General features: G+C 37.1%; 2 protein-coding genes across 2 annotated transcripts; both read left to right on the forward strand.

The window, feature by feature from the left end:
- Positions 1-14,838: 14,838 nt before the first annotated feature.
- LOC149841604 (endo-1,4-beta-xylanase 1-like) lies at positions 14,839-21,740 on the forward strand. The gene is made up of 6 exons (XM_090002174.1): positions 14,839-15,164; positions 15,245-15,410; positions 15,759-16,108; positions 16,320-16,497; positions 19,866-20,402; positions 20,508-21,740. Exons 1-6 carry the CDS (start codon positions 14,839-14,841, stop codon positions 21,609-21,611), a joined length of 2,661 nt encoding a protein of 886 aa, XP_089858300.1. The 3' UTR covers positions 21,612-21,740.
- Positions 21,741-46,193: 24,453 nt separating this feature from the next.
- LOC149841605 (homeotic protein knotted-1-like) lies at positions 46,194-52,098 on the forward strand. Its single transcript, XM_090002175.1, has 5 exons — positions 46,194-46,451; positions 46,531-46,653; positions 46,768-46,903; positions 51,500-51,753; positions 51,895-52,098. Exons 1-5 carry the CDS (start codon positions 46,194-46,196, stop codon positions 52,096-52,098), a joined length of 975 nt encoding a protein of 324 aa, XP_089858301.1.
- The last annotated feature ends 19,991 nt before the right edge of the window (positions 52,099-72,089 follow it).

The following is a 72,089-nucleotide window of genomic DNA, read 5'->3' on the forward strand; positions in this document are numbered from 1 at the left end:
ACATCATTGTTTGTGTCTCTTCTGTGTGTTCATGTGTTAATATTTGGTATCAGAGCCAGTTGATGTCTTCCTGCGCCCGGATCTGGTAGCGGTCGCTGCTGCTGATCCTTCATTGCTATCGTGTTGCGGAACGTCAGAAGGTTGTGTTTCATCTCCCTGTGTTATTGTTACGGAACGTCAGAAAGCTGTGTCTCATCAGGCTGTGTTATCGCTGTAAGTGTGTTGTGCTGGTTCACTTTTTGATCTGATATTCAGTTGATCAAGACAGGACTTAGGCACTGCAGTTTGGCAAGCCTTGTGTTGCTGAATTCGTTTTTTGCTATGTTCAAGTAGTGTTGTGTTTTTTCCGTTATTGGTTGTTGTTTGGCATAGCTGGTTCCCATCAATAATGGCAGAATAATCACGACTATCGAATGCTGCGTCTGAACCAGCTTCGCTGAATCTTAATGGCGAGCCCAGATCCAGCTACTCAGAGTCAGGCCACCTTCTTTGCATCACCACGTCGTTGTTCTCAGGAAATAACTATATTAGCTGGGCAAAATCCATTAAACTTTTTTTGAGTGGCAAATCGAAGGTAGGCTACATCACAGGTAAAATAAGTAAACCTGATGTGTCTAATTCAACCTATGAAAAATGGGAATAAATTGCAAAAAGTTTTTTATTTATGGATACAGCAAAAGACGTGTGGGACACTGTAAATGAAATATATGGCGAGAGGTATAATCTTGCTCGAGTGTATGAGCTGCAAATGGAGATTGTGAAGCTCACCAGAGAAAACAAATTCTTCAATGCGTATATCGCTACGCTGAGAGGAATGTGGGACGAACTTCTTCAATATAGGCCACCATCCGGGGATGTTGGGATTAATCAAAAACGGTTTGAAAAAGACAAAGTCTTTAAAGTTTTTGGCTGGCCTCGGTTCCGACTACGAACAATTTCGTAGTCAAATTCTAATGACCACTCCCCTCCATCGTTCAATATGGTATGTTCTATGATTTAGAGAGAGGAGGATAGAAGAAAAGTTATGAACCCATCGTCTTAGAAAAACAAAGAGGAGCAACCAGAACAAATGGCCCTTCAAGTGAGTGATAAGAAGGTAACCGATAACCATATTGGGTTCCTTTCTAATCATGATCGTCAGAAATTCAGATCTAGATTTAAGTGTACTTATTGAAAAAAAAACGGTCACACAAAAGAAAGATGTTGGGATCTTGTTGGCAAACCGACTCACGAGAAAGACCAAGGGAAAAATACTGGATCAAATCGTGAGGCTGCAAATTTTGTCACCAGAGAAGAATTAGCTCATTTTTTCCAGCAAATGGATTAAACAAATCTGGTGTCATCCACTCCCATTAACCCCAGATGTTTTGACGATAAAGGTAAGAATACTAGTGCTTATGTCACTTATACCTCTGAAATTGAGTGGGTTGTTGATTCTGGAGCCTCCGATCATATGCTAAGCAAGGATATACCCATTGACCAATATACACGTGTGAAACCTGTGTATACGACCGATGGGTCTATCATAATGGCGAAAGGGTCACAAAAAATTGAAACTTCTTAATAAGTCTGATGATTCTGAAGTTTTGGTCATTCCTAATTTGGTTGTTAATCTTATGTCTGTTAATAAGATCACTAAGTCTCATAACTGTTTGGCCATTTTTTTCCCTAAGGATGTCGTGTTTCAGGACCAGACGACGAAGAAGGAGATTGGTAGAGGCGTCGAACGAAGTTGATTATATTATCTTAACTTATTTAGAAAAGCCTTGTTTAGTTGTGTGCAAGCCTCAAATAACTTTAATGTATGACATTCTCATCTTGGTCATGCTCCTCATAGTGTTCTAAAACTTTTGATTCCTAACTTACCTTCTGAAAATACCTCTTGTGATGCTTGCGAGTGTGCCAAGGCTACTTGGTTACCTTTTCCTAAGTTAGCTACTAGAAGCAATGTTTTGTTTGACTTAGTTCATTCTGATATATGGGGACCCTCTCCTATTGAGTCTGTGTTTGATTTTAGATATTATGTTACCTTTATTGAAGATAAATCTCATGTCACTTGGGTTTACTTTTTTAAACAAAAAAGTGAAGTGGCTAAAATCTTCAAAATATTTTACAATATGGTGGTTACACAATATAATGCCAGAATTAAGCATCTTAGATCTGATAATGGGGGTGAATATGTTAATGAAGAAGTAAAATCTTTCCTGGATGAGAAGGGCATAATCCTTCAAAACACTTGTGCTGGAACCCCTCAACAAAATGAGGTTGCCAAGCGAAAAAATCGTTACTTACTTAATGTTGCTCGATTCATCATGTTTCATATGAATGTTCCTCCAGTTTTTTGGTCTGATGCTATATTTGTTGCTTGCTACATTATTAATCGCATTCCTAGCTCCAGTTTAAGTAATCAAATACCCATGGAATTACTTCCAAAAAGGGAGATTTTCATAAAACATTTGAAAGTGTTTGGGTGTAAGAGTTATGTTCATATTCAAGGAAAATTCAGAAACAAACTTGAAAGAAGAGCAGTTAAGTGCATATTTGTTGGATATTTAGTCTCAAAGAGGGGTTTTATATGCTTTGATGCGATAAATAAGAAATTATATATATATATCTCGAGATGTCAAGTTTTTTTAAAATGAGTCATTCGTTAGTGTTCCTTCTTATGATAGTCGACACCACAACGAAAGAAATAGGCAAGAGCCTAGCATCGTCTTTCCCATATCTCACAATTCTGAATTGGTATGTGACGATATTCAAGAAGGTACAAATACCAGTCCCAATGATGTTGTTGAGCCCGGTGAGGATAGTCAATCTAATGTACAAATTCAAGAGAGTGTAAGACGGTCTGAACGTGTATCTAAATCGCCAGTCAGATTGAGAGACTATTATTGTTACTACTCAGATCAAATGCCCAGAAAGCATTCTATAGAAAATCTGTTTGATTTGACAAGATTGTCTAAGAACTATCTCATTTTTTTGGCTAACACTTATAGTCATCAAGAACCCATGTCTTTCAAAGAAGCTATGCAAGATTACAAATAGAAATTTGCTATGAAGGAAGAACTGGAAGCATTACTAAAGAATAACACTTGGACCATGGTAAATTTACCAAAAGAGAAAACGATAGTGGGGTGCAAATGGGTCTACAAGATCAAATATAACAGTGATGGAACAATAGAAAAGTATAAAGCTCGGTTAGTGGCAAAAGGGTATACCCAAAAAGAAGGAGTTGATTTTACTAAGGCTTTTGCACCTGTTGCAAAAATAAACTCCATCCGGATTCTTCTCTCAGTTGTTGCCAACAAAAATTGGGGAGTATTTCAACTTGATGTAAAAAATGCCTTTCTTCATGGTGATTTGGACGAAGAAGTGTATATGGATCCTCCTTTGGGATATGACCATGAACAAGACAAGGTATGCAGACTTAAAAAATCCATATATGGGTTGAAGCAATCTCCACGCGCCTGGTTCTCAAAGCTAAGTTATGTTCTTACTGATATTGGATTTCAATGTAGCACTATTGATTACACTATGTTTATCTCTTGTATGCCTCAAGGTACTGTTATCCTCTTAGTCTATGTAGATGACATTATTATGACAGGTAACAATGAACAGATGATGCAGAAGGTGAAAACCATTCTCCACACTAAGTTTGAAATCAAAGATCTCGGGAAACTTTGATACTTCTTGGGAATTGAAGTGGCACATTCTGACAAGGGTATCTTTCTATGTCAAAGGAAATATATTCTGGATCTTCTAAAAGACACATGTATGATGGGAAGCAAAGCGGTGGATACTCCTCTTGAAGCCAATACCAAACTGAGAATAGATGATGGAAAAACAATAAGTGAGGTTGAAAGCTTTCAAAGGTTAGTTGAAAAATTGATTTACTTGACTATCACTCGACCTGACATATCCTATACAGTCAGTGTAATAAGTCAGTTTATGCATAAGCCAAGATCTACACATGTTGAAGCAGCTCACCATATTTTGAGATACTTGAAAGGAAGTCCAGGCAGGGGTATTATCATGAAAAGGAATCATGATCTCAGTGTACTAGGATATTGTGATGTAGATTGGACAGGAGATCCAAATGATCGAAGGTCTACTATTGGTTTTTGTACGTTTGTTGGTGGAAACCTAGTTACCTGAAAAAGTAAGAAACAAAATGTTGTGGCTAGATCCAGTGTTGAAGCTCAATATCGTGCCATGGCTACGTGCTCGTGTGAGCTTGTTTGGATTAAATCTCTTCTTCATGATATGCAAATTGATGTAAATGAACAGATGGAGCTAAAGTGCAAGAATATGGCAGCTATTTATATTGGAGCAAATCCTGTTTTTCATGAGAGAACAAAGAACATTGAAGTCGATTGTCACTTTGTGAGAGAAAAAATTCAAAACAAAGTCATTCGCACGTCACATGTTGGGAGCAAGGAACAATTGGCTGACATCCTTACGAAACCTTTGCATCGGGATAAACACATTGATATGTATAACAAGTTGGGGCAAACTAGCATTTGCGCACCAACTTGAGGGGGAGTTTGTTATCCGTATTTTTCAGTTACGATCTTTTAGGAAGGAAAGACAATACATTGAAGGATTCCTTCCTTTGTTTGTTATGCTTATCTTGGATAGTTACTATCCTAATATGGAAAGAATAGTAGCCCATCGTTATTTATGCACCCCCTCTCTTCTTCTGTGAAAAATTAATAAAAGAGAGAGAGAGAGAGCAATGTTTCATCGTGGATGTAGGCAACAACCGAACTACGTTACATCGTTGTTTGCGTCTCTTATGTGTGTTCATGTGTTAATAGGAACAATTAGTGAACTAGAACATCTTGTGAACATACCAACGGGGGTTCCACATGTCTGGCAGGCGCATTTTGTGCATGTCGCCTTGTATTGGGACATTGCAAGTTCAAAACCCAATGGTACAGTCGTATAACTGGTGGGGGTCTGCTTAACCCCAGCTTGCCTATAAAAAAAAAGATTATGCCAATAGTAAACTAGAACATCTTAAAAGAGTAACTATCAATGAGCCATATATGATGATCTATTTAAAAGATTGATAATGCTAAGCACACTGATTTGTGCAATTGCAAGAGTTAATGATATGTTCTGCTTGATCTTTTCAGGAGAGGGAAAGGCCTGTTATGTTTGGCCTAAGCTTTATTAAAGTGGGATCATTTTTTTTAGTCTCCCTGTTAATTCTTAAGAATCTGTCGTCGTGAAAGCATAAAAATGATAGCTTGATTTGATTAATCTCTAAATAAGATTTGTTCCTGGGCAAAATAGGTTGGCAGCTAATGGGAAAATAATTTGATGAAGTAGTGATTGATTTGAAATATAAGCTCTGAGAAACAACCTTATTGCCATGTTAAAGTCATGAAAGATACTTGTTCAAAACCTCCGTTTTCTTGTTAATTCCAGAAGGATTCCTTTTACAAACATCAGCGTGATAGAGTTTGCTTCATTTTTTGGTTCTGTTTTTTCATTACCTCATCATATCATTACTTGTAGCTAGCAATTCCATTTGGTAATCACCTTTCCATTGTTCTACTAACAATCTTGGATTACTAAACTATAGGTAAATGGAGTTGCTTTCTCTCTTACACAAACCAATCCGACTCTTTCAACTGCATTGGAGGGAATTCAAACTAAAAGTGGACCATAGTTACCAAAGAAGTTGTTGCAAGAAACAATATGCATGCAAAGTATAAAGCGAGAAGCGAAAATTTAAAAAATAAATTAATGAGAGAAAACATGAGAAGTGAGCAAGAAGTGACAATGGAAGTAAGTAGGAAATAACATAAAAAGGTAGGTCAAACTTATGCCTTAATGCATTTGTTAAGATTTATGGTCTACAATCATCTGTGCAAGCTTTACAGTGAACAACATAATTTTGTGTAGAAAGTCTGGGTATTTTAATGAGAAAAGTATATTGCCAATATCATGGAAGTTCAATATCATTTTGTGAAAAATCAAGCTTCTTATATTGTAGAAGCTTGCATCTCACAAAGTTTCAGACGTGTAAAAGAAGCACGTGGCTGCACACTTTCCAAATGAATTTCGCAGGAGGCGAGCTTTTAAGTTTCTCATAAGCTCTTGGTAAGTATGATTGGGCATGAACTCGGTCCTCACATCAAGACCATGTCCATTCCTAATTCACATCCCACCTTTGCTGAACCAGGTCTGACCATTCCACACAGACGTGCAAGGAATTGACTGTTTGGCTAGGAGTACATGATTGGTAAAAATCTGAACAGTCTGTTTTCGAATAGAAATTGGTCCAACCTAACATCCAATGCTGGGTTTGATTTAGGGAGAACATCTTTCTTTATCCTTAAATTTGTTTATACTAAATCAGTGAAAAGATCAAAATAAATAAAGCATAACGCAGAAATGTACCTGAATCCATCGTTGCACTAGTAAATCTTGATGGAGTCAGATCTTCTAAACCTCTATAGGTGACCTTTCCTTCTTCTCTAAACCTAATGAGAGAGAGGCAATTTTCTTTCTTCATGAGGAGGCAAAAGAGAACATCCACTATATATGGTTTTGGGGACCAAAACCTAATTGTAACCACCTATAGTCTTCTTTCCAATTCAGTCCATCATAAAATTAGAAATTGATATATGAGGGCACATGAAGTATTTACAGATTATTATAACCATACTTTATAAGATGTCATATAGCCTAACCGTATAAGATCACTTTATATGAGCCTTCACCTTAGACAATTTATAATGGGTGATTAATTACATATATAGGCTCATATAAAATATCTAACAATCTTCCACTTGGGCCACATATGTGGCTATACAATCACACATTATACAATATCTTTATGAGCTCAAAAATCATTGTCTTACCAGATGACATCTTCAATAATCTGGTCCATTGATCATGCCAACATAGAACCAAAGCGATCTTCATTATATTCATCATAATTATACTCATCAATGATCACGTATATTGACATGACCAACAACATAGACCAAGTATGGATGTGAAGCATGAAAATTACAAATAATGTGATCCAAACATGTCTATTTTAACTGGTCATGCCTTATTCGTTAGTGAGATCACAATAAATAAGTACATAATGAAATTGGAGCCTGAGACTTATACTGAAGTAATAATGAAACTTTATTTTATCTCAGAACATCTGAATACAAACTCCTACTAAACCAGCATATCATTAAATGATATAACACTCATTCGAGCGGTATGCTCATGAAAGACCTTTAGTGGTAAACCTTTGGTAAACAGATCCGCAATCATGAAGTTTGTGCCAATATGTTCAATAGATATCTGATCATTCTACACTCTTTCTTTAACAACAAGGAACTTAATGTCTATATATTTTAACTTTGAAGAGCCCCTATTGTTATTAAAATATAGTACTGTCGAATTATTATCACAAAACAACTTTAATAGTATTTCAATATTATCTAAAATTTGCAGTCAAGTGACAAAATTGCGTAACCACATTCCATAATTGGATGCCTCATAACAGGCTACGAACTCTACCGGCATAGTGGAAGATACAATAAGTGTCTGCTTAGTACTCCTCAAAAATAGCTCTTCTGACCAACAGATAAATATAATCTGATGTGGATTTGCGATTATATTATCATCAAGCAAAGTCAAAATTAGAATACCCAATGATCTTTAATTGATTTGACTTCCTATATGTGAGCATGTAATCCTTTGTTCTTTGTATCACATAACCCATTTTGCTGCTTTCTAATGATCCATTCCTAGGTTACTCAAATATCTGCCTAACATGCCAACAATATATATTATATTCAGACGTGTACACACTTGAGCATACATAAGACTCCATACAGCTGATGCATAGGGAATCTTTTCCATATCCTTAACTTCAAACTGGTGTTTGGGGCACTAAGCAAGACTAAACTTGTCTCTCTTAGTAATAGGGTTGTCACCTGGTTTACAATCATTCATGTCAAATCTGTCAAAAATTCTTTTGATATAGTTTTTTTATGATAATCCAAGAATACCTTAAGAACGATCTCGATGTATCTGAATTACTAATACAAAAGGGGTGTTACCAAGATCTTTCATTTCAAATTTTTTTTGTCAAAAATTTCTTAGTTTCATGCAATAAGCCTATATCATTAATGACAAGTAGTATGCCATCGATATATAAAACCAGGAAAATATATTTACCCCACTAAATTTATGGTATATGCATTCATCAACTACATTTATCTCAAAATAAAATGAGAGGACAACTTGATGAAATTTAGGATACCATTGACAGGAAGCCTACTTAAGTCTATAGATGGATTTTTTTAATTTGCAAACCATTTTCTTTGTATCGCCTGAGATAAAATATTTTGGTTGCACTATATATATTGTCTCATCAATGTCATCATTAAATATTGCAGTTTTTACATTCATCTAATGTAACTCCAAATAAAAAATAAGCCACAAGTGTCATCATTATTCTAAAAGAGTCTTTCATAGAAACTGGAAAGAAAGTCTTTGTATAGTCAATGCCTTCCATTTGAGTAAACTCTTTTGCAACAAGATGTGCCTTATATCTTTTCACAACACCCTTTAAATCTCTTTTGGTTTTAAATATCTATTTGCAACCAATGAGTTTCACACCTTTAGGTAATGAGACAAGATTCTATACATCATTATTTTTCATGAATTTAAACTCTCCATGCATAGCATCTATCCACTTTTGAGAGTTAGAACTTTGTATAACTTGATGAAAGTTGATTGGATCATCTTCCTTTAAGCCAGTATCACCCTCATATTCTTTGAGAAAAATAATATAATCATCTGTAATTTCTCTTCTCTCTCTAGTGGATTTTCTTAATGACACTTGTTCTTGAGTTACTTGAGGTATTTCTTAAGGTTATTGAGTTTGTATTTCAAGAGTAAAAACTTGATTTTTGATAAAGAGATCTTGAACATTGCATTGTTCTAGATTTGTTTGAGCAATGTCAGAAATTGACATCTAATCATTGTCAACAACAACTGTAGGAAGAGAAATAAATTCTTCTTCAAAAATAATGTATTTTACCTTATTACCTCCCCCAAACTTAGCATCCTCAAAGAAACAAGTATTTTTTATCTCAAAAAAGGACTTATTCATAGGGTCATAAAATTTATAACCCCTAAATCTTTCAGAATATCCAACAAAATATCAGCTAACCGTTCTTGAGTCCAGTTTCTTTTCATATGGGCTAGCCTCAGCTGGACATCCCCAAATATGAAAATGTTTCATACTAGGCTTCTTATATGTTCATATTTCATATGGGGTTTTGGTTACTGCTTTAGTTAGTACTTTTTTTCGTACATAAGTTGTAGTCTTTAGAGCCTCTCCCTAGAGAGATTCTAGTAAAGTAGAATAACAATTCATACTCCTTACCATATCCTTTTAGGTCCTGTTTCGTCTCTCAACCACATCATTCATGCTAGAAGTGCCTGGCATGGTGTACTGTGAGATGATATTGTATTCTATTAAGAATTTAGTAAATGTCCCTAGACGTTGTTTACATGATCTATCATATCTAGCATAATATTCACCACCACGGTCAGATCTGACGGCTTTAATCCTTTTTCCATGTTGAGTTTCAACTTCGACCTTAAATGATTTGAACACATCCAGTGACTGAGATTTTTCATGAATCAAATATAGGTACCCATAACATGAATAGTCATTTATGAATGTAATAAAATATTGTTAACCATTCCAATAAGCTGTAGGGAATGATTCACAAATATTCGTATGAATAAGTTCTACGACGTCTGTTCTTCTGTCAGCACCTATTTTCCTTATGTTTGTTTGTTTCTCTTTTATACACTCAATACAAACCTGAAAGTCAGTGAAATCAAGGAAATCAAGAATTTCACTTATCACAAGCCTTTCAATTTTTTGTTTAGAAATGTGACCTAAGCACTTGTGCCATAATAAAGCAAAATTCTCATTGGCTAATTTTTGTTTTATACCACGTGAACTTGAATGCAAGGTTTCATGATATGAGATAACAATATTAAGTAAATATAGGTTATCGACCACAGATAAAGAACCAGTTCCAATAAGATTTAAATTAAGAAACAACTTAAACTGACTATTTCCAAATAAAAAAATTTGTCTAATACAAAAATAAAAACCAAATTTCGTCTAAATGACAGGATAATGTGTGTTTCTTTCAAATCTAAATAACAATCAGTCTTTAATAATAACCTAAAAGTCCCTATTGCCTGAACTTGAACTGATTTGTCATCGCCCACATAGATGAATCTTTCAGCATCAATTGGCGTTTGACAACTTAGGTAACCCTAGGGATGACAATGGACCGGGCGGAGGCAGGGGACAAGGTCTCTACCCTCACCCTGTCTCAAAATTCAAACCTCTACTCCCGCCTTCATCCCCGCACGGGGATGAATTTTAACCTCCACCCACGCCTCCATCCCCGTTTCATGTCCTCCATCCCCGGTCCAAACGAGGATGAGGCGGGGCCCCGTTTCTCCTCGATCTATTGCCATCCTTTAGAAGGATTGGGGATGGGGCGGGGTAGGGATCGTGATGGGGATGGGGTGGGGCTGGGGAAAGCGTAAGTCCATCCCCGCACGGGGATAGATTTTAACTTTCATCCCTGTTTCATGTCCTTCATCCTTGGTTCAAACGGGGCGAGGCGGAGCGGAGCCTCGCTTTTCCCCGGTGCACTGTCATCCCTAGGTAACCCTATATAGACACACTTATGTTAGTGGTAGCACTAAAATCTATTCACCAAGTATGTTTGGGTATAGAAGTTAAATTAACCTTAGAACAAACTAAAGTAAGGAAGGTACCTTTCTTTTCTTGCCAAACATGATATTTGGTGCAATCCTTCTTCATGTGACCTTCACTCTTACAAAATAAACAACTGGAATTTGTATCCTGACGTTTCTTCTGTGATGAAGGGTCCACTATAGCTTTCTTATCCTTTTTATTTTTCTTATATTTGTCTTTAGAGGTAACTGCCAAGTGAGCACTATTTGTCTTTTCTTTTTTCTTTCTTTCATCTTTTTCTACACAATGTGAAATAAGCTCATTTAGAGTCAATTTATCCTTTTGATAGTCATAACTGATCTTAAATTGACTGTATTGTGTAAGAAGAGATATTAAAACTAAATGCATGAGTAAGTACTCAGACAACTCTAACTTTAGTGATTTTAGTTTTGAAGCAAGATGAGACATTTCCATAATATACTTTCTTATGTTCTCTTTACCTTTATATCTTATTGAAACAAGATTCAAAAGGAGAGTGCTTGTCTCAGCCTTTTTGTTTTTAGCAAAATATTTTTTAATTTCCTCAAGAAACTTCTTGTCATTAACCTCTTCAGACATAGCGCCTCTGAAGGTTTTTGGAATTGCATATTTCATGATCATAGCACTCATATGATTGGATCGATCCCACTTCTCATGGATTTTTTTATCCTCAGTGGAACTCCTATCTGTGAGAGCTTCTCAAAGTGCAAGATCCAAATTCATACACCCAAGAATAATCATACTGTTCTCTTTTCAGTTTTTGAAGTTTATGCTATTTACAAATATTGTAGAAGCAAAAAAAAATACTGAATTAAAAATAAAACAAACCACAATAAGTTCACAATTAATATACATATTCACATACATTAGCATTAATTGACATATTTAAACTATGGTGAACCTCATCACAAGATACCCAACACAACATTGACATTTAGTCTTTGAACATAAATGTCAACTTGAAAGTAGTACTCTTATTACAGTAATCAAACATGAATAATTAATCTTATCAAACAACATGTCTTTCGTTGGACCAATTCATTGTTTATATGAAAAACTTGATAATCATCACATATTTATTACTGAAAGTATATTTGAGCTCGGCCAAATAATAATCTTCCTTTTTTCCAATCACTATTCGTATGAATCTCAAATATACGAATATCATAATATTCCAAACAAGTGAATCTTCAAAAGAGAGGTTACTTTGGTAACATGTTGTTTCAATAAACTCATTTTAGAATATCATACCCTTATTCCAAAGAAGAATACTAAAGTTCAAATACAATATATGATTACATGCACATGAATAAAAAAAATAAAACCATAATCCAAATTAGGTCAAAGATATCCGAAGTCAACTCACTACAAAGACTCAAATGACATATCTGATAGGCTTGGACACAATAAAAAAATTCTTAAATTTTCTTTATTTTATGAGTTCCAAGGCACATGCGAAGGGGTCTAGGACCAGCGGATCGGGTTAGACCAGACCCAACCTGCAGGTCAAGTCAGACCTGACCCAGCCTGGGTCGGTCCCTACACAGACTGATGGGGCGCACAACCGACCCTAGACCACTATCGTCAGACACTGGTCACCCGACGGTGGCTAGGGCGAATAGATGGTCCCAGACCACCATCGTCGGATGTCGGAGGGTGACCAACCGAGGACCAGCTGGCACCTCCTAGTGGTCGAAAACCAAATGAAAGGGCTGGATCGACCCTTCCTTTGGTCATGAGAATCCTAAGAGAATAGTCAGATCGGCCTTTCCTCCGATCGTCAGAATCCTAAGGGAAGGGCCAGATCGGCCCTTCCTTCGTCCGGCATTGCCTGCCGGTGTGGGGAGGGTTGTCTGACCCTTCACTGCCTGCACCCTGTCGCCGGATGGAGAAGGGAGCATTCCGTATCCGACAATAAATCAAGGAGGATCATCCGGTCCTCCCTATCTACTGCTTTCCTGTGCAGGCACCCGACGATGCCTGCACAAAGCCGAGCGATGTCCGACAAGCCATCTAATGGCCTGCAACCACCAAAAAAGGGTGAGCCACCCTTTACGATAGGTCGTCGATCCCATCAACCCTCTAACCACGCTGTTGACTGCAATAATAAATTTTTTTTATTAATATCCCTTAATATCAACGGTCAATGAGGAAAAACCGAATCCGATGAGATTTCGGTGACCCAACAAAAAATTATACAATGGTAAAATCAAATATTTCAACGATTTAACAAGAACAAAAGGCTTTGATACCAATTGTTGGGTTTGATTTAGGGAAAACATCTTTTTTGATTCTTAAATTTATTCATGCTAAATCATTGAAAAGATCAAAATAAATAAAGCATAATGCAGAAGCGTACCCGAATCCATCGTTGCACCGAAAAATCTTAATGGGGTCTAATCTTTCAAAACCTCTATAGGTGACATTTTCTTTTTCTATAAACTTAATGAAAAAAAGATAATTTTTTTTTATGAAAAGGCAAAAGAGAACAACACTATATATGATTTTGGAGACCATAACCTAATTGTAACCACCGTATAATCTTCTTTTCAATCCAGCCTATAATAAAATAAAAAACCAACATATAAAGCACGTTAAGTATCTACAATGTCATGTGGTCCAACCATATAAAATCACTTTATATGGACCTTCATCTTAATTCATTTATAATGAGTGATTAATTATGTAGGTAGGCTCACATAAAATATCTAACATCCAAAATATTTGCTCCAAACCTCAATTATCATGGCAAAAAATTTAGATTTTAACCTGTGGTTTACTTTTCATTTTTGGTCTCTCTCTCTCTCTTAAAGAGTCCAATTTTGCACAAGCCTCACTCTCTGTGCACCCTGATGACTAAAAAGGCTAATGCACGATAGGCTATCTTTTTGTTTATTAATCAGTTAGTATGATACCGCTTGCTCTTTTCGGTTGACAGAGATTGAGAAAGAAAAAATAACAATAATAATAATCATAAGGTGTGGTTTTCACTTGTACAAGGGTCCCTTAGACTCTAATTGCTTCCCACCAACATTGCTTTGGAAAGGAGGAATGCATCTAGTTACTTCCCAATGCAGTTGCCACAAGATAAAAATGGGTCCAGCAAATTGCGAGGACACCCTAACCAACCTTGAAATGTACTACAAGCTTGCCTAGCTTGGGGTGGTTCTCAATAACACTCCTCCCTCGGCCCCACACTACCAAAATTTACAAGACTACCCCTACCTACAGATTTCTGCCTGTAGCTAGACTAGCTGTATAGCACCCAGCTGAGTGGCATCACGGCTCGTTGAGACAGACTTAAAGTCTTTCTAAGCTTTGTGTTTACCTGATAGGACTAAGTTTAAGATAATATGAACTATGACAATACGAAATTTGAATCTCTCAACAAACAAAAGGCGATTATGAAATTGTCATGAACTAAACTTTTTTCTATAGATGATATGGAAAATGATGCAATAGAGGGGCTCAACAGGACCCTGGTTCCTACAGATGTAACTATAGAGGTCCTTAAATCAACCTTTTTCACTCTTGGTTTAACAGTTTAAGGGGATGGACTCGGCTGCTTCCAAACTCCAACTTGGTCAAGCCATAGATGATCCCCCGGAAAAATACTCCTCGGTCAAATCTAGTGAGAGCCAGGCACCTTGACTTCCCAAAGTGGGCTATCTAATTACATCAGCAGGATGGTACCTCTCTTCCCTCCCTCTTCGTTTCAAAGGTCAAAACCACCAACAACCTCTCAAACAGTGACTGATTCTCTCTCTTCTGCTCTATTCTTTATTCTTTCACACACACACACACATATATATATATATATATATATATATATATATATATATATATATATATATATATATATATATATATATATATATATATATATATGCGTTGAGACTCAAAGGAAAGTCTGTCTCAACTATCAACCAAGTCCCCCAGTGCCCGTTCTTCTGATTCAAGCCGGCATCTCACAGTCATTGCTGCTGCAGTGAACCCACCTACCCTTATATTTTCTCTCTGTTCCTGTCATCGTTTGAATGGCCAATAACATCATCCTCAACCATGACTTCTCAGGAGGCCTGCAGTTTTGGCACCCAAATTGCTGCCATGGGCATGTGGTATCACAGGCATCTGGTTACCTTGAAGGAGTTGTTTCTGAATCAGGAACTTCCTATGCGGTTGTGTCCAATCGGACCCACTCTTGGCAGGGTCTAGAACAGGACATCACCCCAAGAGTTTCCCCTCGTTCCAGCTATACCATCTCTGCCTCTGTTCGAGTACGTGGGTATCATGAATCCCGTGTCCAAGCTACTCTCAGATTGGAGCACTCGGGTTCCTCGCCAACTTTTGTATACATAGGAAGGTACCCACAAAATTTTCTGTGTTTTTTTATGGGATTTGTGTTTCCGTTGAGTTTGGTGGTGAGTGTTTGCCCTGTTGCAGCACCAAGGCGTCTAGAGAGAGGTGGGTTAAGGTGGAAGGGACGTTTTCCTTAACGAGCGTTCCGACGCGGGTGGTTGTATATTTGGAAGGGCCTGATCCCGGCGTTGATTTGCTTATAGACCATTTACATGTTTTTGCTTGTTCTGGCTCTTGCCAGGAATTTAAGGTAACTTCCTGAAATTATTTTTCTTGATCTTCACATTTTTCTGTTAATTGTGTTACATGATGATGTGGGTAATTTGAAAAATTTTAGCGCCCAATGGCAGAAATAAGTAATTACCTATCAAGAGAATGCGTGATCATTTGTTTATACTTGAATGCAATATTTTTGCAGTAATGCCTACAAACAAAAACTTGTCTGCATCTGATCTGCACGCATTCTAGAAGTTTCATTTGATAATGGATATAATTGAAGAAGTAAAATGTTGTTAGAAGTTGTAGCTTACATGCTTCTGTCATTGATTGAACTGATTGGCTATTAAAACTGTTGCTGTGCTTCTTTTCTATACTAAAGGAAGAAGTTGAGGGTCTTAGAGATGATGGGGATGAAAACATTATACTAAATCCTCGGTTTGAAGATGGCCTTAATAATTGGTCTGGAAGAGGTTGCAAGATCCTTTTACATGATTCCATGGGAGATGGGAAAGTTCTTCCATTGAGTGGAAAGGCCTTTGTTTCTGCAACTGAGCGCACTCAGAGCTGGAATGGAATTCAACAGGAAATAACTGGTCGTGTGCAGCTGAAGCTCGCCTATGAGGTCACTGCAGTCGTTCGAATATTTGGGAACTCTTCCAGTGCAGATGTTCGAGCAACATTGTGGGTTCAACAATCAAACCAACGGGAACAATACATTGGCATTGCCAAGTAAGAATTTTGTTGAATCTGTTCGTTAGTTTGTCTTGGGATACCTAGTCATCCTTGCATTGTGGATGTAGCACTTATTGTTTTGCTCTAGATCTTTCTGAACTTGTTCTCTGTTAGCGAGATATGGTTCTGTTTGTTGGTCCTTGTATTTCATTTGAATTGTGATATAATGAGTACTTTGGACTGAAGGAGAAGGATGCTCCTTGTGTAGTTCACAGGCAACAGATAAGGAGTGGACTCAGTTGCAAGGGAAGTTTCTTTTGAATGGTGCAGTCTCTAGAGCAGTTATATATTTGGAAGGACCACCATCAGGCACTGATATCCTTCTAAATAGTTTAGTCGTCAAACATGCTGCCAAACCACCTCCTTCACTTCCACCCGTCATTGAGGTCAGTTAATTGTGAATCTCTCTCTCTCTCTCTCTCTCTCTCTCTCTCTCTCTCATGCGTGTGTGCGCGCACACACACGCGCCCACTAACACACATGATCTAGCCTTTTTTGATTATAAATGATTGGATGGAAAATGGTTCTATAACTAAAAGAATGTAGAATTGATAAATTATATTGGCTAGACATTTTATCCATTTTTGGTGTAGCTGTTTCACTGTGAAGGTTCCCTTAGATGATATAGTCCAGTGTTATAAAAGTAACTTCATGTTTCAATTCTGTGATGGTTAAAGGGTTTATATTTAATACAGTCAATTGTAGGTACAATCTAGTTGGGATCTCGTGATGCAAGTTGTTTTGACTCAATCTAACCTCGTAGATGTGTTCAGCACGCTCGAATTAGTGGGAAATGACCCTTGGATCATGTTTTCTGGATGAAAAAACATGTCTTTTTGAGTTGGAAAAACTTGGTGCATTTACAACCATTGATTTTTTGCATCGCCAGAAAAACCTGTACACAGGTTGGATTCTGGCAATTCGAAAGCCGGTTCCCACTAAAAACATGTAGATCATATCCATGGGATCACTTGGACCAAAAAACAAAAGATAAAAAAATTGGAAGTTGCTAAGTTGTTTGCACATACAAACGATTGTTGCAACTGTTAACCCTGGTTTAATTTTTTTTTTTTCATAATGTCCATTGCCTTAAAAAGTTAATATTGTACCTTATTCAGTGTTTTTTCATGTAGTGATTAGTTTTGTGTTTAAATCTTTCCTCATGGCTACATGTTACTATTAACTAAGTAACAATATATATATATATATATATATATATATATATATATATATATATATATATATATATATATATATATATATATATATATATATTAGCTCTGTGAGACTAGCAGCCATTCCAGCATACAGTTTGATGCACGGTCAGTCCTCATTCAGATGCAAATAATTTCTGAAAGAAACTGTTTTGTCATCCATGGGCATGAAATCAGAGATCAATTAGTATTGTTAATGGTCTGTTTAATATGTCAATTTTGTGTCAAGGATGCAGTGAATATGGATTGAATATTGAGGTAGCTTGCTTCCCCTCGTCCTGCTTCCTATATACAGGGTGTATTTCATGTTGGCTTCTATAGTGACTAGGATTTTAAATGGGTGTCCGTGATTGGAAGTCTGTTCTTATTTCAGTTGTCTTAAGGGGACAAGATTTTGGTGGACTTGTCTTACAGTATGGTCTCAAATCCTAGCAGTTGGTGCTAGGATTGGTCAAGAAGCATCAATGTCAAGAAAACATTGATATCCTATATAATGTCAAACGGTTGTTCTTGAGAACCAGATGGTGTCTAGATCCTCTCCTTGAAAATAACAATGTAATATGCATGTTGGTTGGAGAAACCAATGGCCTTATCTGAAAAGAGGTTTCCTCCGGGCTGAGGGATCTTGTATGACTGTATAGTATATTTGAAGGTAGTGCATTAAATCTAAATTCCAAGACATATTTGTCTATCTGGTTTGAGTTCATTAAACTACTTCGTTTAGGTATTCTTAACAGATACTTGGCTAAATGACATTTATGTGGGTTACTGGGAAACAACAATTCAGATCATAGTGGTGAAATGATCTCGTAATTGATTGAACGGTTTGGCTTGTTTTTTTTTCTCCAAGGTGATTCCACAGATTTAAAATGATCTAACAAAATGGTGTTTGTTATATGCACTTAGTCCAATCCATAAAATCAACATATTATTTTGCTAAAAGGCTCTGGGCAAGAGAGCTTGCCAATAATCGTTATCCATGACTGCACTAAAGGATAAGAGGTCACTTGAGTATGGAACAAAATGTTCAAGATGCTTACCTTTTTTCTGCTTGGTGGGATGCATGTGCAAATGTGACATGTAGCTGACCGATAGAATTAGATACTCAGAGGAGTCTTTGCGTGAAAGACCCAGAAGAGTATTTTGAAGTATATTTGAAGTTGCAAACTGGAGGTATGTTCAAATAAATGAATTCCTAAATGCATATATGAGTCAATGCTTCAAACTGTATTTGTCTAGATGACTTGATCTTAAAATCATTGATATGTATTAAAGAATGTCAATCTTCCTGGAAATAAATTGATTGTGCACATGATAACGTTGAGCATAAGAAAGTTTTTATGGATGAAGTACAGAAAGTTCACATTTTGAAGCTTTACGCAGGTCTATGGCTTTAGATATTAATAGGCAGTGTAGGGACTTGTCTTGCCTGCTTGCATATTCATACTTCTGGTAATGCAAAACTGTCTACTGTTTCAGTGAAAATATGAGCATAAGACACAAAAACAGATGCCTGCATAAAATGAATTTTCCATTTAAGATACTTTTGGGAATGTTTTTTTGCATTCCTATTGCATGGCAAAGTCCAAGAATGGTCTAAATGGATCGTTCCTCTTGCTTCTATGAGGTTCACCTTCTTCATGGAATGCCATTTCTTCTGCTCACAACACTAGATGCCCACTGAAATTTTGATCAACTATTTTCCATTAATATGAATATCTAAATTCAATCAAGTTGTCTTTGATCTTTCAAAATAGGAATACACGTGCATAATCCTTGGAAGTTCATTGGATGTATTTGGCAGTGACTTACCATTCATGTCATCTAAGTCTTTCTTTGGTCTATTGGTAGTTGGTACATTTAAGCATTCTTGTACTCTCTCTCAAAAAAAAAAAAAGAGCAGTTAGTAATGATGCTGGATGGTTGGAGTTCTGATTTTCTAGATTTTCCACAGGAGAGAGCAATATGGATAATATTCAGTGTTTAACATCTGATTGTTGTGGGCCTGAGGATGGTGAGGTTGCATTATCATAACTGATGGTCTTGGGTTTGAACTTCATGGGAGTTGACCCCAACTTTGCTAAACAAAAATGATTCATATGGACATAAAAGATGCACTGCTTCCTTATCAAAAGATACTATTTAATAATGTAGTCATTCCTTGTCTGCCAAATGTGAAGAACTGTGAGGAAAATTGATTCTATTTATGAATGACCTAATGTGGTTAAGTCTTGGACTTATTTATTTCTTTGCTGCTTTTGACTGTTATATGTGACTTTTAGGTAGAATGTTTGGAGTTAACTTCCCTTCTTTTTTGGTTTGTTACTTTGGCAAGGGTGACTTACCTCTCCATACATTTTCCTCCTGCCTGCATTCATGCCCAATGCATTATTGTGGACCTTTAAATGCAAAACTCTCAGATTAGTCTAGACCTGCCTGCACTGCTCATCTTCATCATTTTACAAAATGATATTGTTCAGCAGAATCAGCACTTGCAAATATTGAGCTAATAAATTTTCCTGCAACTTATTCTCCTGTAGAATCCTGCTTATGGAGTCAACATAATTGAGAACAGCAATCTGACCAATGGTTTGAATGGATGGTTCCCTCTCGGTCCATGTACACTAACTGTTTCTACTGGTTCACCTCATTTGCTCCCTCCCATGGCAAGGGAGTCTCTAGGAGCACATGAACCTCTTAGTGGTTCCTATATCCTTGTAACCAATCGGACACAAACCTGGATGGGGCCAGCTCAGATGATCACAGATAAAGTGAAATTGTTCTTGACTTATCAAGTGTCTGCTTGGGTTCATGTTGGGTCTATGGTGAATGGTCCTCAGAATGTTAATATTGCTTTGGGTGTAGATGGCCAGTGGGTAAATGGGGGCCAAGTTGAGGTTAGTGAAGATAGATGGTTTGAAATTGGGGGTTCATTTAGAATAGAGAAACAGCCATCAAAAGTAATGGTGTACATTCAAGGCCCTGCATCAGGAGTTGATTTAATGGTAGCAGGACTCCAAATATTTTCTGTTGACAGAGAATCAAGATTTAGACATCTAAAGAGGCAGATTGATAAGGTACGTTAGAAAAAAAAGCCTAATACTTGATGCTTTGCTGGATTTATACTTCCATTTGAAAAAGACATTTTTTATGACATGATGTTACCTGTGTTGTTTTCACAGGTTCGAAAGCGTGATATCATACTCAAGTTCTCATCCTCAGAACTGGTTGGATCTATAGTAAGAGTAAAACAGATCCAAAACAGTTTTCCGTTTGGGACATGCATCAATAGGACAAACATGGACAATGAAGATTTTGTTGATTTCTTTGTGAAGAATTTCAATTGGGCTGTCTTTGGCAATGAACTGAAATGGTATTGGACAGAGGCACAGCAAGGAAATTTCAATTATCGGGATGCAGATGAGCTCTTGGATTTGTGTCGAAGCCATGGTATAGACACCAGAGGCCACTGCATCTTCTGGGAAGTGGAATCTTCTGTTCAACCATGGATCCGATCTTTGAACAATAACGACTTGAGGGCGGCTGTTCAGAATCGTCTAACTGGTCTTCTCTCAAGATACAAAGACAAGTTCAGACACTACGACGTAAACAATGAAATGTTGCACGGATCATTTTATCAAGATAGATTGGGAAAGGACATAAGGCCATACATGTTTAAAACAGCCCATCAACTGGACCCATCAGCCTTGCTTTTTGTGAATGACTACCACGTAGAGGATGGTAATGACGCGCGATCTTCTCCTGAGAAGTACATTGAGCATGTACTTGATCTTCAAGAGCAGGGTGCACCAGTTGGAGGGATAGGACTACAGGGTCACATTGACAGTCCTGTTGGATCCATCGTCCGCTCTGCATTGGATAAACTCGGCATCCTTGGACTTCCTATTTGGTTTACAGAACTTGACGTTTCATCGATCAATGAGTACATACGAGCTGATGATTTGGAGGTTATGCTTCGTGAAAGCTATGCTCATCCAGCGGTGGAGGGGATCGTGCTATGGGGATTCTGGGAGCTGTTTATGAGCAGGGACAATGCGTACTTGGTCGATGCTGAAGGTGATATCAATGAAGCTGGAAGGAGGTACCTCGCCCTCAAGAACGAGTGGATGTCCCACGCACATGGGCACATTGATGAGCAGGGAGAGTTCAGATTTAGAGGTTTCCTTGGTTCATACAGCCTGGAGATTTTTCATCAGCATAAGGTCACTCAAACATTTGTTGTGGACAAGGGGGAGTCTCCACTGGAGATTGCAATAAACCAATAAACTTGTAATGTGTACAACGATTTCTGCTTCTGTAAAGCTCATCATTCTGTTGTTGAAGGTTCCCCATCTTCTGTTTGACGTGAATATTATTTGAAAGGAATAAAAGATAAGATACTTGTTTGGTTTGCATGCCATGTTCTTGGGAAAACCTGCCATGTTTTTGCTCAGGTGATGTTTTCTTTTTTTAGATTTATAACCCGAAGAAATTCTCATATTGGTTCATAGCGCCGACCCCAATTGTTTTGTGATGAAGGCGTAGTTGTTGTTGTTGTTTGTTGTAACCCGAAGAAACCGCACCCTCACAAAGACCTAGTTGTGTTGGCTCTGCCTGCCATACCTACAGTCGTCGTGCCCCCAGAGCCTATGCTACTTGTTGACTTGCATAGAGGGTGATGCCCATGAGAATGGAACCTTGACTGCCTGCCTAGCAACCAAGGCCCCACCCCACTATGCCAAACCCCTTGGGGCCTCAGGCAATGTTGTTTGTTATCCATAGTGATGCAAATGGGTCAGATTCAGGATGAAGGTTTTGCAAATTTTGGCTGTTCGGGACCGACTCCCCGGTGCATTTAGGATCCGAACCGACATTGGCTTGTAATAGCCCAGTCAGGTTATGGGACTTGTAGGTTACGTGCTGTATTCGCCGAGTTGTTTTCCCTGGATAACCAACAAATTGTGAACGTTACACAGTAGTGTTGGTAAGCCAGCCGTCAAGCCGAGTATGAGCTGTTCAAACTTGGCTCATTTATTTAGGCTGAGCCCTTGTTTGAACTCCTGGGTAGCCAAGCGAAGATCAAGCTCATGACAAACACGAATTAGATGACCTGAAGCTCGAGCTGGCTCGTAACCAATATGAAGGATTCAGTACTTAAACCATTTTGTTTGCAAGTAAAAAAACTTTAGGAGTATTGTTCTACAATAGGGTCCTAGTTCCGGGGTTCTAATGCACGACAATCGTAGGTATGTCAGGATGAGCCAGCGCAACCAGTTTTTCGTACCAGATGCAGTTTATTCGGGTTATAAATAAAAAATATTATATGTAACATAAACTATATTTAATATTTATTTACATATTTTTAACAGATCTTATGAAAGCCTAGCTGAGCACCCGTTCAGGCTTGGCTCGATAATAAACTTCACGAACAGCTTCTGGCTTCAGAAAACACCGCGTTAATAAAACGCCCGAAACTTTTTGCTTCAAGGTGTCACTATAAAATCAAGTCGGTGTCAAGTATAGTTGCCACGTCTTTCCCTCCCATCGGTTCCCATTTCAAACTCTCTCTCTCTCTCTCTCTCTCTGTCTCTCTGGGTTGGGTAATGTTCCTTCGTTCGCTCTCATTTTAGGGTTTTGGCCTTCTCTGTCAATTCTAGCAAGTGCAAAATTCGCGATCGTAGGGAAAGAGGACGGCGTCTAGGGACTCCCATGGTGTGCCCTCCTCCCTGGGATCGAAGCCAATCAGATTATGGAGCGTCACATTGGAGGTCGACCCAGAGATCTGGGCATTGATGTCAGACTGAGGAACCCTCAGGTTTGGATGGTTTCGCCAGTAATCATATTGATATGTGACAAATTTTATTGTGCTGAATGAAATGTTTATATGACTTTCATGTTTTCACTTTTTCTTTGGTTAAAGTTTCTGCAAAAAACGTCCTTGAAATTACAATGGCACCAGTAGCTGAATGCTCTATTTTTTTTTTTTTTTTGGTGCATAATTTCATGAATTGGTCTTGATTTATTGACGAAGTGATGTATCCCAAGGCGGTAATAATGGAAAAATAGCAAAATACATTTTTGGAAGTCTATTTTTTCATCTATTTCAGTTTTTTCCTTTTGCGTCTGGATGCTTTTGTTGTTTTTTGTCTATGTTTAGTTGTCACTTTGCTGGATGTCTGGCTTGCTGTCTGTATCTACATTGGAGGGTTATACTTCATGAGCTATGATTTTGATGAGGGGAACGCTAAATTTACTAGGAAAGAGTCATCATGATGGAGAACCATGTTCTGTAAGTTGGATTGTTACTGATGTCGGGCTTTTTACTGCTTTAGAATTTTTCATGCTTCTCAGTTCATCCTATGCCTATTTTTTTGTTAGTGGAGGGTTGGTAACTGAACCCAAGGATGTGCCAACTGTACATTGTGTATATTTTAGGGTAGGATTTTTGGAAATGAATATCTGGTGCCTTCACACATGGTACCTGTTCATTAGATGAGTCACAAAATCATTTTTGGAAAATACTTACATTGTTTTGGACTTCTCTGATGATATGGTTAGTGTTTCAAGCCTGAAGGGTGAATTTGGATGTTCATTAGACTAAACCATATTGGTATTTTAAATTGGGATAACATTGGCTAATATTACAAGCAAAATTTTTTAACTTAAAGCTTGCATTCTCCGAAACCTAAGGAAGACACCGAAGCTTCCCCCAAAAGGGTTTTTTCCTCTCTTTTTTTTTTTGACGAAAACTTTTTACACTTAGCCAAAATGTAAAGTACAAAGTTCTACTTTCCCTTCCGAAGAGTCGAGCGCCCTCTTTAAAAGCCCGCCCCCAGGTTTACAAAAAGGAAACCTATGTATAAATCATGGACTCCGTGCCCGACACCCACTTACCCCCACACCGTAGCAGTTCCACCCGAAGCCGTGTGCTTTGAGGGCGAGGTCTCCGCACACCTTGCCTAACTTCTTCCATTCAAAGCCCATCTGTTGCATGTCTTGTGGTTCTGCCCGAAGCCCACTTGCTACACGTCTGATGGTTTCGCCTGAAGTTGCGCACTTCGGGGCAAGAACCTATGCACGTTGCCTCATCCAAACTTTTTCTGCCCGAAGCTGCACACTTTGGGAGAGAGGCTTCTGAAAGTTGCCTCAACCGAATTCCTTTCTCCTGCATGGGTCTAACCGGTCCCGCCCTCTGACTCCTCCGGAGGTGTGGCCGATGAATCGATCGGCCACGTGTTTATCACATTTGAAAGTGACTTGGCGTCATCGCCCGCAGCACCTTCTAATGAATGGGACTAACTGCTCCTGCGCTCTGACTCCTCCAGAGGCATGCATTGTCGTAATCGCTTCCTTGCGGTCTTCGGCTATTTCTCAGTTTGGGTCTTACAGGCCTCTCCCACCCATTGAGCTCGACGTCTCTATCGAGCCAGTTAAGTAGGAATTAACTAACTCTTCAAATTGTCAAAGGGTAGCATCACACTCTCAACTGTTCTCAGTCTCGGGTAAGTCTTTCCACTTGACTAAGAACTCACGAAACCAGGCTTTCTTGCTATGGCCCTTCCACCAATGGCCAAGGATTCGATCTACTTGTCGATCGAATTGCACACTCATGTTTGGTAGAGCTCAGTTGGACATTCCTCGTGTCGGCTCCTCACAATCGCCGTGATAAAGCTTACATGAAAAACAGGGTGTGACTTAATCCTTGAAGGTAACTCTAACCTATAAGTTATAATGCCTATTTTCTTAAGCACTTTGAAGGGTCCATTGTATCTTGCAACTAAGCCATAGTGAACCAACTTGCTGCTGATTTTCTTCCAAATTTGAGGAGTCAATTTAAGCATCACCAAGTCTCCTTCCTTGAACTCTAAGGACCTTCTGTTTCGGTCAGTTGCTTTCTTCATTCTTTTAACAACTTTGGCCAAACAATCGTGTTCCTCGTTCATAGTCTCTTTCCTGTCGTGGACAATTCTAACTACTGTAGGGCATTTTTCTTGTTCAGTCAGACCCAAGTCTGCAGGAGTGAGGGGTTATTGCCCCATCACAGCTTCGAAGGGACTCCGCTCAGTGCTGCTAGATTTTTGCAAGTTGTAACAAAACTGAGTTGTTTCAAGCAGGGTCACCCAATTCTTTTGATTCACGATCACATAATGCCGCAAATATTCCTCAAATACTGTATTTATTTGCTCAGTCTATCTGTCACTTTGCGGATGGTTGCTTGTCGAAAAGTTTAACTTAGTGCCAAGCAACTCAAATAGACAAGGCCAAAGCTGCCCAATAAATCTGGCATCACGGTCACTCACTATGTCAACGGGGATACCCCAATACTTTACCACGTTACTGAAGTAGAGTCTGGTTGTCTGTTTAGCAGTATATGCCTTTGGAGCTGGTATGAATGTCCCATACTTAGACAACCAATCAATCACTATAAGGATTAAACCCATGTCGTTCACCTTCAACAATCTCATAATAAAATTCAGAGACACACTATGCCAGGGTCGCTCCAGAATGGGGAGCGACTGAAGTAACCAGCCTGGCCACAGTCGCTCCACCTTGTTTTGTTGATATAATGATCATGCATAATTTCATACATTTTCATGCATGATCATGTGCGATAATCGCTTAAAAATACTTGTTTGTGAAGAGTTTTATCGTTTTTCATCAAATTGTAATTTGAGCAAATTAAGCCTTTTTAGAGTAAATTGGGGAAACTAATTAAGTTTTTAGAAAATATTTTTAGAAAGAGAGATCTTTTGAAATATTGAAAATTTTACAAATTTTTTTTGAAAGATTTTCTAAAAACCTAATTAGAAGACTATAAATAGTTATTTTTTAGAAAGAGAGGACATTTTTTCTCCTCTGGAGTTCATGCCCCCTCCTTTGCCTTTCTCTCTCTCTCCTCTCTCTTTCCCCTCTCTCTTCCTATTGGTTTCTTCCATGTTCTTCCTTTCTTCTTCCTCTTCTTCCTCTTCTTCTCTTCTTCTAAACCCTTTCATCGCCAGTATCTTCATTCTTTATTCGTCGGGGAGGTGTGTGCAACAAGTGGAAAGACCATCTTCTTTCTCTCAACCCTTCCGTCGGAGGTAAGCCATAGGTAAACCTCTTCTCTCCCTTTTCTGTAGTATTTAGGATCATTGCATGCATCATAGTTAGTTTTATTTTTACCATCTTCATCGTATATAGCATGATTTGATTTCTATCTTGTTTTATTTTCAGCATATTGCATCTTAGGTAGTTTATTGATTATCATTTTCTGAAGAAGTAATATAGCGTAGCACAGCGTGCTTAGCGTTAGTCATTTTTATTATATATTTGTTTTTATTATTTGCCGCAATCAGAGATACTCGGTGTGTACTGACCAAATGGACCAGGATGTGGACTGGTTTATATTTTTTTAAGAAATAAATTGTTTGTTTAGCCGATCTAGAGCACGACATTCGATCTCGAAGATCGAGTTGGCTCAGATCCAACACATCTAATCTGACATGCGTGATCTCTTGATCATGCTGATCAGACATGATTATCATACGAACCAACCGAGGCTTGCTGCCATATTTTTTTGCCTAGCCTGAAGGTGCAACCCGAGCAACACATAAACTACAACTTCCTTTCTTTTCGGGTCTGTAGCAGATCAACATAGAGTGTTTACCCGATCAGTTTGCAGCCAACCCTTGGACGACTTCCTTAGCAGCCAACCCAGCGTAATCTCCGAATCAGAATCAACAAATGGTTTGCACGCTCATCGAGCCTTTGCATGTTGCGGCATCTTAAATGTGTGCGGTCTTTGTTTCTTAGTTTAATATAACTTGCTAGTTAGTTTCAATTAATGTCTTTTAGTCATTATATTAAGTTTTCTTGTCATTCATTAACATGCTTACTTATTTAGTTTAGTGGTTAGTTCATTGTTAATTAATTTTATTCGATCGTTTAGTCAAGTTTATGGTTCAAATTGATTAGATTAATTCATAGGGTGCTATAGTTAGTTTGTTATGCTTATTTGTCTTTTAGTTAGTTAGTTTCATAATTTGATTCATGTTAGTTATGTTATTTTGTCTTGTAGTGTAGTTTGTCATGTTAGTTTGTTAAGTGCTTTTATGATTTTTCTTCAAACTAACCTTTGATTTTCTCATAGTTTTTCTTCGTATTTTTGTGTTTTGTGTTTTTATTTTCACAGGAGAGCATGCAGACATGCAGTGAGCCCTCAAAAGTACCCTAAAGAAGCCCTTTGAGGTTCCAAAAAAGTCTCCTCAAAATGCCCCTCAGAGAGCCCTTCCACAAAAAGACTAAAAACCAATGATGAAGAAACAAGAGAAGCAGCGAAGATAAAAAGGGACTAAAAGCTCGAGCATTGAAGACCTTTTCTTTATTTTTTTGCTTAGGGTTTACTTTATTTGATTCAATTTAATTTGGGTTTAATAAGGCACATTATTTTTATTTGTTTAAGCTCTTCGCAGAGGGTCACACTTTCTTGTTTAGATTAATTAATTAATTGTTTCTATATTATTTTGACAATAAAGAGTACCTTAGTTATTTGTGAAATATGAAGTATTTTTCCTGTTCCCTGAGATCGACCCAGACTCCACCACTCGTGTGAGCCCAATTTTTATGATTTGATACATGATTTGCACAAACATTTTTATTGAAAATATTATTTTAAAAATACTTTATTGAAAAAGTTGTATCACATAACAAACATGTTCGAACATAGTGTTCGATATCTTCTTTCATTTTTTGCCAAAAGAACCCTCGCCAACACCAAAGTGCGATCCTGGCCTGGATGGCCGGTCCAAAGATGGTCATGCATCTTCTTTAGGAGATCTTATTGAATGCTCCCGGTCTTAGGCACATAAACTCGACTATCATTAGTATACAAAACTTCTTCTTGCAGCCAAAATCATCAATAAGTGCCTTCATCATGTCGATCAAACAAGCTATGACTGCATCTTTTGCTGAAGCTTCTCGAATCCGTTGAAGCAACTTCTAGCTACGTTGATCGACCACATGGCTCCCATTCGCGGTTGCGTAGCCTCAGTGTCACTGCATTCTTCCTGTGTTGCGTTGTCTTGCCCGTCGTCCTTCACAAGGCGCTTAAGGCACTGCCTGGCGATATGCCTATCGTCACAGAACCAACATGTCACAACCGCACCCTTGTTACTATTGTTATACTTTGGGTAGTTATGTTTCTTGTCGGATTAATGGCGTATTGATACCTCACATTTGTCATCGCGTCGCTCGTCCTTCTTGCCTTCGTGATCAGGCTTCTTCCTGACTTTAGTTGATGGGGTGAAAGGCTTGCGCTGAATGTCAACTAAGCGCTCGACCGCCACATATGCATCTTCCAAAATACAGGGGGTTGCTCCTTTTCACTTCAGACTGTGCCTATGGCTGAAGTTCCACAATGAACCAGTTGAGGTTGTCGTCTTCTGACATGTTAGGCACCTCCAACATGAGCATCTGGAATGTTCTGACATAGTCTTGCAACGAACCAGAATGTTTAAGCTCATGAACCATCTAGTATGCCTGCATCTGCGCATTTCTTGGCATGAAGTAATTGTGTCACTCCATTTTGAAGTCGTCAAAGGTGTCTATCACGCATTGACCTCTCTCCATGTCACTGCGCTTCCGCCTCCGCCAAGCGATAGCATCACCATCCAGTAACGTTGTTGCAGCCTTTATCCTGAGATCTTCAAGTGTCACATTTTGAATATCCAAGTAGTCTTCTACTTGAAATAAAAAGTTCTCAATGGCCTTGCTGTTTCGAGAACCATTGAACTTTGCTGGTTTTGGCACATCAATCCTTAATGACCTCTCACAATTTCCCCCATTTAGGGTTACTGACCGCTGCAATGTGCGGTTTTTCAACTGAAGCTCCCCTACTTTAGTCTGCAAGTCAACAACTATTATCGTCAACGAAATGATCTGTCACATCTGTAAGTTCACCTGCTCATGCAGGCTCGTCACCATATCATTCAATCCACCGAATGATTCAACTGCACGTGAAATCGCTTCTTCGTGCGAAGTTACATCTTCCACCAACCTATTGACAGTTGCAGCCATCTATTCTTGGTCCCGAGGTGAACCATCTCCTCAGCTTCGGCAACTGCCTTGCCGTTGGTGTTGCGCATGTTTTGATAAAGCCCCACAATGTCTTGCTCACAAATCACAGCCTATTGGCATGTCTGTCGACACCGACTCTGGAGTCCCTTTCCAAGCATGAGAACGAGCTCTGATACCATTTGTCACGGGCCTATTTCCTTCAATGGGCCAGTGCAACGCGACAGTCTTTTCTTACCACCGCAAGCCTACTTGTCAGCTCACTTGTCAGTCGCGGAAGCTTGTAATCAAAGTGCAAGAAAGCAAGAGAGAATATAGGGAGAAGAATTGCATTCACAAGAAGCAATCACAATGAGGGTGAACAAAAAAAAGCGCAACATATTTAATTCATTCACAACTTTGCCCGAGGGCTATTACAGTTCAAGCATACGGGTTGCCCCTTCGGGGTATTGATTCACCTGAACCGAACAACTTACATCAAACTCAACAAAAGCAAAACAAACTCTAAGCGCAACTTTACAATGTAAGTCGCTTGGGGACTGTGGCAGTACATTTCAAATATTTTTTGATATGTTGCAACACAAGAAAAGTTTAAACATGTTATTATTAAGGAGAATTAGAATAATATAAGAGTGCCATCCAATAACTTGCAAAGGTTGCATTATTAAGTTGTATCTAAACTATAGTTACTGGACGCACCCCCTTGAGAAGGGGGACTTCCAAAGAGGGGGAATCATAGAGAAACTTTGGATTTGTCTCAAAATTATGTGGGTTGCACCTTACTTGTCCATGGATTACCTTCATTTCTCTAAGTTTAGTTTTGGAGGCAAACCACACTCTTCAAAATTGTTTAATCCTGTACAAGCGAAGAAGGGCCTTATTGGGGGGCATGTTAATTAAACTTTTAATTTTAAACCTTGGACTTTGGATTTGGATTTGAGTTTGAGTTTGAGTTTAGGTTTCGGATTTTGTCTGGCTCAGCTCGATTCGGTTTTGATCATATTAGACTTTTGACATGTTTTTGGCACTTGGGGCGATTATATCTCCAGGTCCTTGACTAAACCATTTATTTGTTTTGACTGACCATTGTTTGATTTAGACCTAGTCAACCTGACTGTTTGACCTGCGTTTGAGTGCTCTAACAGAAGGGTGAAGACTGTAAGGTACTGCATTAGTAGGCCCATCAGGGTGGGCTTTGCTGTACTGGCCTTTAGCTTTTCTTGGTGAGTACACAGCATATAAAACAAGGGTGCATATTAGGCCTAAGCTTCGACTGTGACAGACGGCTAATCATGCCAGTTGGTTACCCTTTTTCCGCTCTTCTGGGTAGGCAGCTGGAAGGTAGAATCCTACACCAGCCAAGGTAGTGTGCCTCCACCAACCCGGCTATCTGATTGGACCCTAATGGTCAGACTTTCTGCTCCTAACCTGTGGTTTCTTCTTCTTTTACCCCTGATCATGCTATATGATTCTAAAGCTAGGGAATAACCCCTCATGGGACATGAACCTAAGCGCCCCCCCCCCCCCCCCCCCCCCCCCTCTCTCTCTCTCTCTCTCTGCTGCTAGGGAATAACATCTAAATGGGTTATGAGCCTAGGGCCTCTTAAGATAGAGTTAATCTGCTAGCTAATCTACCAACCCAGCTATCACACTCTAATATGGGATAACTAGTTTTTCCTCTTGAACAACGCATTTAGAAAACCATTGATTTGACAATAAAAAAGATCGCTAGACTTGTTTTCAAACGTGATGCTTTCGTAAAATTGTAGTTTTTAAGTTGCATTATTTGTACATTATCCTAACCCTTGCATGTTAGTCAAAGTTATCATGCTTGAATGATGCCTAACCTTTTCTCTGGGTTAGCCTAACATTTCATGTACGTCAATCCTTTCTCCCCAAGAGGGGCTTTGAAAGTTACCATAGTTCATAGTAGGTTGTAATTCCAATAACATCCAGAATAATCTACTGCATATGTTGCGAGTTCCACAGTTCCAAAGGCCAGCGGGAAGGATGTTATAGAGTTGGTAAATGTGCTGAGCTTATGCCGTTTAAACTTTGATCAGTTAGACTGAAACTTGGTTCAAGCATAAAATTGTGGTGGCTCAAACTGGGCTTTAGTTGGCTCATTTTAAGAACATTTGTATAGGAAAAACTGCAAGTTTGAACGCCTTGACAAGCGAACAAAAGCAGACAAGCCATCGCATGCTGCCTCGTGCAAAAATGACCCTTTAATGGTGGTCAGTGACTGCTGCTAAAGGGTCATTGCCCAACTTTTTTGCACTGCTGATTGCATATGCAACCAGCAGTGCAAGAAATAGAATGCCCATTGCGATGTTCGCTGTTATGGATGTTCCCATCTCCATTATATATATATATATATATATATATATATATATATATATATATATATATATATATATATATATATATATATATATATATATATATATATATATATATATATATATAGTTCTGACCCATGACACCTTATGGAGGTACACATTTGTTTGCATGTAACAAGCTACCAAATGTGTCACATGAATGTGCTTAATTAACGTGCTTTGTATTTACTATGCTAGGAAGTTTTTATTATGTCCAATATACCATAAGATTTGATTTCTGAGGCCTCCCAATTTATGAAAATAAGGATGGTTTAAAAATATCTAAAATGTCCTCTTGGAATCAATTATCACACATGAAATTAGTAAAGAAAACATGCTAAACATGGTCCAAAGGTTAGTTTTTGACATTAAACCACCATGAATGGATTAAACGTTTCTTAGATCACCCATTTTTTTAGAGCCATTGAAGCTCTAGAAGACCCACGTCGAGAGCATTTGTTATGGACATTTAGAGCAAAACATTTCACCCATGGTGGTTGGATGTTTTACTATCCGTTTGGTGCCCACCCTAGTTTAGAATTTAGATTCCCAGCTCCGCCACTGCATCAAGGGTACCCGTCCCTGATCTGCTCTCTTAAAAAAATTCTCCTTATTCAGCAACCTTACATGAGTCCAGCCGAGCCATGTCCCTCTTGTTCGTGCTTGGCTCTACATGAACAGGCTCGTGTTCGGTTTGCCGGATCTTTATACGGACCTAAGCAATTTCTCATACTAGCTGAACCGAGTAGAGGTACTGGTTTACGAGTTTCTCGGTTAGTTTCCCAGCCCTCCTCTTGTTTTGTGAATAAAGTTGATCTAAAATCCCAATGTTGACTAAATCTAATTTAAAAGGAAGGGATTTCCCCAATCTAAGCGTTCATTTTAATGTTTTTGTGTTTCTTGCTAGTGACAAGATTTTTGTCTAACCAATTAACATAACTATTTTCCATAAGAAAGTCGATACAAGCTTGCTCTGCAAAATTGTTTCCTGCACTTAATTCAAGTTATCTAAGAGTTGGCAATATCAGCCAAATACGAAAAGACTTTTAGTCCATGTGGCCGCCACCATCATTAATTAACCATGATTTGGACTTCAGTTAGGCTGTTTTTCAAAGGGTTTGGGTCGGATTTGACCAACGCAAATACATTTATAACGAGCTTTGGATCCCGTTATTTAATCAGGTAGGGTTCAGCATTATGTTACCCAAGTCAAAATTCTTACACGATTAGGTTAAATAGCTAATCCATTTGGGTTTAGTAAAGGCTTTCCTTGCCTGACTGCGGATCCAATTATGTCTATTTAAATGCAACCCATGTCCGACCTGTTTACACCCATTGGAGGACACTAATGATTTCTCATGGCAGCACAAGGCTAGTGAGTCTAGCTTTCCGGCGATCAAGATTAGTTACATGTGTGATACATGGAAAAAATGGCCATTGACGAAGTATAGTCCAATAAATTTTTTTTGAAAGGCAAGCTGGGGTTAGGCAGACCCCTGCCAGTTATACAACTATACCATTGGGTTTTGAACCTGCGGCCTCCCAACACAAGGTGACCTTCACTAGCAGCTCCTACCAGACAAGGGGAGGCCCCTTTGGTAGTAATTTTTGAATTTATGGATCATGAACAAAAGCAACAGGGTATTCGAATCCTCTTTATAGTTTTTTGTGTTCTTTTTCTTCGGACTGATTCTTCAATTTGTACGTTGGATGATGTCCAACTTGGCCGTCCACGTCCTACCAACTCTATAAATTTGAGAAATATGAATGGTCGGTACTTGACATTGAAAACAGCCATATTTGTTGACCATAAAGAAAAGTATTCGATAGTCCTTCAAAAAAAAAAAAATTTATTCGGTAGTTGCCAAAATACTGTCCTACTTACCATGCATTAAGCCTAGAAATGACTACACACACACACTCTTAATAAGCCTTAGCCAAAAACTCCAGGAACTTATTATGCTAAAAGTTTGAGATGACTAACTTCTTTGATTTTAAAAAGGAAAACTGAAAGCCAAAATCCAGACGCTCCAGCCTATGTCACAAAGACATGTGGACAGGAGGTGCTTGACTCCATTTCGACTCTCAAGTTCAAACTTTTTTTTAGAAAATAAGAGGATACGGATTTTTTTTTAATTAATAAAAATTATGTTTTGCTATTTTAATATAATTTTTTTATTGAAATAATTCTTCAAATATTAAAATTTTTTATTAATAGTACGTGTCAGTGTCCATGTCCACCCTTGGCATAGGCGCCAGCTATCTATATAATAAATATTGGCTACTAATGAAGGTAGGAAACTAATGAGATAGAAATCATAGGTGCAAGTTATATAGACTCAGTCAAACAACATAAATGTGTTCAGCATGGTTTGTTTGCTATGGATCAATCTTTGGATAGTGCTTTTCTCATGTAAAAATGTGATCTTTTGAATTATGAAATTTTTGTACATTGTGGACAGTTAATTTTTGAACCACTTTAAAAACCTATAATCACATAATTCAAAATAAGTTTCTTATTAAACAAATCATGCAGATGAATTCCGTAACATTCGATCTAAAAAAAATTATAAATTTTTGAAGAAAAAGTGATTTCTACTCATTAGTTTTGTACCTTCATTAGTATATTGGCTACTAATTAAGGTACAAAACTAATGAGTATAAATTACTTTTTTCTTCAAAAAATATTGACTTTTTTGTAAATCAAATGTTATTGATGTGATCTACATGTTTTTTTTTAGTAAAAAACTTGTTTTGAATCATGTGATTATGGTAAGTAATTAGGTTTTTAAAGGAGTTCAAAAATCAACTGGCCACAATGTGTGAAAATTTCATAACTTAAAAAATCACATTTTTATATCACAAAAGCACGATCCAAATCTTGATCCTTAGCAAACAAACCATGCTGAACACATCTTTGTGGTTAGATTGAGTTGATACAAGTTGCGCCTATGATTTCTAGCTCATTAGTTTAATAACTTTATTAGTAGCCAATATATATATATATATATATATATATATATATATATATATATATATATATATATATATATATATATATATATATATATATATCAGATTTGCTATAATCGTTTGAATATAAAAATGGAAAAAAATCTTTTTATTCTTTTGGTGAATCCTATGTCTATGATTTACATGGTCTGTTTTGTGAGGATCAAAATCACTGTATTCTGATGTATGGGTGGGTCTTTTAACTAATAAAAAAATCCATCAAAATGTCTTCGTCTATAAAAACATACTTTTTCTTATTGAAAAGAACATGATCAAGGGTCAATTCCTAACAACTTGATCATGTTGAACACATCTAAGATGTCAGATTGATGAAAACAACTTCCATTGTGAGATATCAGCTTGATGTATATGTGTGTGCGGCGCACTAGGCCACCTACCAGAAACCATGGCTGTAGGCTTTGGCTTACCAATGCGACCTCGTGGATAAATTTGACATAGCTTATTTCATAATAATTATTCCTTGGATTCTCTTCCAAAAAAAAAATCATGCCCTAAATCATATTTTTTAAATATATACAAATTAGATTTTTTTAATATATGAAATTTGGGCATAGTGTCGTCCTATGAGCATCACAATTACAAAATCCAAAACTTGTTTTCTACTAAACATGTATGTAGATTTTAATTGTAGGGTTTGATCAACAAAAGAAACTATATATATATATATATATATATATATATATATATATAGAGAGAGAGAGAGAGAGCAACAAAATGGGCACGTTGCTAAATGAAACATGCTATTAGGTTTTCGGTATTTTTTTCAAAATTCCAACCTTACATATGTGTTCAATATAATTAATTCACTAGAAATCAATACTTGGATTATGAATTTTGGATAAAAAAATAGTATTTGGAGCCTTCAAATTTTATGAAAATGTAGGCCGTTGATTTCTTAAACCTTATAAAAACCTAACCATGCATTAGAATCCAAAAGGTGATTACTATAAAAACAAGCATATATATCACATCTGAACAGTCAGAATTTGGAAAAAACACCAAAATCCAATAACATGTTTCATTTACTACTATAATCATTTTGTAGGGTCTCATCTCATCTCTCTCTCTCTCTCTCTCTCTCTCTCTCTCTCTCTCTCTCTCTATATATATATATATATATATATATATATATATATATATATATATATATATATATAAGAGGTCCTAACCATGCAATGTTTGGCACATTCGATTTGATGAAGTGAAGAGAACCTAATTAGTGGATCATGCATTTGATGAAGTGTAGAGTAACCTAATTTGGGCAGAAGACAACAAATTAGCGGGGGTCGCAACTGCAGCTAATTCATTAAAACACACAAAAAAGAATTGTAGCCACTGATCTGCGCGGGATCAGCGGTGGAGACACTAACAGTGGACACTTGTGTCCACTGTTACGGGCTTATATATATATATATATATATATATATATATATATATATATATATATATATATATATATATATATATATATATATTGGATAAAGTCTAGAGTATTGCACTCTTTAGCAGAAACTCACAAATGTAACTTTATTTGATTAGTTTGACCTCATAACTGTGTTCAATATAATTAATTTTTGGAAAACACACTTTGATCTGGTAGTTTTATTGCACAACATGATTTTTCCAATTGCAAAATTCAATGTATTGTGAGACTGTTAATTTTTTAAGCTCTTAGTAATTCTACTTGCATGACATGATTGGATGATCTAAAAAATATTTTTAACTAAAGATAACGTAGATGATGTCCATAGGGCTTAATCACAAAAAATATCAAGAAAATTTCAGAAAAAAGGTGATGTCTGCTAGGAAGCACAAAACACTTAAGTGAAACCGATATTTTTTCCATGCAATTATGAGAGAGAGAGAGGTGCTCCCCAAAAGTTTTGCTATACCCAGGGTCAATAACATTTTTCACACTCGATCTAATGATATGGGCACGTTTGGAAGTGAGAAAACAGTAGGAAAAGTGAGTAAAAAAAAAATCAAAATTAAAGTTATTTAAAAAAAAAGTACCGTTTTTTATAAGAAAAATTCTATCACCTGGGGTGGGGTGGGGAGGATTTTTTCGTATCAAGATATTTCTCTCTCAATAAAGTTGAGCAGGCTGGGATGGGACGATGACGGAGAGGCAGAGCCTCCGCCGAGGGTTTCCGTCAGGAACCTTTCGAAAGATGAGGCGTGGAAGATCCGACCGAAGGAGGCGGATGTCTTTGAGGAGGTTTGGGAGATCCGACGGGCGATGGAAGATCTAGTTGAAGGAGGGGGATATCTTTGAGGAGGTGGTGCGGGAGATCCAGCCGGCGGCGAAGACGACGAGTGGAAGACGGCCGATGGGTTCAAGCCTTTAACCAGAGAGAGAGAGAGAGAGAGAGGGTCCGTTGGGCGGGGAAGGGTGATGCAATCAGGCAGGACCATCTAGCCGGCCTCCTGCGCTAGCGCCTCCATCACGTCATTTGTGTTTGCCTGTACACGTAGGTTGTAGTTGCCGTATCGCCTAAATCCAGACAAGATCCTCGCCGTGATGGCCTGTCAGTCTAGCTCTCCCTTAGCTTCGTCCTCCTTCTCCTTGGACCTGCTCCTCCTCACCACACCACTACCACCTCCTCTTCCACTCTGCACCATCCCACCTCCACCACCACTAGGGTGTATATGCAATTGCTGGAAGTGGTGGCGGTGATGATGATGCCTTGTTGCCCCCACTAATCCTTTCCATCCCCACCACATTTGCTGGAGAGAGTTTTTCCAACACAAACAAACAAAAAATTTTCTCATACTTTTTGTGCTTATTTTTCTCATGCTATACAAACAAGTGAAAACATTTCTTTTGAAAATCTTATCATATCGGCAAAATTTTCTTTTCCTGAGCTCTTTTTTGCTTCCAAATGTGCCCTATAAATGTGTTAAACATCACATTTTTTTTTTAAATATATTCATAGGTTTTTAAGTTATGAAATTTTAGTACATTGCAAGCTGTAGTTTTTTGTTACTTGAAAATCTTTATTACATGTTACAGTCATACAATCAAAAACCTATTTTTTTCATTAATCAAACAATGTGGATCACATAAGAACGTTTGGACCGTCTGATCATTTGATTGGATGGTTTGAGATGGGTGAACGTGTGGGGGCGGTTTTGCTCATAGTTGCAGTGGTACTTGATACACCCTAGCTTATCGTTTATCAGGCATACCAGTACCAGTACGAAACTCGTGAAACCATAAATTGAAGTAACAAATGTTTAAGAAATTCATCTTATTTACTTGAAAAGCTTACATAGAAACATATTTTTATTACATTATAAATAAGTATCAATCTCATTTAACAACTTTGTCCTTCTAAGTTAATAAACTAAGGGCGTGTCCGGCAGAATCGCAGGGAAACTTGAGAAAGGATTCTAAATGCCCTGAAATCAGGCAGTAGTGATTTTTGAATAATTCTGATTCAAAATATTTCAAATCTCACAAGTTGCACTGCGATAATTCTAATTCCAAATAAGAGTGCGAGTTGCGGGGCCGAACGTACCCTTAGAAAAGGAAATAATGACATCTGTAGTACGGTAAAAGGGAAAATATTTGAAAATAACATAATTTATGTATATATCCCATTTCTTTGCAAGGCAAGGTTAAAGTATATTATATAACAATTAATAATTCTATGGGGCAAATTTTTTATGCCTGAAAACTCTTAGAAGTTAAAATTTGTTCACATATCTTAAGTCCTTGACCATTTTTTGTTGTTGTAGTGAACGTCGGCTAGAGCTCTCCCCGAGATTAGACTGAAATCATGCCATGCATGCCCTTGAACTTGACATGACATTTGAAATCATAACTAGGTAACAAGTTGATGTGGGGAAAACAATATCTATACAGCCCCACCCTATTATTCAACTGAAACCGTAAGAAGATTTAACGAGTGGGATAATGTCATGCCAAGAAATTTTGCAATTTTTGTTTTTTTTAACAATATATCAGTGTATCTTCATCAAACGATGTCACACGTGCGCGCATGTAGGAAAGTAGACGGTTTAGATTTGTCAGATGTGGTCAACAGCAGATCTGACTAATCGAATATTGGCTAAAAAAAATTAGATTGTGAAAAACTCATTTTAAATCCATTTTTTTACATGATACTGATGTCCATCAAATCAATGTTCCCATTTGCTGTTAACCGGATATGTTTTGAGTCTGACTTGCCAAATCCCACTAACCAGGTCTGGATTTCATTAGATATTGGATAAAATCCTATCTGATGATATCCCTACGCACATATATATATATGCTTCTATTTTGGTAACTGAACTGTAATAACTACCAACCGGGGTTCAATTCGAATCCCTATGGTATAATTGTATAACTGGTAAAGGTCTGCCTAACCCCAGCCTTCGATGTCCAAAAAACAAAAAATAACTGAACTGTAATAACTTATTTTGGTATACATTGGGTGTTTTCCCGTGATCGACTTTATATAGTTGTGTTCAAAGTTTGTTTTGCTTTGATTGACTCTTGAAATAAGCGATGAGTCACTTGTAATTTTGTTGGGGCCACCTTTAACACTTTGGTTCAGGTTGATAAATATCCTAAAGGTTTAAACTGTACATCTGAATTGTAATAAGTCTTCAGGCAAAACTGTGAATGCAAATGTATTGAGTTTTATTTTGTTCACCCTCGTTATGATTACTTTTAAGTGATTATAATTTTTTTTTATTTTTTCACACTTTCTTGTACTCTATATTATCAAGCGAGCGACCGAAAGGCTTACGACAGTAAGGAAGGACCGTTATGACACAATAACCTATTAAAAAATAAACTTATGACAAGTGGTACCAGAGCTCATTCTTGAGCTGAAAAAAGGATGTTAGAGTCGATGTCGAGAGACACGTCAACAGACCACAAATTATGAGCAAGACATTGTGGTGCCCCAATACAATTTACATAGCACTAAAGGTAAGACAGTTTCTAAAGCCGAAGAGATGGGTTCATCTCGGGGCCACGAGCAGATGGCCGAGACTCTCAATAGATTGATGGCTGATGTAACTTCGCATGAGAAAGTGATTTCATGCACAGTTGAGTTGTTTAAAGGACTAGACGATGAGGTGACAAGCCTGCGAGAGTAGGCGAACTTGCTGATAGGACAAGTTACTTCACTGACTATGACAATGACCATCCTGTATGCTGAAGTAGGGGAGATTCAGTTGAAGAACCACACTTTGCAGTGGACAGTGACTCTAAATGGTGAAAATAATGATAGGCCATCAAAGATAGATGTGTTGAGGCTAGCAAAATTCAATAATTCAAGGGATAGCAAGGCTATAAAGAATTTTTTGTTCAATGTAGAAGGCTACTTGGACATTCAAAATGTATTGGCCGAGGTCCTTAGAGTGAGGACAACAACTCTACTTGATAAAGATGCTATAACCTAGTGAATAAGAAAATGTAGCGACATAGAAAAAGAGCAATGTGTAATTGATACCTTTGAAGCCTTCAAAACTGAGTTACGAAACTACTTTATGCCGAAGAATATACAATGTCAAGCTTATCAGATGGTATCAGAATTGAAGCACACTAGAGCCTTGATAGACTACATCAGGACGTTCTAAAAGCTCATGTTGGATGTACCCAATAGGCTAGATGAAGACAAACTCAACATGTTTATTGTGGGACTACAACCTTGAGAACAGTCTGAAGTGAAAATGAGCAATCCCGAGACTTTAGAAGATGCATATGTGACGGCCGAGTGACTAGTGGATACACAACGCAAGTTCTTTATTCCATCAACTAAGGCTGGGAAGAAGCTGAACCACGGAGGCAAGAAGGAGGATCGACGCAACAATAAGGGTGAGGCATCGATCCAACACTATTCTGACATGAGGCAAAATGATAAAAAGCACAACACTAACGACAATAAAGGGTCGATTGTGACTTGTTAGTTCTGTGGCGATAGGCATATCGCTAGACAATGTCCAAAGTGACTCGTGAGGGACAACCGCCATGCCAATAGTGTATAGGTAGAGAGTAATGATGCTGAGGTTGTGCAACCCAGGATAGGAGCCATGCACACCATCAACACAGTTAGAAGTTGCGTAGACGAGAGCATGTTGGTTAGCAAAGAACTCATGTACATGAAAGTCATTGCGAATGAAAAGTCTACTATGGCAATGGTAGACTCTGGGACCACGCATAACTTTATCTCGTGGGAAGAGGGGGTGCAGTTAAACTTGAAGTTTAGGCCAAAACAGATGACCATCAAGATAGTGAACTCTGAGGCCAATCCAATCCTTGGTGAAGCAAGGGACGTGGCTATCCAAATTGGGAGTTGGGCTGGTAAAACCAACTTCTCAGTGGTGTCTCTGGATGATTTTGGGCATGAAGTTTCTTCTCAGCCAGAATGTGATGATGATGCCGAAGATTAACTTGTTGACAATAAAGGGGCTAAACTCTTTACACATGGTGCAGTGCCTTACTCTTGGAGTTAAGTCATCAATGCTATCTACTATGCAATTGAAGAAGGGTGTGAAGGAGGGAGATTAGACATCCCTAGTCGTCATGCGCACTGAAGAAGGGAAGGTGGAAGCAGCAGTGTCGCCGACCCTTGCTCCATTATTGGTTGAGTTTTAGAGAATGTTGCCCCCAAAACTGATGAAGCATTTGTCGTTGAGACGTGAGGTTAATTATAAGTTAGAGTTGACCCCTAGAGCAAAGCCCCCTTCCATGATCCCTTATCGCATGAAGCTGACTGAATTAAAAGAGCTGCACAAGTAGCTAGATGAGAAGGAAGGGTAATCTTTTGCCTATCGGTTTATTCGAGATTGGTACGAGCAAGCCGAACTGGCGAAGGTGTTTTTGCACAAGGCGGCCAAGAGGATGAAAAAGTGAGCGGACAAGCACCGCCAACTTATTGGGTTCCGTGTTGAAGACCAGATGTTGGTGAAACTCTACCCGGATCGCACAAACATTTTTCGTGGATAACACTGCAGACTGATCAGTAAGTATGAGGGACCGTTCACCATCACCAATAAAGTGAGCAACCTAGCGTACAAGCTGGACTTGCCCCCAGACTTTAAGGTGCACCCGGTGTTTCACATATGCAACCTGAAACCATTCTATGTAGACTAGAGGATTCGAAACATAGCATGCCACAACATGCTCCTATCCTACAAAGGGCCACGACAGCACAACGAGCCAAGAAGCGTATCAATAAGATCCTTCGCCACAAGGTCAACTACTTGGGCAAAGCAAAAAAATACTTAGTATAGTAGGAGAAGACAACAAAATCAACGTGGGAGCCAGCATTCCAAACGAATGACCACTACTTAGCCAAAGTCAGGGCCTACCATGAAACAGATGGTGCCGAGGGCGGCACATGACTTGAAGGGGGGAGCATGTTCCCCTGTGACCTACTTTGTATAGTTGTGTCCAGAGTCTATTTTGCTTTGGTTGAGTCTTGATGTAAGTGTTGAGTCACTTATAATTTTCTGTGGGCCACCCTTGCACTTTGGCTCAGGTTGATAAATATCATGAAGGGTCAGCCCATAGATCTGAACTGTAATGAGCCTATGGGCAAAATTGTGAATGAATGTAAATGAGTTGAGCTTTCTTTGATTGTAATTTCTTTTTCTCTACTCTCTTGCACTCTCTATTATCAAAGCTTCTGCAGCGGCAAGCGAACGACCAAAAGGCTTGCGGCGGTAAAGAATGACAGTCGTGTTGCACTAGCCTATTGAAGAAATAGGCCCATGGCATTGGGTGTACATAAATTTATTCTCCAAAAACATAATTGGACCTTTGAATCTTGTTTACATGTTTGATTTACCATTTTGATATCAAAGTTGACTTAGGTGTTTTATATCATTTTAAGCCCCCTTATTTTCATGAATGGTGAGCCCTTGATTTTTCACCATCTAAAAAATCAAATCTTGTAATATATTACATGATAAAACCTTTTAACATAGTAAACAAACTATATTAAACACATACATCAGTATGATTAGATCCAACATTTGGAGGCAGCAGTCATACAAAAAAAGTCATGCTATTGGGCCAACTCAACATTTGTGTGTGCATCTGCGCGCGTGTTGCATCCATGACTTAGCATCTCTTGGGGTTTATCTGTTGGCTTTTGGTATGAATGAAATTGATGAAAAATTGATGACATCATCTTGGTTGGAAAAATATACAAATTAAGGATTCAGGTGAAAGAGAAATATCATCCACACAAAAGGAAGGAGCAGGAAAAAGAAGAGAACAAATACTGGACCGTCTACCTCGATTCAGATTTTGCTCACCACTACGAAATATCTTCACAGTATATTTTTTTTGAGGAAAATATTCGTAGCATTGATGCGAAGAAGTGCGTGCCTAAAATTGCAAACAGACAATATCTCAACTTAAAATACAAAATAAATTGAAATATTTTATAGAAATAAATAAAAATGTATTGAGAAGAACTAGTCATGCAGACAAAAATGATCTTTTTTACAGATCTCGAAAATGATCTCCCATTAGGAAGATATGACTCTAACAAAATGGGTTAAAAACTAAACCCTAAAAGTGATATAATATAATAGGGTTGCAGATTTTAACCAAAATAGGGCATGAAAACACCATAGAAATTGATGAATTTTGGTATGAATAAACTAGACTCAATGATAGAGACATCCTTTTTTTATAAATTTGAAAGATCATCTCTAGTTAAAGAGAAATCACTCTAACAAGTTGGTCTAATTTCACGAAGCCAAATGACAGGATCTGAATACCAATTTTTTTGAGAGATCAAACCAATTCAGATTGATCTGATTTTTGGTGAAGATTCCAAAAATATATGTATAAAGATGCAGTATAAAAATCAGATCAAAATAACATCTAATTATATGTGAAATGATGAAAGCAAAAATGAATCAGAATTGAAAATATCATCTCACCATAATTGAATGAAATAAAATCTCATAAATGAATTGATTCAAAGATCAAACATGAGATCTACCATTCTAAATCATAGATGATAATAAAAATGATGTAAAAACAAAAATAAAAGTATCTTAAATGAAATTAAAATCATTGAGGTATAAATTGAAATTGATTTGATTCATAGAATATGAAATTTGATCTAACCCACCCAGTAACTCAGACCAGACGGCTGAGCGATTATCTTGACACCTACAGCGTGATCACGACCCCCTAACGTCCAGACGTCTCCACTGGAATAACATCATATGAAATCTCTGTCTGATACGCAAGAACATGCTAGCAAGAAAGGATCTCTAATGTATTCCACCAATGTGGCTGGAAAACAGTGAGACTAAAATTAATTTTCACGTACGTATGCACTAGATTGTTTTTACTTATGTATCATTTAAGTAAAACCAAGAAAACAAAGTTACCAACCTCTAAGAGTCCAGTGGCATGATTATCATGGGCCCCTCCGAAGAAAATGGGGCCTCTAGCTTTTGGAGTTTGCGTGTCAATAAAGAAGATTCCAATAGCCAGATTTATTAAACATTCGATCATCCATAATCAATGGTAGCAGCAGTTTAGAGCATAACTCAAAGCAATCTTTTCTTTTTTACGGAGCATAACTAAAGGCACGGTTAAGATGGCTGTCCTCTCCCTATTTTTCTACATCTGTCAAATTAACAGTCAATCTCAGAAGGCAACAAGCACAATCCAATGTCCAATTATTGCAAAAAAGAAAGAAGCCCCCAACTAAAGAACAAAAGTTGGAAGCGGGTGAAACTCCTTGATCTGTGATTGCTGTGTCGTGGACGGACTGAAAACACGTGTCATATAGTGAGATGCGTCCAATCTTTTGAAAAAAGCAAGATTAGTTTAGAGAGTCAAAAAACAGGAGGGGTAGGGGAAAACTGCAAGTGGAAGTGGGTTTGCACAGAGAGAGAGAGAGAGAGAGAGAGAGAGAGAGAGAGAGAGAGAGGTTCAGACAGGGTCAGAGGGACAGTGATGGGTCCCAAGGAGAGTGCGGGAGACGCGGGGGTCTTTGGTGTGTATCGGGCCTTCCATGTCTGGTGGAAGAGCCCCCTTTCTCCAAAATTAATCGGCCGCGCCGTCGCCGTATTACTAGTCCCCACAATCCCAACCTCCCTCTTTAATCTCTCTCCCTTCAGTAGTCACCCACAGATCCCTCTCTCCCACAGATATCTCTCTATATACACGTGACCAACTTTACTGAACTCACCGAAATTGCTTTTATTTTTCTTCCTTTGCATATTTTCCTAGATAAAAAGTAAAAGTAAAACATTATCACTATTCCTATTTATTCATCGAAAAAAACAGTATCCCTGTTCCCATCTATTCTCTTCCCCCACGGATGGATTCCTTTGATCACCTTTTTACTATTCGTTATTTTTTAACATATATATTTTTTTCCCTTTCCATTACCATGTAGGAGATGAGAAACGTAAGGCAAACTTTTGTCTTTCACCTCTTCATCTTCTTCTCTCATATATTATTATCGGTCATCCCTGGGTATTGATTAACTAATTGCTAGAACTAGGCCCCATGGCCTGGGGTGAGGATGATTAGGTTTTGGGCCCTATCGAGCTTTGGGGTGATCTGATCAGAGCAGATGCGGAGTCGTTACCACGGTGGTTACAGGTTTTTGTTGGTGTTTGTTTGAAGACTGTAGCTGTTACCCACGTTCTGCCTGTTGTGTACTTTGGCGCAACCGAACAAGATTGATGAACCGAAGGGATTGGAAATCTGACCGACGCAGCCTGCTGCTTTCTGCGGACTGTCAAGATTCAATCATGTCTGCAACTCCCCAGTTTTGAAGACACAGTGATCCGCACTCAAAAAAGAAGTATAGGAGAAAGCTTTGATGTGGTGGTTTGTCGGAGAGATCGAGAGAGAAGATGTCTCCACGAGGCCTACGGCTCCACCGCCACTGCACCACCACTTCCTAGGGTTCTTCAAATTTCATTGCATATACAGTTACACACAGATCTGGATGACAGCTAAAAAAATTTATTGGATTTGACATATAGAAAAGAGAGGTCTAGAACAGGCTAGCGGCTAGAGCACCCATCTCATCCATCTTTCTAGGCCTCGTCCCCATTACCTCTCATATTCCCCATCCCATCTTCAAAAACAATTAAAAAAGAACCAAGGTTTGTGAGAAATCATTAGAGGAGAAAAGTGAATACTTATAGCCACCATCAAGGCTACCACCACCACTATTATCATTTTTTATGGAGGAGAGGAAATCCAAGATCTGGGTTTTTGAAGGATAAAGACTTCAAAAGGCTCTTGAGTTTCGGTTTTAATTTTTGAGGAAGATGGATCATCATTTCCAAGTTAACAGCATGTTTTCCAACGCTGCAAATTCATTGTTTGGAGGCAGGAATAGCATGGGATGCCAACAAGGCTCGTCAGATGTTGCGGGCACAAGTACCATGATGGCCTTGATAAAACAAGAGCAGCAGCAAGCAGGCATCCACGCTCCCGCTGTTCCCTCTTTTCATTCCCTCATCACCTGCAATAACTACTATCCAGGGATCCAGCAAGGGGTGGGGAGAGGTCAGGAGGGAGGTGAAGAATCTGGGAGTCTCCATCAGGGAATAGGCTACTCTAAAGAGACAGAAGCTATCAAGGCCAAAATTATCGCACATCCTCAATATTCTAGCTTATTAGAAGCCTATATGGACTGCCAAAAGGTTTGGTCCTTCTATTGTTAAAATCGTTTGTGTTTCTTTCGGTAGTTTTGCCATTATTCATCATGTTTTGAGCATGTAGATTGGAGCTCCACCAGAAGCTTTAGATAAATTGAGTGCCATAAGCCGAGAATTCGAACAAAGGCACCGAGCATCAACTAGTGGAAGTGTCTCTGGGAGTGACCCAGAACTTGATCAATTCATGGCAATTTTCTTCCTCTCTTTTTCTTTTATTTTCCTTTTAGAAACTGAAGATCCATAGATTTTAATGGGGTGTTTCTATCTTCTTTTGCCCTTTTCTTATGGTTATGAAATATAGGATGCCTACCATGATATGCTTGTGAAATACCGGGAGGAGCTGAGCAGGCCTCTCCAAGAAGCTATGCAGTTTATGAGGAGGATAGAGTCGCAGCTCAATTCCTTGAGCGATGGTTCAGCACGCGTTTTCTCTTTAGGTAATGACAAGATCTCTCTTATGCCTTGCTTAATTACTTGGACTAAAATAAGATGATAAAATAAGTAACGCCTCTTAGCGTCCACACAAACGGAGCCTAATTACTTTTTCTAAGTGCAAGTAGACATCTGCAACACAAATCCTTCACTATCCCCGATGTTGGGGCTCGAATAAATTTAATATGAAGAAAATAAGACTTGGGTATCACCTGCCTCTTCGAGGTAATTATCTATTTTATTTCATTTCAAGCCTCTTCCCCGAGAAAATGTAATATTTCTTTATGCTGTAAACCATCGTATCATACGTGGTTTCTTCTTGTTTCTTGTTTCGGATTACCTTGCCTCGAATTATGTCCTGTTCTTTTTTTCTTTTCTTTTTTCTTGTTTCTTTTTCGTTCTTCTCTCTCTTCTGTTGCGGCATGGATATGGAAAAGAAAAGACGTGAGAAAGAAAACGAGTTTTTCTCCGTCAAGCAGAGAAGAAAGAGAAAAAGCCCGAAGTCTGATAAGCTGCTAGTAATGAGGTCATAGCTCAACACTTGGTGCCTTTGGGTCTGATAAGCTTAGGTTTTTTTAACTTTTCAAGATGGTCATGTAGAGAGAGAGAGAGAGAGAAGAGAGAGAGAGAAGAGAGAGAGAGAGAGAGAGCTGTAGCTTGGTATATATATACAATCAACAGCATCGGGTGCGGTTGGAGTCATTCGTATTGTGGCTGTGAGTACCACAGCGTCATGGTCTGTTTGGAACACGGTGGTGGTCATGTCTAAGAGGTTTAGAGGAACATTTGGCGAGTAGACAGAATATAAGGCACGCCCATCGGTCTGCTACAGAGTTTTTTTTAAGGCAGTCTGCTGTAGATCTCTCTCTCTCTCTGATTTGTTAGTAAGTCTTAATTTATGGGGATTAAAGTACGATCTACGTGTGTTTCGTTGTTTTCTTCCAGGCGGTATTTCTTGTAAATGATGAAACGGGATTTTGGTGATTGAGCCCCCTAGTTTTATATGGATATAAAATGAACGATACTCAATAAGCCACCATGAGAACATACATCATGTCTTGGATTCACTTTATTTGTATAGATTTTCTTGGGTCAAGTTTTGAAACGACATGCACGTGCCGCACACAGACATGCAAGAGAGAGAGAGAGAGAGAGAGAGAGAGAGAGAGAGAGAGAGAGAGAGATCTGATTTCAGCTCGCATTTACAGCAAGTGGCTTATTCGACATGATTTGGTTGCTGGAAACTCACATAGCCTATGTCGTAATGTTTGTTTTGGTAATTTGGGAAAGTTATATTGGATGTTTGAATTGCCAATACAGAAAGTAGAAAGTTATATTAAAAGGATGTCGTACTTGGACTTTTAACGGAGCAGTTTGTTCTCCTGAGTTGGTTGCTGAGATTAAATTGCCAATCACCTGGTGAACGGATGGGGATTTTGGGGGTTTGTAGGAGAATATTAACATGTCGTGGAAGTAGAGCTATCACTTTGCTGAATCATGAAAATCGTCGTAGAGTAAAATAAAATATTCGAGCTGGGTTTTCTTTTTCATAATTTTGATTTTCTATGCTTAGATATTGTTATGCAAATATGGAGCATCCCATATCGGGAAAGGTCTGTTTTGTTGCTCATTTTGATTCATTACTTGTTATTAGAGGAAGAATATCTTAACTTGGGCTTTTGGATAGATTTTGGCCTTTCTTGAGTCATCTATATCAGCAAATGGTCCTAATCTAGTTTGTGATTTGAGTGCCATATTTCCACGAGTCTTGTTGTGCCATTGAAGTTTCTTACGCTTTCGTTACATGGGTCTCTTGAATCTTCAATAGCCTTCAGTCACTTGGCATTGATTCTCATGCCCGCCAGAAAAATAAATGGTTTCAGTTGAAAATAGGGATGGGCTGGATGAAGTTAGCCCTTTATAGGATGGCCTTTACTACGAATCTGATTTCATTTTTAAATACCTTGAAAGGTGGAGCTGTCGATTCTTTGCGGAAATCATCTCATTTTGTTTTGTCTCGTCAGTTCTATATGTTATCATGAGCTTCCAAATATGGTCCAAATTGTACCACTTTTCTTGCGTTGGGGGCACAAAATGTATGATTTCTTCCTTTGTAAAGCCTTTTTACAGTAGCTTTGGTGTTGCAATTTGCATAAATAAAGGCATAGCTGTATGGAGTTTGGCAAACATTATTCAATACTAACCATAAAGTACCGTTGATTTTGGATGCAAGCTTACTAACATCCTTAGTCTTAGTCCTAATTTATTATGGTCGATGATTTCTCTTTGAGTAGATCCTTTTAATTAGCAACCAGCCTTGCTTTGTACTCATTGAATACCGTCAACTTATTTATGTTGATTAATAGTTGCATCTTTTCAATTTCTTCACTAAATTGTTTATCAAGATCACAATCTTATTTATATTTTCCTTGAATCAGTCAATCCCTCTGCTCCACATTTGGGTGTGGTAACTCCCAAAAATTGAAAGAGAAGTCTCAGGTTCTTATACCTAGTTCTCCTCTTGTTACATTAGTTGATATTTTTAGATCCTGGATGGAAAAAGTTAATGCTCAGACTTTTCCCTATGCAACTTTTGAACATTGATGCATGATTGGCCTACATTTCCTTCTTGATTTTTCAATATAAAAGCTAGTGATTACAATATATAACAAATTTATGACAATTCCATTGCATCTGCCACGATATACTAACAACTGAAGCCACAATTTGTATGCATGCACTGATTGACATCATGCTCTGTATTGTCATACATTTGTTTTTTGTTCACGTCACCATGGAATCTAATCAGCAATATGTATATGGTTGACACAATTAAAGGATGTGAGTTCCCATTTTCACTGTTAGGACTCTGACTAAAATTCTCCAAGGGACTTTGTAATGCTCTTGTATATGCTTAGCAAATTGATCATTCAAAAGTTTGCTCCAGATAGCTCAACGGATGGTGAATCTGAGGAAGGCACCAATCTCCAGAACATTCTGTTATTAGGATGTAGATACTCTCTTAAGCTGGTGGCTTTGCATATAAATTGTAGTTTTCTTGGAGGTGGTTGTATGATAACAACCAGTGATTTAGGCACAAACACTTGGGCTATTAATATCAGAACTGTATGATCCCAATAACTCTATGATGATGGGTTTTATAATAACAGCTGTAGAAAATGAGGATCTTATGATTTGATCTGTAGGATTTATTTGCAATACATCAATGTGTTTTAAACATAATGGAAAATTATAATTTTGAAAATTCTGTTATACAGTTCCGAGGAAATATTGAATTCCTTTCAGAAATAACTATATGAGAAAATATATAAACTAAACATTCTAACAATAGGACGAAATTGGTTTGAAATAATTAAAATATCACTATTTCTTGAATTTTCTTCCAGGAAACTGATTACTCAGAGGAGGTGTCAAGATATTTGATAATTATGGTGCAGAATACACAATTTTTTCATTTTAAACCATTCTTGTGGCCATACGTTGCTTTGATTATTATGTTGTGCAAATTAATTGATTTTTGTTGTGTTTACCAGAATTGTTCTTAAGCTTGTCCATATGGTGGAGGTTCTTGATGCTAAGTTATTCTAGAGTATTTGAAAGTGTTTCATTTTTGCTGACTATTCACTTTGGATTCTTCACGACATTCAGAGGGAACTCGAATTCTTGCTGGGTTAATGCAGTGAATTTTATTCTTGTTCCAAGAACCTTTGTGCATCATATTCTCCCTCCTATGTGTTGCGCAGGATTGTTGTGAATTATTTCTTGTTCTCTTCTTAATAACACTGTGAGAGGCTCCCCTTCTGCCATGCTATACAACTGTTTTCTTATACGGTCTATGTTGTTTTTGTTTGATGGTTTACTCATACATGCTGATCGATGTCCTTGTAATTGTCATTTTCAAACTAATAGATGTTATTAGGATGTAAATGCTCTCTTAATGTTTGACAATTTTCAATAGGTTACTTTAGTATAAATGTTAGCTTCTTGAAATGCTTCTTTTGGTTTTCTTAAATTTTTCCAGAAGATAATGCCATTTTTCGTGCATCCCACATTTGGGGTCTTCATGGGCTTCGGCCTGGACTTATTTAGATAAGATGTGTGCAAATGAGTTAAGGTGCACATCAGGCAAGGGCCAAACCAGAAAAATTGTACTGATACCTGAGACTGTTCTCAATACCTGAGGGAGTGTACATGCCAATTCCATCTTGTGGAGGGCAGATCAGGTGGTCACATTGCACAGCATAAGTGTGCTGCTGCTGTTGGTTGCCCTCCTCTGGGTACAGCCTGTCAGCTGTGGGGCCCAACAGTGAGATGGAGAGCAGTCAGGTCAGACTTTTCGTGTGCAATGTGATTGCTCCCCACTCAATCATGGTTGGCCCAATGTTTTTGTATTTGTTTCAAACACTTCTTGTCCAAGACTGACTGCTTGATCCATTGGCTACCTGGTGCCACGATCATCCCCTGCAGTAGGACAATATTTTGGAATGGTTTAAGCAAAATGTGGATTAAATGACTACTCTTACATTCTCGAGTACTATGATTTTTGTATCTTGGACGATCATGAAATTGAATGTTCTCAGATGACAAAGTTGAGGGAACCGGATCATCCGAAGAAGATCAGGGTGGTAGCGGAGGAGAAACAGAACTTCCTGAGAACGATCCTCGAGCTGAGGAAAACGAACTCAAGCACCACCTCCTAAAAAAGTATAGTGGTTATTTAGGAAGCCTCAAACAAGAACTCTCCAAGAAGAGGAAGAAAGGGAAACTGCCCAAAGAAGCCAGACAGAAACTCCTGAATTGGTGGGAATTGCACTATAAATGGCCGTATCCATCGGTAAGGCTGCCAATGTTCTTAGTGTATGAGTGCATTCGCGTACTTGTGCGCACACATATACACACACGCAAACTTGTCAAGAAAGGGATGTTTGATATCGTCTTGACAAATGAGTTATTGGCATTTTATGATATCTGACAGGAGGCAGAAAAGGTGGCCTTAGCTGAGTCAACAGGGCTTGACCAGAAACAGATCAATAATTGGTTCATAAACCAACGGAAACGTCATTGGAAGCCTTCAGATGACATGCCGTTTGTGGTGATGGATGGTCATCATTCACATAACACACCTTTCTATATCGACAATCGCCTTATGGGTGACACTCCATTTCGATTTGGTCCTTAAGACTCGAGTATGCAATGCTTTTAACAACTCTTCCCTGTTGCAATAATGTATTCCAGTAGCAAATATTGAATCATATCTTGAAGTATGGGCATGTAAGTTATTGGGGACATGTCTAGTCTGATTGTATTTATGTATGTCATTTCTTATACAGCAACTTGTCTTCTTCATTATGCTCAAATAAGTTTACGCTACATGAGTTACTGCTTTGTGGGATAAGCTAAAACACGTTGGTATGTTGGCTGAACTATTTGTCAGCCCATTCAATTCTGTGTCATGCTTTATAATGTTAACCTTTTTCAGTCAAGAGTGCTCCTGATGTTGCCTTGTCATTTGTTCTTGCAACGTAATGCTTCAAGGTTAAGATTTCAAGTCGTTCTTTAGTCATACAAGGCTGCAATTTTTTGATCCCTTTTTAAAGTTTCCTTGATTATTCATACTCCTTTGTCTCTTCTATATACTTTTTTCAGATATTGGTAAGAGACTTTGACGATTTGCGGCTTCTTGTCTACCTATTATTAAGTGTAACTAAAGTTGGTGGGGCTGCTAGTGATTTGGATATTATTAGTTTTCTACACAGACAGTGATGGTAATCTTGCTTTTTTCTGGGCAGCATTCCTTATTTCAGCATAACGAGGGGGTCCTGGTCAAATAAGTTCATTTGAGCGTTGCAGGTTAGGATCCCATTAATAAGCCATATTTCATCACCACAGCTGGACATATGATGAACTGAACGTGACCAAAACTCCTGCAACCTCGTGTTCTATGTGGAAACCTCATGTCCTATGTGGAACTCAGACCTGGTCTCTGACAGTGCCCCTAGATTCTGCACAAGGCACCGGATAGCTTACTTGAGATTTGGCTTACGGTCTCTATCCTGGGTCATATCATTACCCGAAACAATGGCATTTTTTGGTAATATTAGGAGCATGACTAGGTGATTGTTTAGTTGGTTTAAACGACGTCCCCAGTTTAAAAGCCAACTCCCTATAATTATAAGCTTGAATGTATGTAGAAAATGTCTGAGATCATCTTAATTGTTGATACTGAATTTGTGACAACTTCAGATGCATTCTTGTCGAATGTTCATGGACTCTTCCACCTTTACCACCATGTGTTGGCTACCTTGACAAGGTCCTGCATAAATTGAAAAGGTTATGATATTTCTTGTGCTTATATTTTCAATCCATCATATTGTGTACGTTCATGATTTTGGTGTGCTGGTTGATGCTTTCACCTCTACTCTTCGTAAAACAGTGCGGCTCACTTCTTGGTTTTTCATTGTTACGTGAAAATCACAACGCTTTCTTACCTAAAAAATGAAAACCACAATTTCTGATCAACTTAAAGGAGTACGTGTTTACCAAAGCTGAATCCGATTAACCCTCTCTTGCTGTGGCTCGAAAGTGGTCGAGTTTATTGGTCCCCTCATTGCACACGCTTTTTGTATGTAGAACATGGCCTCCCTCAAAGTATGTCTAATTTATCATTCCCATGTACTGTGGGATTTTGTTAAACGAGTCTGATTAACTTTGGCTACTCATTAAAGGTCGGACGGCACTCTTTTGTCTTGTGAACTTTCTAGTCACGGCAATATAGGCTCATAGGCTCTATATACATGTATATACTAAACTTTGCACTTCTAGGATTTCTTTGGCTTCATTAGGGAACTTCTATATGCTTTCTAATCATATCAAGCTTTATGTTGCTTGTATTAATTAAATTATGATTCCCTTACGGCGGCTTCACCCATTTCTTAATACACTACTGCAATTTATGGCCCCACCCAACACATAATGAAGTTTCCATTAACATCTTGATTGGTTATCTCTTTGTTGTTTATTCATGTGATTGATGGGGTACCCAAGGGATAGATGTCAATGGCCTACTTGTAGGTTCATGCTTGTGAGTGTGGTCCTATCAAATAAGACATCTAAAGTAGACATTTTTTTAGGCCGCCGCCAATGAAGTACAAATCCAAACTTGCAAAGGTATCCGGTTGGCTCGCGTTGAAGACCAAATTGGCTGGGTTATCCCCAATCGATATCTGAATTCGATCCGAGCTGAACATATACACTGAATTGATTGTTCTATATATCTGTGCCCCTCCAGTTCTAATTTTGGTCAGGTTTAATTGCGTTCACAAATTGGATTCGTGTCACTATTTTGCCTAAGAATTTAATGAAGAAAAGTGCTTTATTTTCGGACAACTTTAACCAGATCTTTCTCGAATCAATCATCATGTATCTCACTGCGCCCAAGCTGGTCCAATTCCGATGGCTCTGATCATGTTGGTTATGAATATGATTTTTATCAGGATCTTGTCTAATAATTAAAAAGGTGCATCGCTTCCTTTTTTGTTCTGCAATCGTTCTCTGCATGTCTATGAATAGTTGAAAATTAATATAATTCTTAATTTATCTTAAAAAAACAAATCTTGGTGCTTTGGCAGGCCTTGATTGGTTGGGGTACAACTAAACTTCTGTAGGATAATTGAGATGCTGATATATTGGGGGTTTATTCGTTTATGCTATGCAATAGGTTTAGCCTCGTGTAATAAAGGCAGCTGCGGGTTGGTCCGGTTGGACCATTCTATGCTGAATCTGATGTGATGATTGTATATCTAAGTAGTGGTGCAGTTGCTAGTCTACATGTTTTTGCTTGTAATGTTAACCAATAGCCGAAGATGGCATGTGATTGTGTTATTACGACCATGGTGTTATATAGGTTTTCTATTAGAAAATAACTTTTATAGTGTGAATCCGTACCTCCTATACCTGTATCACGAGTCTTATGACACTATGACCTAGAGATATGCGTTGCATTTTAATGTTAGGTTATGCATGGGATGAGAAGGATCTGGGTTTTTTATCCTCCTAGAATTGAAAATATTTATGACGAATCAAAATTTAGCTTTAATTATTTATTAGAACTTTTTTTATGAGAAAGCAAATATTCTCAATTTATATATACTTTCCAACAAATACATATATAGCTTACAAAATGCTGTTTGAGACAGCTGAATCTGAATGACAAGCAGTCATTCGAAGTTGCGTCCGACGGTTTCCTCATCCCTTCTTCAGCATCTTCCATTCTCTCCACTCTTGGAAGATTCTGACCTCTAATAGTTGCATGCATGGAGCAGAATTATAAAAAACAATCTTGTTCCTGAGCAACCCAATCAGCCTTTATGAGATCAAAACCTAGCACCACAACTCGAAGTCCCTTTTACCCGGGCTTCTTTGTTGTCAATGAGAGATGAACACATCATGCGGGCTGCATGAGCTAGCAATCAGGACCACATTCCAGAAAAACTCCTGCGGCTTCTTAAACCATATGCACCCAACAAAGAGGTGCTCAATGGATTGTAGCACACTCACAGAAATGACATCGACTAGCTAGCCAAAAACCCATCATTTGGAGGTTATCATCTGTTCTTGCCCTGCCATGAATCCCAAGTCATCCAAACAACCGTGCCCTCCTTGGAGGTAGCCTAGTCCCCCAAAGGCGTTGTTTGGGTTGCCAAGTCACGGAGGGGCACCCAACAGCCAGTAACAACAGGAGGCCATACTAACGCTACAAGAAAAATGCGTATTAGCAACAGACGTGATCCGTCGCTAATCCGTCGCAAAATCCGTCGCTAACGTGTTTAGCGACGAATCACGTCCATCGCATAATTCTAGTCGCTAAACTGCGACAACATTTATCTGTCGCTAATTAGTGACAAATCATGTCTGTCACTAAGCCGTCGCTAAATAATGACTGGTTTGGTTTTGCGACGACTTATATTCCGTCGCTACAATTCATCGTTGTTGCAAAACATTAAAAATTCATTGTTGAATATTAGCGACAAATATTATCCGTCGCTAATCCGTTGCCAAATAAAAAAAAAAAGAGCCCCGAGGTGTGCGCCTCATACGCCTTGAGGCGCGCCTCATGCCGAGGTGCCTTGAATAGGCTGGGCACTTGAAAGTTGACAACCGCAGGGCACTTGAAAGTTGAAACATTGTGTGAGCTTTAGCCTAAACCGGGTTACCAGATGTTGAGGGTGGTTTATGTGGTGTTTCATAAAAGGAAGTCTCATAATCTTTGCTTCATCTATAGTTGAAAAGGTGGAACAGATGTAACTGAAACATTCAGAACTATGACAGAGTGGATACTAAAGAGGATAACCAATACAGTATAAAATCAGTTAGGTGATAGATTTCGCATGATTCTGTAAAACCTTATCCCTAAGCAAAAAAGGAGGCACGACTAACTTAAAATAAATAAGAAATTGTTGGCAGAAGTAATTTTATCAGCATTAAAAACAACCATAATCCAGCTAACAACAACAACTTCCACATCTCTAGTCATGTTTGGGATCAATGACTGAATATCTGTATAGAGTTGAGACAGGTAAACTATGAAACCAGAATGAGCAAAGACACCAACGATAGGGACAGGAAGAGACAGAGTAATAAGGAAGAGTGGAAAGAGACGTGAAATAAGCAAAACATAGAACTCTTTCTCCAAATTGTTAACCTAAAAAGATACAATTAGAGGCAGAAACGCTAATCTCGCACCGATCACTGATCGAAGAAACATCATTTTTCGCGGCCACCGATATCAGAAGAACTATCTCGAAGAAAAGAAATTCTGACAACACGACATTTTAAGACACCAAGTACATACTTGAGAACTAATTTTCTGTATGCGGACCTGATCTTTTGATCCGACGAATCCCTCGAGACATTCAACACCTCATAAGGATCCCTACAAAATGCGGGAACCGATGTACCCTCTGTTTTCGTAGGTGCCATCACCCTCCTCTGATTCTCGCGATCAATTCACGACCACCATCGCTTCAAACCGCCCAAATCAAACACCAAACTCTTCATATCTATCAAAAATCAGAGTGTCAAAAACAAATATAAAACCCTAAACCAAAATAGGAAAAGATAGCAGAAGGAATCGAATAGCTCACCAACCTGCAATTTCTGAAAGCTACATGAGGGAAAGGAGAAGGCGAATGCCCAGGAATTCAAAGCCTCGCAGAAAAGGGTACTCTGCCTCTTTGTACCTTCGATCAATCACCGGTGTCGACACAGAGAACGTCGTCGTCGACGACGTCACCTCCATCCCTTCCCTCGCCCTCTCCGCCATTGACCTAACCCTACCGGCTTCCGGCGTCGGCAGTGGAGTGGGTGCTTGGACGAAAGGGGAAACACTGGAGAAAGAAAGGAAGAGGGGAAAAGAAGAAGGGAAGGGAAGGGAAAGGAGAGAGGAAGGAGGGGAAGACAAGAGGCGGTCGGTGGGGGTCGGCGACGACGTTGCTTCGATTGGTCCGCGGACAACGAAGAGAAAGGAGAAGAATAGAAGGCGCGGGGGGCGACTGCGTATAGTGGGGGAAAAGTATGAAGGGGGTGAAAAAAATTTCGCGCCCACCTCACCCCTATAAATGATCCCAATACGGCCTGCAACTATTGTATAAAAGAAAAACTATGTTGACGAGCTACCTTGATCTGTCATTGCCCCCTCATCTAACTAGTTGTCCTTGACCCTCACTTTCATGCCTCACTGATACGAACAAGGTCTGGATATCTAAGATGAAATGGTTTTTCTACAACCCATACATCTCTCCAAAAAAATGTTTCCCGGTCACCTACGACTACCTTTACACTTTATAAAAAAGTGAAACACCTTCAAGATCTCTTTCTAGAAACTAGACCCATTCTTCCACTTTGTGTTCTTAACCCAACTCCATGACCATTGTTTAAGGTCATACGTTTCTTTGAGAACCCCCAATCCCCTCCTCTTTATTGACTATCAACTACCACCACTTGGTCAATAGTGCACTATTGAAACGCTTAAGGTCCTTGATCCCCAAGCCCCCTTTAGAGAGTGGTCGGGTAACAACCTCCCAACTAATAGATGCAACAACCTTCTTACCCCATCACCACCCCATATAAAGTTACCTAGAATCCTGTTTATTTTCTTTAAAACTGAGTTCAGGATGAATAAGATCCCCATATAATGTTGTGCAATCGTGGTGAGGGCATGTTTGACTAATGTGTATCTTTCTGTTTTGGATAACACTTTGACCTTCTAAGAATCAACCTTACTTCTAATCCTGTACTCCAGGAGCACCCAAAGATTGGCTCTTGCGATCCCTTTGTGCAATGGTATCCCCAAGTATTTTATGGGCAAGTCCTACTTCATGCATTAAAAGATCTTTCTAGCTATAGGTTCCAAGATCCCATTATCATCATTGAGTAATGCAAAACTACTTTTGACAAGATTCACTTGCAAACCAAAGATTTTAGTGAAATCTTGAGAATGATCCCTAAGCATTTCATATTGTTCTCAATCGCTTCACCGAAAATTATGACATCATTCACAAATAAAATATATGAAAAATGAGCCATACCTGGAAGGTTCACCACCTTAAACATCTTACTCATGTTGGCCTGCTTCAAGAGATAACTAAGTACTTCTATTACCAATGTAAAGAGGAGAAAAGAAATTGGATCTCCCTGCCCAAGTTTCTTCCTTGGTTTGGAAAAAGGCCCTTGTTGTTCATTAATGCAAATAGAGATTGAGGATGAGTCCAATATTCCTTTAGTTCAACTCACTCACTTTGCCCTCAACCTCACCCTTAGTATGGCTTTTAATAGGAAATCCCAACTTAGGGAGTCGAAAGCCTTACGAAGGTCCAATTTAAACAAAAAATGTATATTTCTTGAGTTGTGCATCATGTGGAGTGCTTTATGTGCAAGAAGACACCCCTCATAAATTCTTCTATTGGGTATGAATGCACATTGGTAAACTACATGATTAAGGAGCATTGCCAAAACCTGAGTAATTATTTTAAGTGAGGTGCCCAATAAGAAGATAGGCCCAACATGTCAATATCATTTGCCCTGACTCTTTGGGAACTAGCACCAACATAGATTCCCTCAACTTCCAAGAAAGCGTGCATTTGTATGAAACTCATTTAAAACAACCATGAATTCGTCATTGCATGTTGGCCATGTGGCTTTAAAAGAACCGTACCCTTGACAAACATGATTATGTCATTGATCTGTGACATAGTGATAAATTTCATGAAAATATCGCAAGAAATGATCCAAAAGTTAAAAAAAATAATTTCTCAATGTCAAACTTCATTTTCTCTATTATATAAAAAATTCAAACTGCATTTCAACACACACATGTTATATATACAATTCAAACTTCATTTTAAACTTCTATATAACATAGTCACTTGTTATATATATATAATTCAATCTTCAATTCAATAAAGTGTCACCTGTTATATACACAATTCAATATTCAATTCAAATATCTTTGCATCAATCTAAAATTGTTAGTTGTTGTTTTGTCGAAAGTTTTAGCAACTGCTAGGTTGAGTGAAGATTTCTACGGTCCAACTTGGTGATGGTGTCTTTTTTAGATATTACATCTGTACAAATTTGGTTTGGACCCGAGTGAAACCAAACCTGGCCCCAATTTTCAAGTATGGTATTGGGTTCAGACCCAGGTTTAATCGGACCCAGCATAAGAGAAATTAGACCCAGGCCATACCCAATAAAAGATTATTTATTATTAATTTTACATTAAAAATTTTGCGAGACTTAATCAGAACTTGAGATGAGCCCGAGTCTATTCAGGTCTGGACCTGGGTCTTAATTGAGTCTTCTTATTTATCACCATACCTGGACACTATAAGTTATGGTACGGTATAGGTCGGGTTCGAGTAAACCTGACCCGTTGATGCCCCTAATTGTATGTTTCAATATAAAAAATATGATCCACAACATAAGGATCATCAAGTACTTCAGATTGTGTGTTTAAAGTACTTTTACTTTTCTTTGGCAAGCCTATTATAGATTGTTTTTTTTTTTGTATCATACTGCAATACTTAAAACAAGAAATTTCTACAATAACAAAAATATGGAATCGTCTATTAAAATGCATAATAAATAATATTTGACAATGCAACAAAAAAACTAAAAAATGAATAAGGAGACAATCAGACGGTGTTTCCAAATATAACTAAATTGAGCATAAAGGCATACCAATGCTTATGGAAACAATGTGACAAATGAACAAATGAAAATAACGAATTATAATGGATTATATGTATATATATATGAAAAGATAATTTAAAACCATGCAAAGTAACTAATTCATGCCAATGTTTCATCATATTTTTATTTGCTCTTTGTTTCTCTCTTTCATATATTCCATACCTGTAAACACCCCAAATTTTCACCCTCATCCAGTGTTTACATTTCATATGTCACTGCATATCATTGCATGCATTTGACATATCATTTCATTGCATTGCATAATATTGCATGTCATTTCATCGCATTATCGAGATCCAGAATTCCCGTTTTCAAAATATTAAATCCAGATTTAAGTTTTTAAAACTTTTCTTTCAAAATTAATTTCAAAATCTGGGTTTTAAATCAACATTTTTGTCATTTGCCAACCCCCAGGATCTTATATTTCGAAATGTTTTCCTTAGAAAATAATCTGGATTCATTTTAAACTCAATTTCTATTAATTTTAATTCTCAGATGAGACCCATTTAGGTGGTGTCGCTTCTGGATTCCTTTATTTATAAAATATCTTAAAAATTTTAGAGTTCTAGTTGAATCAGGACTCTGTATTTTCATCTTTTTGAATCTTTTTAAAACCTCATTATGATTTTAAACCAGCTGTGATCATATCCTTGCCCATTCTCGTCGTTTTTGGCCAAAATTTTAGAATCTCAGTCCAATCAGGACTCTTTTTCTAGAATCCTAGTTGGATCAGGACTTTTTTTCCAGAGTCCTAGTCAGATCAGAACTCTACCTTTTACTACCATTTTTACCTGTTTTTGAGAAAACCTATCAAAATTCTTTGTTTTTGGCTAAATATCTAGAGTCCCAGTTGAATTAGGACTCTTTCTCAGATTCCTAATTGAATCAGGACTCTATCTCGATTTCGTTTGTTACTTCTGTTCTTCACTTGTTTTCAAAATCTTCTTATCTGACTTTCAAAATCTTTTATTTTAGCCAAAATTCTAGAGTTCTAATCGGATTAGGACTCTTTCTCGGAGTCCTAATCGAATCTGGACTCTATCTTTCATTGGTATTCTGCCTATTTTTAATCAAATCTTTTTAAAATCTTTCAAAATGAGTAAAAAACTCAGAGTTTTATTTGAACCAGGACTGTTTGAAGAGTTCTAGTTGGATCAGGACTCTGACCCTGATTTCAATTTTGAGAGAATCTTTCAAAAATCTTTCAAAAATCTTTCTATCTATCAAATTTTTTATACCTTTATCATGAAATTTCAAAATTCTGGAATTTTATCCCAGAGTCCTGATCGAATCAGGACTCTATCCAAAGTTTGTTTTCTCACTGGTTTTCGAAAGTTCTATTTAAATCTCATCAGTTGCTTCTTAGAAAATAAAAAATTCTTGGAGCACTAGTCGAACTAGGACTCTTCCTTAGAGTCCTAACCAAATCAGGACTGTGAACCGAACTTCAATTCTATCTTGTTTTCACTTGTTTTTCAAAATTCTCTCATTTGTTTTCTGAGAAAATCGAAAATTCTGAGAGTTCTAGTTTAATTAGGACTCCGTCCCAAGAGTCCGAGTTGGATCGAAATTCTGTTTTGATTTCAATACTTGTCATTATTTTCTCTATTTTTACAAGTTCTTTCATCTGTTTTTCAGAAAATACCAAAAAAATCTAGAGTTTCAGTCCGATCAGAACTCTATCCAAGAGTTCTAATCCAGTTAGGAGTCTATTCTGAAGTTTATTTTCACTTCTGTTTTCATTCATTTCCATTTGTTTTTCAAAAAAAGTCTTGGATGATTCAAGACTCTATTTCAGAGTTTCGGTTGAGTTAGGACTCTAACCCTGATTGTATTTTCTGACTTATTTTACCAGTTTTGGTGAAATCTTTCAAAAAACTTCTTTATTTAGCTTTCAAAATTCTAAAATCTCATAGTCCCAATTGGTTCAGGACTCTGGTTTAGAGTTCTAGTTTACTTAGGACTCTATTTTCAAACCTTTGAATTCCATTTGTTGATTTTAACCCTTTTTCAAAGCCATTTTCAGTCTTTATTTCAATTTTTTCAAAACTTCGATGTGGGGCCCACCCAGTTGGTGCCACATCTGAAGGAGTTCTGACCCAGTCATAACTTTGTGTCATTTCAAAACTTTCAATTCCAAGTTTACTTTTGAAACTCTTTTGAAAAGCTGCTCGTTTTCAAGTTTTAAAATCATTTTTTAAAATTTAAGTGGGGCCCACTTGAGGTGGTGCCACATTTGATAAAGTTAGGGTTAGACTAGGGTGAGTGAATGTACTACTTAGGTTAGAAATCTAGAAGAGTCCAAATTTGATTTTAAAAGTCATATTTTTTTACTTTAGATTTTAACCTTGATTTTAAAGTTTTAAATTAGGGTTTTTTGAAAAATGCCAAGTAGCGCAACATTTTGATTTTTTAGGATTTTTTTAGAGTCTAATTAAGAGTCAATTAGGGTTATAGTTAGGTTGAAATCCTCTAGGAAAATCGTTGCTCTTTAGTGGATTTATTAGAAAGAGTCCTGAAAAAAAGAAAATCCTCTTAATTAACCCTAATTAAGTGACTTTTTGAAAACCTATAAAAGGGGACTTCAAGAGGTCAAAAAAGGGCTCTTTTTCGCTCCCAATTTCGTGGCTTCTCTCTCCTCTCCAGCACCTTCTCCTTTCTCCATTGCAGCTGCATCCCCCAAGGTAACTTTTTATACTTTATTTTGTGTTTTTTTATTAGTTTTTTTATGATTTTTCAATAGATTTCACCATGGGAGCCTCTTGTTTCATGGATTTAACCATGGAATCCGTCCAAAACCCCAAAAATGACCCAAAAAGATGATCTAACTCAGTTTGAGGGTGATTTTCAGAATTCTAATCTATTAGAATCGATTAGAGGTACGTCTTCTACGTTCTTAACCAACGAAATATGCGATTTACTCGTTAAATGGGTTAAATCCATGATTTCAAAGGTAAAATTAATTTCAGCCATGGATTCCCTGTTTTCTTTTTATTTTTTAGCATATTAATGTTTATTGCATATGTTTCAATATTAAAATAGATTTTGTTTTGTTGTTTAGGTATTTTTTATTGTTTTTCATTGTTAAATCATGCTTTTTTTTAGGGTTTTCTTAGATTTTCATGTGTTTGATTCTAGATCTGTAGAAATCATGTTGTTTCCTATTTGAATATTTGTTAAAAAATTCTAATTTTTTTATATGTGATCCATGGATGTGTTAGTGAGTTTCTGTAAAAAAATCAGAAGCTTTGGGATTCGGGAACTCTGTCAGAAAAATACAAAGTCGAATCAGGATTTTTGTTGATTAAAATCGTTGTTCAGATTCAAGTATAAATTATAGATGTGATATTTCTTTCATCCAATATCTAATTTGAGATACGTAAAGTGCAGTGGCTTTGTGTTAATGTCAGCTATTTACTGTAAAATTTTCATAATTTTTTGTCACTGTTTGATATTTTTCCTCTGTTAGAAAGTCAGATCTATGTTTTAAAACTCATTATGATTTACTAAAACCCTAATTCAACTTGTGTTGATCAAAGATCCTTAACCGTAGATCCGATTTATGATCTGTAAACAAAGAAGTTGATTATTTATTTGTCTGTTATTCACTTCTGAAATATCAAATTTTTTTGATGAAGTATACTATTTTTTTGGTATTTACAACCAAAAGTACTTGTTTTGATTAATTTTATATTTGTTAAATTCAAGTACAGATTGTCTGAACGATATCTCCCCAACCGGAGTTGATTTTTTTGATCTGTAAAAAGGAGATTCTTTGAGTTCTGTTTACTTTGTCTCTGTAAAATTTTAGGAATTTCCATAGCAAATTGATCCCTGATTCAGGTCTGACACTGAAACTGATACGTGACCACGGGTAAAAATAGCATATTTTAGGGTTTTAATGTAATTTTTAAATTGAAATAATGTCAAAAATATATTTTTATGATTCCAATCTGATTTTAGGGTTATAAAAAGTTCATATGTCTATTTTTATCAATTTTGGATCTCATTTGATGCTTGAATGAATTAAATTGCAAAACAGGGTGCCCGCAGGATCCCGAAACACTGTCAAAATCATGATTTTCATGATATTTCTGAATTTTCATATATAAGTTCATGTTTTAAGGGTTTGTTCATGTTTAGAATCATGCTAGGATACTTTATGATTGATTTAGCTGCTATTGGATTTTATTTAAACCCTAAATCCAAAGTTTTTACCAAAATATTTTCTAAAAACCCTGATTTCAAGGCCATAGTCTTGCTATCAGGGGTAATTTGGTCATTTGACCTTATTTTCAAAATTCCTAACTTGGATTTTCTTATTTTCAATCATACCATATCACCTTATGTTTGATTTATTTTGATTTGAATTCCAAAACCTCATTTTTATAAAATATCTTTCTAAAACCCTGATTTCAAGGCCATAGTCTTGCTATCAGAGGTATTTTGGTCATTTTGACCCAAATTTTGAAAATTTCAAATCTTATTTTCATTATTTCTTCTATTTTAATTCATATTTCATTATATTTATCTCAGGAAATCATGGAAAAAGGCTTACATCTAGCAAAATCCAGTAATTTCCAGATATTACTGGATAAATCTAGAAAAGCCAACATATCTTCACTAACAAGTTTTCTAGTTTTGCAGGAACATTCAAGAAGAAGATTTTTTTTTATTTTCCTTTATTCAATTCAATGTAAATATCAAATATAATATTTGGAATAAGATTTATATTTTATGCTTAGAATAGGACTGCATTGCATATAGTTTAATTCTGCAAATTTTAATATCTGATATATGCCAATTCATGCACATTTTTACAAATCCACTATAGTCTACACAAATTACACATGCACAAGCTCTTAGGGAGTTGACAAACTCGGTGAAATTCGTATTTATGGCCATAGTCAGAATACGAATGAGACCCAGATTTGTGATCTTCGTATTAGCCACATTCAGCCTACACTCTTAGGTTAACTTCAAAATGCACTGCATTTCTCAAAAACACAAAAGGATTTTCTCAATTCCTTAGAAAATGTCTTTCAAATCCATATCCATTCATTTCATTCAATTTGCAAATCCCAATTCTAGTTCAGAAATCAATTTCCTCAAAATTTTCCAAGTCTTATTCAGAAATTGATTTTCTCAAAACTCTAAGCTTTCAAATGGTATTTCAAGTATTTTCAGAGTTCAAAATTCGTTTTTCCAAGTTATATATTCAATTTCAAAGTTTGAATTCAGAGAAATCAAGTTTTCCAAAGTTACTTGAAATTCCTCAAAAATCGATTTTCCTAAAACACTTGTATTCTTCAGAAATGGATTTTCATTTTCCCTAGAAATATTCTCTCACCATGATTCACGATTTTCCAAGTGACATATCTTGCAAGATTTTTTCAAGTATTTCAAATATTCAAAGCAAACATCATGTTTTCAAAGCTGCATTTTCAGAAAATTTATAGCACATGCCTGATTCTTTGTGCATTTAGAAAATAGAACACAATTTAGACAAGTTGAGCAAAGCTAAGCACACTTTTGATCCTTGGTTCAATTACCCCTGGTAAAGGCGCCAGGAACGGTTGAACCTCATACCGACAGGCGAGTCCCATTCTTCGGAATTATCCCGCATTTTAAAACGAAGGCGAGTTATTTTTAAAATCTTTTTCAAAGGTCAGTTTGACTTGCAAAAGTAAAATTTTGCGATGATAACAATACCCAAATACAGTTCTAGCAATTGTGGATGAAACACTAAGTGACACAACAATTCTTTAATTAGAAATTTAACAATTAGAAAAATAAATTTTTTATCCATTCTTTAACAAATCTGTGAAAAATGACCTTACCGAAAGTTTAAAAAAAATTTGATTCACCTATGAAAAATGACCTTATCGGAAAAGTCAAAAGGAACACTTCAATTTTCATCATTCTTGTTTTCATGTATGATTCACCCTGGCTACGTTGTTTTACAGAAATTTAATTTCACTCAACTTTTAAGAGTGTTTATATATGCGTAGCATAAATCTTTTTTTTTTATAAATGAACGCTAACCACGCATGTTTAAGTGGATGGAATTGCATACATGGTTTATCATGGTTCAGATGCTAAACAGATCCATAAAATCCAACATTTAAAGATTATCTTTAAAATGATAAAAATGGATGGCACCGATTACATCAAAATCCTATATCTAGCATGTGATTAATGCTAAAAGAACCATGTAAACCTACCCACATTTTCAAATCTATTTGAGAATCCACAAGTGGATCATACTATCAATCAATATATATATGATGCATAGCTATAACAAAGATTTATTTGCGCACACACGCATACACCTCTAAATCAAGAGGGCTTGTCTAATTGCCATAAAAAATCAGTGGTGATCTAACTATACTTGATTCAGAACATTATGGACATGTCATGCAAATGCGAGTGTGTAGGCTAGGCGTGGACCAACAAGCATGTTTGGCTTGATTTATTATCAACAAACTATTGTGATTTGGGAATGAGAAGGCACACCTATTAGAGTATTAGTGGGCTGACCTCTGGCTAACCAATGAATGTCAGGTGATGTGTTCCCACATGCACAACGCACATGGATGCCACACACATGTAAGCAGATGGCAACAGGTTAGCAAGTAGGTGAGCAACACTGTAAACACCCCAAATTTTTACCCTCATCCAATGTTTACACTTCATATATCATTGCATGCATTCAATATGTCATTTCATTGCATTGCATAGCATTGCATGTCATTGCATCTCATTATCGAGATCCAGAACTCTTGTTTTTCAGAATATTAATCTAGATTCGAGCCTTAAAACTTTTTTTTTGAAATCAATTTCAAAACCTGGGTTTTAAGTTGATATTCTTGCCATTTTCCAAACCCAAGGATCTTATATTTCGAAATGTTTTCCTCAGAAAACAATCTGGATTCATTTTAAACTCAATTTTAATTGATTTCAATTCTCAGATGAGACTCATTTAGGTGGTGTCACTTCTGGATTCCTTTATTTATCAAAAATCTCAAAAATTTTAGAGTTCTAGTCGGATCAGGACTCTGTATTTTCATCTTTTTGAATCTTTTTAAAACCCCATTCTGATTTTAAACCAGCTGTGGTCATATCCTTGCCCATTCTCATCATTTTTATCCAAAATTTCAGAATCCCAGTCCAATCAGGACTCTTTTTCCAGAATCCTAGTTGGATCAGGACTCTTTTTCCAGAGTCTTAGTCGGATCAGAACTCTATTTTTTACTACCCTTTTACTTGTTTTTGAGAAAACCTATCAAAATCCTTTGTTTTGGCCAAAATTCTAGAATCCCAGTAGAATTAGGAGTCTTTCTTAGAGTCCTAATCGAATCAGGACTCTATCCCGATTTCGTCTATTACTCCTGTTCTTCACTTGTTTTTAAAATCTTTTCATCTGATTTTCAAAATCTTCCATTTTAGCCAAAACTGTAGAGTTTTAGTCGGATTAGGACTCTTCCTTAGAGTTGCAGTCAGATCAGGACTCTATCTTTCATCGTTATTCTTACATGTTTTTAATCAAATCTTTCAAAATCTTTCAAAAAGAAGTAAAAAACCCAGAGTTCTAGTTGAACTAGGACTCTATTCAGAGAGTCTCAGTTTGATCAAGACAGACCTTGATTTCAATTTTGAGAGAATCTTTCAAAAATCTTTCTATCTATCAAAATTGTTATACCTTTATCATGGAATTTCAAAATTCTGAGGTTTTATCTCAGAGTTATGATCAAATCAGGACTCTATCCCAGAGTCCTGATCAAATCAGGACTCTATCCAAAGTTTGTTTTCTCATTTCATTTTCACTAGTTTTCAAAAGTTTCTTTAAATCTCATAATTTGTTTCTTAGAAAACAAAAAAAAATCAGTCTTAGTCAAATAAGGACTCTTCTTCAGAGTCCTAATCAGATCAGGACTCTGAATCGAACTTCAATTCTTTCTTGTTTTCACTTGTTTTTCAAAATTCTCTTATTTGTTTTCTAAGAAAATCCAAAATTCTGAGAGTCCTAGTTCAATTAGAACTCTATCCCTAGAGTCCCAGTTGGATCAAGACTCTGTTTTGATTTCAATATTTGTTATTGTTTTCATTGTTTTCACAAGTTCTTTCATCTGTTTTTCAGAAAATATCAAAAAAATCTAGAGTTTCAGTCCGATCAGGACTCTGTCCCAGAGTCCTAATCGAGTTAGGAGTCTATTCTTAAGTTTATTTTTAATTCCATTTTCATTTGTTTTTCAAAATTTAGGTCATCTTGCAGAGTCCAGTTAATTCAGGACTCTATTTTGGAGCTTCAGTTGAGTTAGGATTCTAACCCTGACTGTATTTTTTAACTTGTTTTTGCCGATTCTGATGAAATCTTTCAAAAACTTCTTCATTTGGCCTTCAAAATTCTAAAAATCTCAGAATCCTAATTAGTTCAGGACTCTGGTCTAGAGTTTTAGTTCGCTTAGAACTCTATTTTCAAACCTTTGAATTCCATTTGTTGATTTTAACCCCTTTTTAAAGCCATTTTCAGCATTTATTTTAAAATTTCAAAACTTTGATGTGGGGCCCACTCAGTTGGCGCCATATCTAGAAAAGTTCTGACTCAGTCAAGACTCTGTGCCATTTCAAAACTTTCAATTCCAAGTTTACTTTTGAAACTCTTTTAAAAAACCTCTCAATTTCAAGCTCTAAAATCGCTTTTGAAAATTCAAGTGGGGGCCACTTGGGGTGGCGCCACATTTGAAGAAATCAGGGTTGTACTAGGGATAGTCAGTGTCCTATTTAGGTTAGATGTCTAGGTGAGTCAAAGTTTGTTTTTAAAACCTTCATTTTACTTTTTGTTTTTAACTTTGATTTTAAAGTTTTAAAAATTAGTTTTTTTTGAAAAATGCCAAGTGACATCACATTTGGGGTCTCCTAAGTCATTTAGAGTTTCATTAGGTCAATTAAGATAGTTAACTAGAGTCCATTTAGGTTAGAAGTCTTCATCAAAATCGTCCTCCCTTGGTGGTTTTAGATAGAGTTTGAAAAAGTCAAAGTTAGGTATTAATTAGGCCCTAATTAAAGGGATCTAAAGGGGGATCGAAGGATCTCTTTTTCTCTTTTCTCCCTTTTCAAATTCATGGTTCTCTCTCTCCTTAGGCTCCTCCTCTCCGTCCTCCATTGTTGCAGCCCCAAGGTAAGGTTTTATTTAATTTATTTTATTGTTTTCATCATTTTTATTACTTTATTTCATTAAAATAACCATTATCGCCTCTTTTAGCATGCTTTTTCTTTTCTTTTATTTCAAAAAAATCATGTGAGGACCTCAAGATGATGCCAATCTGATGTTTGATGGTGCCTTACACGTTTTGATCCATTAACAATGTTTTATTTTTTATTTATTTATTATGCTAAATGCCCGAAAAAGATTACGATTCACCCGTTTAATGGGTCAAATCCATCTTTTAATGGGTAAATCAAAATTTAACCATGGATTCCCTGTTTTATTTTTATTTTTTAGCATATTAATATTTATTACATGTGTTTCAGCATTAAAATCAATTTTGTTTTGCTATTTAGATAGTTTTTATTGTTTTTCATGGTTAAATCATATTTTTTTTAGTGTTTCTCAGATTTCTGTATGTTTTAATTTTAAATCCATAGAAAGCATATTAGTTCTTATTGAAAGATTTGTTAAAAATTTCTCATTTTTGTATACCCGATCCACGGATGTGTCAGTGAGTCTCTGTAAAAAAATCAAAAGTTTTGGGATTCGAGAACCCTGTTAAAAAAATACAAAGTCGAATCAGGATTTTTGTTGATTAAAATTGTTGTTCAAATTCAAGTACAACTTGTAGATGCGATATTTCATTCATTCGATATCTGATTCAAGATCAGTAAAATGCAGTGGATTTGTGTTAATGTCATCTATTTACTATAAAATTTTCATATTTTTTTGTCACTATTTGTTATTTTTCTTCTGTTAGAAAGTCAGATCTATGTTTTAAAACTCGTTATGATTTACTAAACCCCTAATTCAACTTGTATTGATCATAGATCCTTAACCGTAGATCCGATTCATAATCTGTAAAAAAGTAAGTTGATTATTTATTTGTATAATATTCACTACTGAAATCTCAAAATTTTTTGATGAAGTCTGTTATTTTTCCCTGTATTTGCAACCGGAAGGGCCTATTTTGATCAATTTTATATTCGTTAAATTTAAGTTCAGATTGCCAGAATGATATCTCCCTAACCAAAGATGATTTTTCCGATCTGTAAAAGGAAGATTCTTTATTTTTTTGTTTACTATGTCTCTATAAAATTTCAAAAATTTTCATTGTGAATTGGCCCTTAATTCGGGTTTGACACTGAAACTAATATGTGACTGCGGGTAAAAATAGCATATTTTAGGGTTTTAATGTAATTTTAAAATTTGAATAATGTCAAAATTATATTTTTATGATTCCAATCTGATTTTAGGGTGATAACAAGTGCAAGTGCCGATTTTTATCAATTTTGGAACCCATTTGATGCTTTAATAAATTAAATTGCAAAACAGGGTGCTCACATGATCCCGAAACACTGCCAAAATCTTGATTTTTGTGATATTTTTGGTTTTTTATGCATAAGTTCATGATTTTAGATTTTGTTCATGTTTATAATCATGTTAGGATACTTCATGGTCGATTTTATGTTTATTTGATTTCATTTAAACCCTAAATTCCAAGTTTTCACCAAAATTTATTTCAAAAAACCCTGATTTCAAGTCCATAGTCTTGCTATCGGGGGCATTTTTATCATTTGACCTCATTTTCGAAATTCCTAACTTGGATTTTCTTATTTTCAATCATAACACATCATCTTATGTTTGATTTATTATCATTTGTTTTTTGAAAGCTGCATTTTACAAAATATCTTTCTGAAAACCCTGTTTTGAAGGCCATAGTCTTGCTATTAGGGGTATTTTAGTCATTTTGACCCCAATTTCGAATTTTCAAATGTCATTCTCATATTTCTTCAACTTTATTTCCTATTTCATTATGTTTATCTTAGGAAATCATGGAAAAAGGCTTATATCTAGCAAAATCCAATAATTTCTATTTATTACTGGATAAATCTAGAAAAGCTGATATTTCTTCACTAACAAGTTTGATAGTTTTGCAGGGATATTGAATACTTTAATTTTCTTTATTTAAATTCAATTAGTGATGTAAATTAAATGTAAACTTTGGAATAAGAATTTCAATTTCGGCTTAGATTAAGATTTGCATTGCATATAGTTTGAACTTTGATATATAACTGTTATGCTTGTCATTCATATGCATATTTCTACAAATCCACTATGGTCTACACGAATGGCACGTGCACAAGCTCCTAGGGAGTTGAAAAACTCGATGAAATTCATATTTATGGTCATAGTCAGAATACGAATAAGACCCACATGTGTGATCTTCGTATTAGCCACATTCAGCCTACACTCTTAGGCTAACTTCAAAATGCATTGCATTTCTCAAAAATATAAAAAGATTTTCTCAATTTCTCAAAATCATGACTTTCAAATCCATATTCATTCATTTCATTCGATTTACAAATCCCAATTCCAATTTAGAGAAATCGATTTTCTCAAAATTTTCTAAGTCTTATCCAGAAATCGATTTTCTCAAAGTTCTGAGTTTTCAAAGGATATTTCAAGTATTTGTCAAGTTCAAACTCATGATTTTCCAAATCCTAATATCTTCAATTCCAAAGTTCAAAATTCAAACTTTTCTCAGAATTATCCAAGTTTTCCCAGAATCGATTTTCATAAAACTTCAAGATTTCTTCATAAATAGTTTTTCAGTTTCCCAGAAAAATTCTCTCAATCAGGATTCACGATTTTCAAAGGGCTTATTTTCCAAGTATTTTCAATCTCTGAAGCAAACATTTTGTTTTCAA

Source organism: Nuphar pumila, chromosome 3 (assembly GCF_984573655.1).
Source record: "Nuphar pumila chromosome 3, dmNupPumi1.hap1.1, whole genome shotgun sequence".
In the NCBI taxonomy this organism is placed as follows: Eukaryota; Viridiplantae; Streptophyta; class Magnoliopsida; order Nymphaeales; family Nymphaeaceae; genus Nuphar; species Nuphar pumila.

Bases quoted from the DNA above. Each gene is read 5' to 3' on its own strand.
- LOC149841604 (XM_090002174.1), top strand. From the start codon at position 14,839: ATGGCCAATAACATCATCCTCAACCATGACTTCTCAGGAGGCCTGCAG. The intron at 15,411-15,758 runs GTAACTTCCTGA...TCTATACTAAAG, and splicing joins GCTCTTGCCAGGAATTTAAG to GAAGAAGTTGAGGGTCTTAG. The intron at 16,109-16,319 runs GTAAGAATTTTG...CTCCTTGTGTAG, and splicing joins CAATACATTGGCATTGCCAA to TTCACAGGCAACAGATAAGG.
- LOC149841605 (XM_090002175.1), top strand. From the start codon at position 46,194: ATGGCCTTGATAAAACAAGAGCAGCAGCAAGCAGGCATCCACGCTCCC. The intron at 46,654-46,767 runs GCAATTTTCTTC...TATGAAATATAG, and splicing joins CAGAACTTGATCAATTCATG to GATGCCTACCATGATATGCT. The intron at 51,754-51,894 runs GTAAGGCTGCCA...GATATCTGACAG, and splicing joins ATAAATGGCCGTATCCATCG to GAGGCAGAAAAGGTGGCCTT.